This window comes from Helobdella robusta, assembly GCF_000326865.2.
Source record: "Helobdella robusta unplaced genomic scaffold HELROscaffold_116, whole genome shotgun sequence".
NCBI lineage: Eukaryota > Metazoa > Annelida > Clitellata > Rhynchobdellida > Glossiphoniidae > Helobdella > Helobdella robusta.
The window spans coordinates 1-72,089 of record NW_008703643.1 but is presented as its reverse complement, the minus strand read 5'-3'; the positions used below and the strand labels follow the sequence as shown (position 1 = coordinate 72,089).

The 72,089-nt window shown below is 32.5% G+C and overlaps 4 protein-coding genes across 4 annotated transcripts; 1 reads left to right on the top strand and 3 right to left on the bottom strand.

The window, feature by feature from the left end:
• Positions 1-30,834: 30,834 nt before the first annotated feature.
• On the top strand, positions 30,835-35,263 carry HELRODRAFT_183713 (hypothetical protein; the record flags this gene model as incomplete). The annotated part of the gene is made up of 2 exons (XM_009013301.1): positions 30,835-31,105; positions 33,582-35,263. The coding sequence occupies 2 exons, from the start codon at positions 30,835-30,837 to the stop codon at positions 35,261-35,263; spliced, it is 1,953 nt and encodes a 650-aa protein (XP_009011549.1).
• A 12,011-nt stretch (positions 35,264-47,274) lies between these two features.
• HELRODRAFT_186276 (hypothetical protein) lies at positions 47,275-48,580 on the bottom strand. Its single transcript, XM_009013300.1, has one exon. The coding sequence runs from the start codon at positions 48,534-48,536 to the stop codon at positions 47,976-47,978; it is 561 nt and encodes a 186-aa protein (XP_009011548.1). The 5' UTR covers positions 48,537-48,580; the 3' UTR covers positions 47,275-47,975.
• A 79-nt stretch (positions 48,581-48,659) lies between these two features.
• HELRODRAFT_194947 (hypothetical protein) lies at positions 48,660-50,984 on the bottom strand. Its single transcript, XM_009013299.1, has 2 exons — positions 49,681-50,984; positions 48,660-49,007 (listed from the first exon to the last, which is right to left on the bottom strand). Exon 1 carries the CDS (start codon positions 50,936-50,938, stop codon positions 50,381-50,383), a length of 558 nt encoding a protein of 185 aa, XP_009011547.1. The 5' UTR covers positions 50,939-50,984; the 3' UTR covers positions 48,660-49,007; positions 49,681-50,380.
• Positions 50,985-58,740: 7,756 nt separating this feature from the next.
• On the bottom strand, positions 58,741-66,498 carry HELRODRAFT_183710 (hypothetical protein; the record flags this gene model as incomplete). Its single annotated transcript, XM_009013298.1, has 19 exons — positions 58,741-59,156; positions 59,426-59,798; positions 60,019-60,335; positions 60,412-60,562; positions 60,656-60,849; positions 60,929-61,218; positions 61,318-61,743; positions 61,805-62,245; positions 62,559-62,801; positions 63,000-63,208; positions 63,326-63,429; positions 63,585-63,683; positions 63,806-63,885; positions 64,420-64,671; positions 64,895-65,109; positions 65,227-65,467; positions 65,769-65,911; positions 66,020-66,103; positions 66,418-66,498. The coding sequence occupies 19 exons, from the start codon at positions 66,496-66,498 to the stop codon at positions 58,741-58,743; spliced, it is 4,359 nt and encodes a 1,452-aa protein (XP_009011546.1).
• Between the last annotated feature and the right edge of the window lie 5,591 nt (positions 66,499-72,089).

Genomic DNA, 72,089 nt, shown 5'->3' with positions numbered 1-72,089 from the left:
CAAGAAACAACCAGCTCATAACATACTTAATCACGCGTGTTTTTATGTGTTGTGTGTGTTGTTGATGTTTCTAGGAATGAATTTGTTGGTTGGTTGCTTGGAAGGTTGGATGGTTGGTTGGTTGTTTGGATGGTTGGTTGGTTGATTGATTGATTGGTTGGTTGGTTGGTTGGTTGTGGTTGGTTAGTTGGTTGTGGTTGGTTGGTTGGTTGTGGTTGGTTGGATGGTTGGTTGTTTGATTAATTGATTGGTTGGTTGGTGGATGGTTGGTTGGATGGTTGGTTGGTTGGTTGGTTGGATGATTGGTTGGTTGATTGATTTATTGGTTGGTTGGTTGGTTGAACGAATGTCAGGCAGCGAGTTAATTATTAAATGAAAATTTACTAGACAGAATGAATGAGGTGGATGATAATGGTGGTGGCGATGATGGTGATAGCGAATACCATCACCATGAAAATGATTACAATGGGGCTGATGACGTTCCAGTTGTTTTGCTAATAGCGAGGTTGGCTATGATGATCATAGTGATGGCAATATATTCTAGATTTTCTGTGCAAAAAACAAATAAATTACATAAAAACTAAACAAAAATTTCTGCAGAAAATCTTTCACAAGAAGGGAAAAGGAAGAGATGAGAAGAAGGACCTGGAGCGATAAACTGGCGTCAATGGAGCACAATGCAGCCTTCAACAATAATACTCCCGATATAATACACATCACAAACTCCAACTTGACTCTCCTCTGATAGCATGTTTGCAGTGTTTGTATTCGTATCTTTAAGCTGTATGTTTGAATGTGTGTCTGATATACAATGTTTGTATCTTGTATGCACGTTTGTATGTTTTTACACCTTTGTTTCTTTGTTTGTATGTGTGTGTATGTTGCATCCTTGAACTGTATGTTTGTATGTGCGTTTTTATACATAGTTGTTTCTTTGTACGAATGTATGTTTGTTTGTGTGTTTGTATGTGTTTCTCTCACAAGTAGTGTTGTGGTACCTTCAGACGAACGAAAACATCCAACTAGTTTGCACTGCAACATATACCCGTCACCACTAATCATTAATGTATTATTATAAAAACTATATGAACATTGTAGGATTGTTTTTCTTGAATGTTGGTTTATATTTACTCATTCATTGATTCAGTCAACTTTATGTTTGAAATCCAATGTCTCCTGTCAATGTTTAAACAATATTAGCATGATATATTTCCAAATTTAGAAAAAAATATTAAAAAATAAAATATATATATATACATATATAAATAAAAGAACGAACGAACGACCTGGAGAATCAAATATAATGGAAACAACTTCAAAAATTCTAGATAATGTCATGTGACATGTGACTAGAGAGCCAAAGGAAACGCCGGTTGGATAAGATGATGTAATGTTTGGCAAGCTACGAGTAAGTTTAAACACAACTGAAGTCTAGATAAACCAACCAACATCACATACAATAGATAAACACGATATGTATGTATGTGTGTTTGTGAGTGTGTGTGTATGTGTATTTGTAATATGAATTCTACTCATACTACTAATATTTACTTTACGTACACCAAATAACATGACTCGGCAATGAGAATGATTCATCTCAGTCATTTCATTTGCCAAAAATATATCTGGAGAGGCAAAGATTTTATCTTTATTGTTAATTGTTCATTTATTTTTATTTTTGGTACCTGTGTTTTCCTACAAATGTTCAATATTTTGAAATAATTTGTGTTATTCAACCTCAGACATAACTTTAGAAATTAAGTTATGGAGTAGAAGCGGCTTAGAACAACACCCGCCACAAAAATCTTTCAACGCCCAACAACAACAACTGCAACAACATCAACTACAATCACATAAACTGCAACTACAACAGCTGCAACAACAACTACTACTAAACAACAACTGCAACAACATAAACTGCAACAACAACAACAACTGCAACAACATGAACTGCAACAACAACTGCAACAACAACTGCAACAACAACAACATAACATGAAGTGTAACATACATTTATCAATATTAACCATTAAAACACAAAAGAAACACGAACACCAGGCAGGCATACACGTTCAAACCAAACATTTCAGAATACCAAAAAATAATTATTAACAAAAAGGCACAAACAGCCCATGGTAAAAAATATGCTTTAAATAAAAAATGTAATAACAATAACAACAAAACTACTTGAAAATAGAACTTCGGTGGAACAACAAAGCAATATATTAAAATGAAACAACACAAAAGAACCACAAAATATTTAATTAATTATAAAAAAAGTATCATCTATATTTACAGAAAAATTGTAAATAAGCTTGCAAATTTTCGGAGAGGATCCTTATGCATTTGAAGCCAGTCACTGAGACACAGGAGAGAACTATCCGCATTTAACCATTACACAATCTGGGAAATTAAACAGTGTAAATTTAAATTCAGCATTTAGTTACGGAGGCAAAAGGTGATCAAAAATAAATACAATCTCGACACACTATTCAGACAAGAACAAATAAATACATTATTATCAAACATACAACATTTACACACGTCTATCATCAAACACAACACCCTTAGAACAATTCACATAACAGCCTGTAATAACGTCAATGAACAACAACAACAGCAACAACATTCCAAAAACAACAACATCTAAAAAACAACAATATCCGATAAACCCATGTTTAAACGATATATTAGTTTGGCAGATTACAATGGAATGGGCTGATAGAGCGCTGATATTGCAAGATTGCTTGCTAATATTTTGTGATAGTATTGTTGGTGATGATGGTAGTGACGGTTATGATGATGATACTATGATGATAATGATGATGAAAAACCTTTTGATGGTGATGATGATGATGGTGATATTGATGATAATGATGATCATAAAAGCCTATTATAAAAATTTTTAAAGACTCATACATAGATATTACAAAGAATAAACAAAATTCTTCAGACACCTTTTTAATTTTTTCAATATCGATGATAGCAAAAAAACTTATTTTCATTGAAATTTTATTTCTAAATCTAAAATTTTTTTTTGAAAAAAAAAATAAAGTCAGAAGATCAACATCAGTGGAAAAGACTTGAACAGTAATATACAACTCTTAGCTATATAAACCGTGATAACTGAACTAAAGAAATAGCATAAAACATATTAATGCAATCAACAAGAACAATATATATCAACAATTTTGTCAGTTTATTATTAAAAACAAGCAATGAAAGAGTTGTGGAAACGTTTTTGTTAATTCTTCTTGTCATGTTCGTCGCATCAAATTTGACCTAACCGCTCACAAATTTAGACGAAAAATAAAAGATAAAAAAATTGACATCTTTTGAAAAAAAAAATCCCAACTACAACTTACATCAATAATTAAAACAGGGGGCATTATTTTTTTAAATAATAAGGTTGGCAACAAGATAATTAGTTTTGTCGAAATAAAGAAAGGTGTTAGGCGAGGCTGTGTATTCTCTCCAGACCTGTACAATCTCTATGGTGAGATCATCATGAGAAAAATAGAAGATCTACCCGATATATACATTGGAGGCGTGAATATAAACATTGTAAAATATGCTGATAATACAGCTTTTATAGCAAATTCAAGGGAAAAACTGCAAACGATTGTTTCCAAACTGGTTTTTGAAAATGAAAAGAAAGGGATGCAAATTAACACCAACAAAACGGAGTTCATGGCTAAAAGTAAAAGCAAAACCGCCCATATCTGCTCCATAATCATTAATGGTAAACAGGTGAGACAAGTCAACAGTTTCTATTATCTCGAAAGTCTGATTTCCCCAGGTTGTAAATGTGATATGGATATCAAATTCATTATATTAACTATAATAGTCATCATATGATAACAGTCATATGCACAATGCCAATGACAACAATGATTATGAAGAAGAAGCAGAAGAATATGATGATGATGACGACGACGACGACGATGATGATGATGATGATGGTGATGATGATTATGATGATGGTGATGATGATGATGATGATGCTGATGACCAAACAAAAATTGAAGACGATGACGACGATGATGATGTCATTGATTGATGATTGATTGATGCTACGAAAGAATATATATAAATATATCGCCAGATGAAGATGCATTGAATTTTAATGGACCATATCTCGACGATTCCGTGCACACATATTTGCGCAAACTCACCCACACACACGCACACACACACACACATACACATACAAACACACACATACACACGAACACATTTTATACATATACGCAAATATACACACATAGAGGTACATATACATTCAAGGAAAGTTTTTTCCGTATTTATTTCCATAAATTTGAATTGTTATACGTAGGTGAATTGTTAGCACATCTATTTCTAGACCTAATTTTGTGAGATTTAATTTAATGCAATGAGATGCTGCTTTACGCGCAGAAAAGAACTAGCTCCCTTAAAAAATGTTTTATGAAACCACGTTTCATAATGATGAATTTTTTTTAAATTATTAAATGGCTCATATAATTAAACAGATTTTGAGGATAATCGAACCCAACAAGTTAAAGACCGCAAACTAAATAATTACATTAACAGTGCTTGCTACTTTAACCGCATATTTTCCCCTAAATGTACATTTAAACGTGTCATGTTTTGGAACAGTATTTATACACAGACACGCAAACACGCACACACACACACACACACACACACACACAAAGTAACACACACACACACACACACACACACACCCACGTAACATGTACTGAACATACATACAGACATATCAGCGAGCAGCGAAACGCAGATATATATTATCACCTCTAGCCTTTGTATAGATTAACGTGTTTTCAATGCTATGATGTTCGGATCAACTCCACATAAAATACTACAAGGGTGAACTAACCAGTTTGTTTATGTTGCATTTGTTTATCTGTTGGCGATTTTGTTGTTGGTGTTGTGTGTTGTTGTTTATACTGGTTATACATGTGTAGTTTTTTTATGTTGTGTTGTTTATGTTTTGTTGTTTATACTTTGTTGTCTGTGTTTCTGTACGCTCGTATTATAGAAATCTGAAAAGTTAAAATCCTAGTTGTTCGTACAATTTGTTTGTATGTTCTTTGTTTGTTTGTTTGTGGTTGTTGTTTTTACTGTTGTCTAAATATATATATATATAGAGAGAATATAAAAAAAAATTAATATTACAATATTGTTGGATTTGTGTTTGTTTATTCTTCTCCACTTCCACAAAGAATTGTTCAGTTTTTAAAAAGAACCGTGGGCATGTTGGCTGTGATTTTGCTGTTGTGTTGTTGTTGTTGTTACTGGTTTTTGTTGTGTTGTTGTTGGTATTATTGAAGATACTGTTTTGTGTTGTGTTGTTGTTGTTGTTGTGACTAGTTTATATTAAAATTTTCTTGCGCCATCAATGTTCAGTTTATATTGGAAAAATTGGTTTTGTCAGGCAGCTGAATGGTTTATTTATATTAAAATATTTTTGTTAATACTCTTGACGGTTCGTGAGATGTTTCGAGGAAGATTTGCAAAGGTTGCGTTGTAATTATAACTCTGAAAGAAAGTTTTTGTACGTCCTGACTTAAAAAATTCACCAAAAAATTAAAATGAAAATTTGAAAATAATTTTTCAAGCCTTGAAAAAAAAACAAAAAATTATTGAAAGCACTAAATCATAAACTTGTTGACAAATTTCAAATAACGAGGACTTAAAAACACAATAAGAATAAAACTAATACACAAAAGGAATAAAATTATTTTCATGTTAAAAACCAAAAAACTGAAAAATTTTTCAAAAATATGTAAACTTCAAAAGTTTTCCGACTCAGAATCCGAGCCTTTAAAAACTTTCAACCCTGGCAAAATTCTCCAACCTCAAACAATTCAGACACTTTTGATAAAACATAAAAACTCGTTATCAAAATAACAACTTTGGTTGAAACTGAAACCATTGACTAAAAAAAAGGTACACATAAAGTTCATGCATGTAGTTGTAAGAGAGCAAACAAAATGACACCAAACACAATTTGTTGTTGTTGGACCTACTTGTCAGACAATCTCCCAGATGCATTATCATAAGTGTAAAGACGTTAAGTGCTTGTTTGTTCGTTCGTTCGTTTGTTCGTTCGTTTGTTCGTTATTTGGTTTGTTAGTTTGTTTGTGTGTTTGTGTGTCTGTTGGACATGAGATAATTTCATCGATGAACTCCACAGTTGTTATAAATCAGAAAGTCGTGGGTGCTTTTTTGAGTTGAAATTTTATTTAATAGTTTACGAACTTAAAATTTTCGGTTATTTAGGCTTTACTCAATATTGAAATGGATCTATGACATTGTCTTCATCATCATCGTCGTCGTAAACATTATTAAAACATTCTGTAAAACATCATCGTCAGTAACATCCTCATCTTCATCATTATCAACAACCACATCACCAGCAACTATATTAATAATTACTATTATTATCACCAATGTAATATCATCAAAAATGTCATTGATATTGTCAACAAATCATTGATACTATCAACAAATCATTGGTATCATCAACAAATCATTGGTATCATCAACAAATCATTGGTATCATCAACAAATCATTGGTATCATCAACAAATCATTGGTATTATAAAAAATGCCATTGACACTATCAACAAATAATTGGTATCATCAACAATAACATTAATATCATCAACAGCATCAATGATATCATCAGCAATATCATTGATATCATCAAAGATGTCATTAATATCACCAACTACATCATCAGCCTTCACTGACGTTAGTGTCTGAAATATTATTAAGATCATTAACACTACCATTCGTCAGAGCAACAACATCCTGGTCGATAAAATTCATCAATCACATTCACAACAACTACAACAACAACAACAACAACAACATCATCATTTGCCATAACATCAAAAAACATTATGGCACTGTAGCATGAGCAACAGCATGCTTAATAACATCAACACCTGACAAAGCATCAACAACATTAACACGCACACGCATTTATATACATATTCACACACACACCGACACACAAACACACACACACATATACACACAAACACACACACATATATACGCATATATACACACACACATACACGTACACACACAGACACACGCAAACACATCTCAAGACCAAAAGAAGATCAGTTACAACCAAAATTGTGTAGCTAACCTACATGACATTAACAATTACATTAATCTATGTAAGAATGTAGAATGGCAATAACGAAAATTTTGACATCATGGTCAATGTAAAAGTGACATTATAAACACTATCAAATTTATTTACGTTAATAATGTGGGGTTATGTTATGTTAATATCAATGTTGATGTCACGTTGAGTTAATGTTATATATGTTGCTGTCGTCGTCTTCATCATCATCGTCATCATCGTTCTCGTCATCATTACCATCACCACCAACATCATCCTCATCATCATCATCGTCGTCACCATCATCATCATCATCAACGTCATCATCATCAGGATGACTATCAATCACTCGACTGAACATCAACAACATCATTAGGCGCATTGTTAAGAAACACATCATCAATCACAACAACAACAACAACAGCAACCACAACAACAACAACAACAGCAACAAAAACAACAACAAAAACAACAACACACACATAACTTTAAACACACTACACACATTTTCAAACACTCGCTCTCTTATATACACACACCAACACACGCGTACATGCACAGGCACAAACACACGCAAACAAAAAACTGAGAAGTACTCTACATAAAATTATTGCCACTAAAAATGGCCATAGTAAGTGGCAGTGGTAGTAGAAGCAGCAGCAGCAGCAGCAGTAGTAGTAGTAGATGGAGCAAATGGAAAAGTACATTAAAAGGCTCCTTACATCATTATGACGTCATCTTAAATAAGGTTCACTCACTTGTTGTTCGATTTTTGCAGCATACTTTATGGCAAAAATTTTTGTTTGTAGGCAAAGTGCATCTGCACACACACACATACACACATACACACAAACACATACACATACACACACACACAAACACATACACACACACAAAACACAGGTACACGTCTAGAAACAAACACACATGCGGTCATCAAATATTTAATTGTGTATCAAACTTCTGGTATAAACACAAAAACGCACATATTTGTAGTAATTAAAGCTCTGTTGAGAATTTAAAAAACCGGTTGCTATATCTTTCTTTGTAAATATTTATGTAGATAGCAAAGTCATCCGGTTGGATTGTAAAAATTTTATTAGTTTTAAATTTCCAAGTGTGATATTAATTTTTTATGTGATGTCCCATTATGAATGGCGGTCACATGGCACGTTTGTCAGACTGTTTGATGGAAAGTTAATTGAAATGTTTGATTGATTGATCGTTTCATTGAGTAAATGTTTATTGATTGATTGGGTGGTCGGTCGGTTGTTGGCTAATTGATTAGTTGGTTGGTTGGTATGTTGGTGGTTGGTTAGAAAGTTGATTGGTTAATTGATTGATTGGTTGGTATGTTGGTAGTTGGTTAATAAGATGATTAATTGGTTGGTTGGTATGTTGATGGTAGATTAGTTGGTTGGTTGGTGTGTTGGTGATTGGTTAGTACGTTGATTGGTTGGTTGATTGGTTGGTTGGTTTATTGGTTGGTTAGTTGGTTGGTGGGTTAATTGGTTGGTTGATTGGTTGGTTAGCTGGTTGGTTGGTTAGTTGGCTGGTTGGTTGGTCGGTCGGTAGGTTATGAAGTGGTTTGATCTTCTGGCAAAACCGAAAATATTTTTAGTTGGTAAAGTCAAAAAATGTAAAATGTATTTGAGTGAATTTTTTTACTAGCGGTAAAATTTCAAGTTGGCCATTAATCCGTTGGGTCGAATCGATTAATTGACTTCACTCAAAATGTTTTCAATCTATTTCAGCTCGAATGAACATTTTTTCAGTGACTACATTTGTACATTTCCTTATAGAATTAATTTTTTAGAATTTTTGTGAGTCAAAAGATTCAATGATTCATTAGAAACATGTTTTCTTTCTAAAATAAGCTATTGAACATTTACTCTCTTGTCTGAAGTGATTGATTATTATCAGATCAAAAATTTGAAAACTTAAGAACCCAAAAATTTGAAAGCTTACGAACCAAAAATTTTATCGACACATAAGCCAGTGTCTTAAGTATTTGAGACACGTATGACTTTATGAGCGTGCTTTTCTTTGAAATCGAACTAGGTCACCGAACCGCACTTTGTTTGCCAATGACTCATAAATCAGCGCTCCTATCGTCTGAGCTACACAATTCCTTGGTCATGGATTGCATTGCATTGTGAATAGTAGTATGTTAGTTACTTATTTGTTAACTTATAATAGGGTGTTAAGATATAAAAGCAACTTCGCGGTCTTCTGTGATGGAGATTTTGCAATCTTATGAAAACAGATTTGTTGTTTTTGTTTGTATGAAAAAGAAAAATTGTTTTTCAGATGAGTTTAATCAGGATGATGTTGATGGTAGTTGGCATTTGTTTGAAACTGTAGTTTGAATATTTTGAAAATTTTAATGAAATTACGAACGAATAAAGTTATCGTACAGTGCTGTAGAAATGGAACTGCCTAGAATATTTAGAAGCACCGCCACTTATTTATTTAAAAATGAAATGAAAATATCCCAACGCAATAGAATAGAACGAAACAACAAATGCACAGTATTACGGCGTGAAAAAGTTATTGGATGTTTATTTATTCATTCAGCGAGGCACAGACACCAGCCGTTATTTATTTCCCACCAGTCTGAACAGAACCTTCAACGCCCTGACCCACTTTTATAATGCATGACCTCGTTATATGGGTCACGACCTTGACCTCATCCGCTATGCAACTTCATTCACCGTTTAATCTTCTCATTCCATAATCCTTGTATAGTACCGCCACTGCATTAAATAATGACGATGATGATGACGATGATGGTAATGAATTTGACTTTATTTATTATAAATAATTATTGCTATAATAACAATAATTAATGTCATTATTGAGATTAATAATTGAATAATAGATGAATAATTAAAATAATTGAAAGAAATATTGATGGCTTTATAATAATAATCGTAATTAAAACGACGTAATGACGTAAGGGCTGACATGTTTTGAATGGAAACGTCATCCTGGCATCTACGCCAGACATGCATGTTTTATAATAAGTGACGTAATCAACTGTGGCTGGTGACGTCACGAAATATTTTTACCTCAAATAATTCCCCCCTTAGTTACTCAGCCCACACCCACTTGCTCCTTCTCTTCAGAACATGACATTCGACATTGAACAACAACGACCGTGTTTTTCAGACTACTAGAAAAGCCAACATAATTTCAAAAATGCACCTATAGCAGCTTTTTGTTTTTTTTAAACTTAAATAAACATTTTAGGGAAAAAAAATGAAAAATAATAAGAAAAAAATCCGAAGTGGGTAGTTAGAAGTATGGTCACATAGGAATGATAACCATCCCTGCTCATTATCACAGAATTCAACTTGAACACGACAACGTAAAAATAGGATTTGATGAGTTTTATTTACAAATTTAAAAACGATTTCAATAAAATTAAATAAAATTAAATAAAATTTTAAACAAAATTAAAAATTAGATAAAAGAAAAATTAAATAAAATTAAATAAAATTTTAAACAAAGCATGGTCGAATAACGAGGTGAGTTTATTTAATGTTTTCCTTTGCTCAACTGACTCTAATTTATAGTAACGGGGCACTTAAAACGCATTTATTACTTAATAGGGTGGATTCTTTCTTTTTTTTAAACAAATAAATCACTCAATAAAATTTAAAAAAAATGAAACTATATAGAATGAAATAACTGAATAAATATCAAAATTTATAATTTTAACAAACCGAAAATCAAGTTTCTAACCTTCAAGATGATGTGTCAGAACTTTAGAAATGTCTTTCTAAGTTGTAGTCAGTTTTTTTTCGAAGTTAAAACCTGAAGTAATTAAGAATGTTAGATAAATTAAATTATTATATAGATAGGGTTCATAATAAAAATGATTCAAGTTTATTCCAAATTAGCATTCAGTCATAGAAGTTGCGTTGAAATTTGGTTGAATATTTAGGAACGCGATTTTTTTTTACTTACATTCTTTACATACATTCTTTTCACACATTCTTTACATATATTCTTTACATAATTTCTTTACATACATACTTTTTTTACATGTATTTTTTACATACATTCTTTACACACATTATTTATATGCACTGTAATTATTAATAATATAAGTTAAAATGAAATGAAAATTATATTTTGCAGTTTAAAAAAAACTTATTTGTTAATTTGTAGAATGTATAAATTTGCCGGAGTAAGATGACGAAAGTTAGTATTGTTAAATAAAGTAACAAGTCTGGAAACTATACTATAAATATCATAAAACTTCCAAAAAAGAAAATATTTTTATCATCCTTGTCATCATCCTCTTTGTCATCATCATTGTCGTCATCATGATGAACAGCGTCCTTTTAGATTTTTGTAATTATTGGTCACTACCGTGAAAGCCCCAAACCATTACCGTCATTATCGTCATCATCATCTACATCATCTGCATCACCATCATCTTCACCATAACAAAATTTTCATCTTTCACTAATATGCTTTGTACATTACGTTCTAATCCAGACAGCCAACCAACTAACCAGCCAACCATCCAGCCAACCGACCATTTAGTTAACTAACCAACCAACTAGCCATCCAGTTAACCAAAAAACCTACCAATTAGCCAGCCGGCTATCAACCTATCAACCTAATGGCCGGCTGGTTCACTAATTGGTGGCCAACCAACCAGCTAGCTAACCAACCAATCAACCATCCAACCAACCAGCCAGCCATCCATTCAACTGGCTTTCTCTTGTGTGACTTACAAACGACTGAGCAAAACGTGTGTCTCTATCGATGATAATAAACATGGACATTTTTTCTGGAAAATTTTGTCGCTTATAAAAAATGTCCCTTCGTCTGTCTGGCTGTCTGACACCGCCATTTTATTGTTTTCTGTCTGTCTGCTTGTTGTTTATTTGACTGGCTTTTGCCTATGTCTATTTGCATGGATGTTTTTCTGTCTGTATGTTTTCCTGTTAACCTGTCATTTTGTTTATTATTTGTTCTTAGTTTACTTAAGTGACTGTTTTTGTTTGTTTGTTTGTTCATTTTTTTGCCAGTTTGTCTGTCCGTCTGTTTGTCTGTCTGCCTGTCAATCTGTTCATACGTTTGTCTGTATGTATGTCTCTTTGTTAGTCTGTCTGCTTCTGTGTCTATCTTTCTGTTAGCCTGACTGCCTGTTTGTTTCTTTGCCTCGGTCTGTCTGTCGGTCTTTCGGTCTATGGGATAATTGATTGATGGTCTGAGAAGTTTGGCTCACTTCGATGTTGTTGCTGTTGTTGTTTTAAATGTTGTCGCTAATTTGTCGTCGCGTTGTCTTAATAATAATTTGACAGCTGATTTTATTTTTGCACAGTTCGTTTATGTTGTGTTTGTTGAGGTTTTGTTGTGAATGCTTTTAATCTTTTACAATATATTTCCCTACGTTTCGAAATGGTTTCGAAAGTTGTGTGACAATCCACGCATTACGCTGAGGTATATATTGTGATCTCAGCATGTGCGTGATTCACTTCTTTTATTTTATGTTATTCGTTGTAGTTGTTGTTAATTGTTTGTTCGATTCAATGTTATGCTATTTGTTTGTTTGTTCGTTATACCAAATGTTCAGACCTGCTCGATAATGTTATGTTTTCTTGATGCTATGGTTCAACCGCGGTCTGAATTATATTTATCAAAGTCATTTTTCTGTTTCTTGTTCTATTCATTTTTTTTTCAAAGATACATAGAACATTTTTATTAGATGTTATAAGGCGTATAATATTCTTTAAAACCAACAACACACCAAAACAACACCACCGTCATCCTTCTATACATTGTTTTCAATGTTAAAATATGATATTTGTTGAAAGAATTCATTGGATCCAAAAAAAATTCAATAAGGATACAAATAGTCCAATAACTCCTCTTTATTTGTCTTTATTAGTCATAAAGTTTGAGATACAATATCGGTCAGCCAATGAAATGTTCCCAATAAGAATATACGAGTTTGGCTGATGATGTGCTTCATATGTTAGTTATGTGCGACTATGTGGGGTCACAACTTGATTTATATAACCTGGTTTTGGAAAGATCTCTCTCTCTCTCTCTTTTTTCTTTCTTTTTTTTCTCTCTCTCACTTTTTTTCAGTGTGTGTGTTGGTGTGTTGATTTGGTAAGATTATATTTTATTTGTTTTCATGCTTGTACAGATAGTGCTCGTTTTATCTTAGTTCGCGTTCGTGTTTTTGTATGTGCATCTGTAAACAACAGCATGTAACATCGCACGTTTTTTCAGTATTAATTTTGCGACATTGAAACGACAAGCGAATGATGTCATGCAAATTGCACGGGAACCCTTCTGCATTTTATCGTGCATAGTAGTTGTTGATGTAGCAACATGCAGTTATTGTTGTTGCCGTTTTGATGGTTGTTTTTTTGAAAATTATTTAAAAAATTTAAAAAAAAATGATGAATAGTTTATTTTATCTCTCAACTATTCCATCAGCAAAATATATTTTGTTCTCTTTTTTTCATTTTGTTGGAAAAAGAAGTAATAAATCTTTCATGTTTTTCTGTTGTAAAACGTTTTTGTTATATACTACTCAGTTTTCAAAAAAAGTTTTAACTATTATTCTCAGGGAAAAACTGAAGAACCTCTTTTGTTCGAGTCAAACCTTGCAAGACGCAGGAAATTTGAATGCGTTCTGAATAGAATTCTCAAGAAATTTACTCTCGGGAGTTGAAAAAATTTAAAAAATATTTAACTTTTTTTGTTTTTACTGTCTTTAGTTTAAAAATCTGCGCAATACAGTTTGAAATAATAATTCTAATGGAATAATAAATGATGAACTGTTCAAGCATTTTAAAGATTTTATTAATCTTCCCCTAGCTTGTTTGGATGTTGTCCTCAAGAAATTTTATAAAATTTGCCTGGTTCGTATGATGTTTAGGCTAGCAGTAGATGATCTTTAGAGTTTGTATCTCTCATCTTTCATTAATTTAATGCCACATTTTGTATGGCACAAAGTTTGTGGTTCGTTGACTTTTTATTACACCATCTCTGCCTAGATTAAGTCTGATTTTGAACCAAGTAGTCAACAATTTTAATTTGATTACAGATTGGAATTTTAGCAATTAACATTTTTTCATTAATATTTTGATTAAAAAATCATATGTTGCTACATTTTTCTCCATTTATGTCCTTATGTCTGTCAAAACCTCATCATCCTACAAACACACACACACACACACACACACACACACACACACACACACACACACACACACACACACACACACACACGGAAACACACATACATTCAGGTGAACAACGCAGATAGCCGACACACATGCAGAAAAGAAAAAAAATGCATGTATGATGACTTCAAATAAGCCGCGTATAATGAACGAAATGTTTTATAGAGTGAACACAGGCGGAAAACTGACGATAGTTACATAGAGAGAGTTTAGGATTATGCCAGAAAGGAGGTGGCTATAAACAGGATTGCATTGAAAAGCATTGCTAAATGCTTTTCATACTTTATGACTTTTTATGTGCAACTCCACGGGCTGGGATGAATGCAAAATTTTTTTTCCATATAATTGTGCGTGCCCGGTTGCTTCAAACGTTGTTCATAACATTTACAGATTACATTAGTACTGAACTTAGATTTCATTTACAGATTACATTAATACAAAACTTAGATTACATCTACAGATTACATTTACAGATTACATTAATACAAAACTTAGATTACATCTACAGATTACATTTACAGATTACATTAATACAAAACTTAAATTACATATACAGATTACATTTACTGATTACATTTACAGATTACATTTACAGATTACATTTACAGATTACATTTACAGATTACATTAACAGATTACATTAGTACAAAACTTAAATTACATTTTTAGATAACATTAATACACAACTTATATCAATACAAAATCTCTATGAAATTCAAATAGCATAAAGTCAAATTCAGGTAACGCAAGCATGAAATTTAGATAAACTCGTTAACAAATTGAGATGACTTAATAAGTAATTTGTTTTTTTTTTCATAGGTATATCTATAAATATTTTTATAACTGTATTTGAATAGTTTATTACTCAATCATATATTGACATAGGTACTATTGAAATAAGTTCAAGATTGAATCTAATGGCTATAACATCACACTCAAATGTTTTTTTTTGTTGAGGATTTTGTACCCTAAAAAATAGGTTACCGGAAAAATGTTTGTTTAAAAAAAACAAAGTGAGTGGAAAGATGTTTCCATTGGATTTTTATGCTGATCAGAAAAACAATAACTTTTTTGAGATGAAGATTTTGCTGTGAGAAAAAACATTTAGCTGGGCGGATCAAATTCATTTCAATAAACAAAATGAATTGTATCAAAACGATGAATTAAGGAATAAATTAAAGGATGAATGATTAAGAATGAGAGTGAGTGAGTGAGTGAGTGAGTGAGTGAGTGAGTGAGTGAGTGAGTGAGTGAGTGAGTGAGTGAGTGAGTGAGTGAGTGAGTGAGTGAGTGAGTGAGTGAGTGAGTGAGTGAGTGAGTGAGTGAGTGAGTGAGTGAGTGAGTGAGTGAGTGAGTGAGTGAGTGAGTGAGTGAAAGAAAGAATGAATGAACAAAAAATGTTACTCGAGTGACAGAATTGAACACTATAAACAAATGATTCATTAAACAATCAAGTATAAACAAATAAAACTTTAATTTTACAATTTATATTCAAATTTTATTCAAAATAAATACATAACATAGAACAAATTTCAAAGGTGTGATTGAAACCAGGTGTGGCTACAATGAAATTTTTTCAATCTCAGAATTTCAAGGAATTCTTGATGTGATTATTCACGCCAGAGTACCCACCTATCTCATCAGCATCACGATTCTATAAGAGAATTTGCAGCTACGTCTGTATTGAACAACGTTCCAATCGCCCGTTGATGTTAAATAACAATATGTGTTAGATTAATTCATTCTAAAATGAACATAACCGAATACAAAAGTGAGTGAGTGAGTGAGTGAGTGAGTGAGCGAGTGAGTGAGCGAGTGAGTGAGCGAGCGAGCGAGTGAGTGAGTGAGTGAGTGAGTGAGTGAGTGAATACAAAATTTTAAGAGTCGCCATGCTTTATTTTTTAAAATTTATTTACGTTCGGACTATGAATTATCTTAATTATGTTATGTTTAATTGTGTTACTTAATATTATTTTATATATCAATTATGTAATAATGAAGTTGATTCAAAATGACAAAACTAAAAAACAACTTTTAAAATTATCCACCTAACTTCATGAAAATTGAAGAAAAAATTTGTCTAAAAAAATTTGTTACAACATATACTTCTTTGTTGCTCATTTAATTGATGTCTGTGAAGAACTCGCACAGAACATGATTAACAATCCAGAACGAACACGAATTTAATGTAAGAAGCTTTTATAAGGAATCATGAAAGTTGAAAAAATTTATTATGTTGTTTTGAAGATGCCAACCTGATAGTGTTGGGAGTTTTGTTATTGTCTAAAAATGAATTTCAATAAAATTGAAAAGATTTTGGAAGAAGTTTTGAGTTTGAAAAAAAATTTCAAAGAAAAGTTAATTCCTGAGAAAAAATCTGTTTGCTGTCAAGGTTTTCAAAAAAATTTCCTGATTTATTGACGCTAAATTCATAGAATAACGCAGCTATATTTTTAATAAAAATGAAAAAAAAATGAGAAAAAAAATTTGAAAATGTTTTTCACGTTTCAGTTTATAAACTCATACATTTACAAACAAATACCATCAAGAAAATTTGTTGCAAAATACAAGTGGCTTGAAAAATATCACTATTAAACATAACAACTAGCATTACAACTTGTTTGTTTAAAATTTTCTTAGCGAGCTTGTTAACTAAATTGAATTGAAACCATTAAAATATGTAACAGCAAGTTGGATAACAAATACTTTTCAAGCAAAAAATTTGGCGAAGTGGTGTATGAAGTCCAAATTAACGACTTTTTACGCAAATTTTATATAAAAAAAAACAACAAACCACATGATGAACCGATAAGAGCGCTATCAACTACATCATCAACGACAACTATATCAACAACATCATAAACAACTACAGCGTCAGTATCAGTATCAGTATCAAATTTTACAATCAACATATTCAACATTATAATTACAAAATAATGACACAAGTGCCAACAACAACATCAACATAAACCCGACAACGTCAACAACACTATCAACCAAACTAACATGACGACATTAATACAAAAACAACAACAACATCAACATAACAACAACAAAGTCAACATAACAGCAACAACATCAGCAACAAACAACAACAAACTCAACAACAGCAGCAGCAACAACAACAACAGCAACAATAATAACACCAACAACAGCAAATAACAACAACGCAGTCATCATCATATCAGCACCAACACTCAGACACGATGATAACTAACTCAATCGGAGACAGTTTGTATTGGATGACCCATTGATTCGATAACTCATTGATTGCCATTGTCGGAAAAACCAGGAAGTAATAAAAAATTTGCAAATATTTGGATAAGTGATTTAGGCTAAAGTAAATAAAATCAATTTTCACACTAGTATATATGAATATATGCAGTGGTGAATCAAGAAGTTGGGTCTTGGGAAGCCAGTGTAGTCTTTGTATTATAAGTCAGCAACAGTCATGGGTTCTACTGAAAAGTGGCGTTTTTGACTAAAAATGTTGTCAGCCAGAAATGTTTGACCTCCCGTCAAAATGTTGGCCTTCCCGCTCAACATTTAAATGTATTAAAACATTGCCCGAAATTTTCCATTAGGTTAACATTTGAAAATTTTTCAAAATTTAGGCTCTTATTCTTTGCTAAAAATGTCTATATCCACCACTACATGTATGTACCTTTTCATTATACAACATTAGCGTGCCATACCTTTCGGCATATGCATGTAAATTATCCAAACGAAAAGATTTGACCCAATGGATTCTATTGAAACTTGCCACATTTTTAGATAACTACAATGTAAGTTCTTGATACTATACATGTTCCTGATAGAGCCATCATAAAATGGTTTCATGTGTGTAGCAAAGGATACCAGTTTGTTATAGCAGTGGCTTGGCGGACCCGGAATCTCTCGAATACTGGGATGATTTCGGAAAGTGTAAAGTAGATTTTCTTCTAGCACGCCCATCCTGGACCATTCCCTTCCTGATAGCATGCCAATGAAAAGTAAGGCATTGTTGTAAATACCTGAATGGATGAATAAGCAAATGAGTTGATGAATAAATAGAAGGGGTGGGTGAGTGGGTGTGCTAGAGCCAGAGTGAAAAATTACGAGGAAGGGAGTTTGTTCGGCACCCGCTGGCACTATCAAGTTTCATCTGTAAATGTCGGTTGTACATTTTTCAGTGTGGATTTTTATTGAAAATCATGAAAAATAATGCCCATGAAATTGAAAGTAAGATATATAACATTCATGGGATAAAATGAATTGTTTTTATATAAATTGAAACAATGAATGATCGAACGAACGAACAAACGAACAAACGAATGAAAAAATGAATGAATGAATGAATGAACAAACAAACGAACGAACCAATGAGTAAATGAGAGAATGAGTGAGTGAGTGAGTGAGTGAGTGAGTGAGTGAGTGAGTGAGTGAGTGAGTGAGTGAGTGAGTGAGTGAGTGAGTGAGTGAGTGAGTGAGTGAGTGAGTGAGTGAGTGAGTGAGTGAGTGAGTGAGTGAGTGAGTGAGTGAGTGAGTGAGTGAGTGAGTGAGTGAGTGAGTGAGTGAGTGAGTGAGTGAGTGAGTGAGTGAGTGAGTGAGTGAGTGAGTGAGTGAGTGAGTGAGTGAGTGAATAAACGATGGATGGTCAGATAGATGGATTGCTGACTGAATAGATGAATTGCTATATGATTGGATAGTCGGATGTAAGGATAGATAGGTGAATGAATTGATTGTTGGATGAACAGATGAATGGAAAGATGGAAAGAAAAATGAAGGAATGGTTTCAAATATAACTGGCTGAATGTTTGAGACGACGAAAAGTTATGCTGGGAAATTACGAAAGTTTAAATTCATCAAACAAACCAAAGAAGAAGAATGATGGAGAATGAAGAATGAAACAATTTAGGATTGATGGTTGAGTGAGTGAGTGGATTGGTGAATGAGTGCAAAAGAGGGATAAATAAATTGATGGATAAATAAATGGAATGAAGGAATAATGGGTGATATATGCAAAAGAGCGTTTCAAGGCAATCCCCAATGAATAAGAACATGATTAATGAGCCACCCACCATCTGATAAGAACTTAACGGACCAAACGAAAATAAATGAATGAACAAATGAACAAACAAAAATTTTCAATAAAAAATTAAACAAAAGATCAAACAAACAAATAAACAAACAATCAAACAGACAAACAAAAAGAATACAAACAGACAAACAAACAAACGAATAGTCAAACAAACAAACACGTATTATAATTACAAAAAGCGTGAACATTAATTTGTTTTAATTCAACTTTAACATTTCACCTTAAACTCACTAGCAACTTTTTCCAAACGGAAAATGACTAGAAGTGTTTTAAAATGAAAAACCATTTTTCAATTATGACTTAATTTTTTTTAAGGAATTCACAAGAACAAAAAAATTAAATGAAAACAAAAAAACAGAAAACTGACTAGGGTTGTTGATACAGCGATAGGATGACGATGAAGAAGAAGAGGAAGAAGAAGAGAAGGAGGAAAAGGATAAAAATGAGAATGATGACGAAAAGGAAGAAGAATAGTTACAAGTCCCAATACGAATCAATATAGATTAATACGCACAGTAAACTTTTGTGCATACATGTTACTAACTCTCTCTCTCTCTCTCTCTCTCTATCTCTCTCTCTCTCTCTCTCTTTCTCTCTCTTTCTTTCTTTCTTCCTCTTTTTTTACACACACACATATATATATATAACATATGAAGTACATATGAAGTATACAAATTAAATCCACAATAATTTTTATAGCGGGTTCCAGGAGTTGACTTCAGAAATAGAAGTAGTAAATTTAAATAAGAACCTGTGTATAACTGTGTGTGTGTGTGAGAGTGTGTGTGTGTGTGTGTGAGTGTGTATGTGTGTGTCTGTAAACTTGAATTAGTATTTAAAATATACTATCAATATGTGTATGGGAGTATTTGAACTGTATATTATACAATAGTAACTCGTTATATGTAAATACAAACAATAGGTTTATGTATTATGCGGCATGTTTATGAATCCATGTATAATTTTCCATATATACACACGCTATGTTATGTTATAATGGTCTTAGTTGAATATTCCTAGGCACCCTTCTGTCCAATTCTTTTACGTCATCTTTGTTACGAGCGCATAAAGCTGAGTATATGTGTGCATGTTTGTTTGCGTGTATGTCTGTTTGTTTGCGTATATGTATGCGTGTGTGTATGAATGCGTGTGTGTGTGTATGAATGCGTGTGTGTGTGTATGAATGCGTGTGTGTGTGTAGATGTGTTTTTATGTATAACAGTGTGTGTGTATGACTGTATTTATAAATGTTTTCTCGTATGTTAAAACCAAAACATGATGAGTGACACTGAACCGTCAAACATCAAGTAACAAATGGATTAACACTTTGATTTCTCGTATGTATGTATAATCTTGTATATGTATGTATGTATATATAACTGTATATGTGTGTACACATGTATGTATGACGGCTGTATATATGTGTGTATGTAGGACAATAGTGTTTTTTTCAAACTCACAATAGAGAATCCGTATTTACGGGTGGTCTTCTTTATTTTCCACTCGGACAGATTAATGACCGCATACATGATGACATAAGTGACTCATGTATAAATAAGAAGCGCAATGTTGGAATGCGTTTGCTGCTAGAGGTTTCTCGGATCTGTTTGTTGCTACATTTATATCGCTTAATTAAAAACATTTTATTTATCTATTTGTTTGTTTATTTAGTTATTTATTTAGTTAGTTATCTATTTATTTTCTTAATAAAAATATTTTATTCATTTGAGAATTTTATTTGATATTGAATCGATAAACCTGCCAAATTTATATATGAAAATAAGTTTGTTTGTTGAATAGTTAAAAGCTATACTGGCGAGTCAGATACATGATATTGATACCTACCCAAATTAGGTTTCATGTTAACGAATACAAGATAGAATAAAAGAAACTTACAAGATACAAGATGAGATACAAGATACGATTTACAAGATACCCACCATAGATGTCATGTTGATGAATACAAGATAAGATACAAGATATCTACAAGATACAAAATAAGATACAAAATACCTACCTACCCACATTAGGTTTCATGCTAACGAATACAAGATAAAATAAAAGAAACTTACAAGATACAAGATGAGATACAAGATACCTATCTACCCACCTTAGATTTCATGTTGATGAATTTGATTTACGTTTAACATCTCGTTTATAACAATCCACATTTATTAATAGGGTTTATTAATGATTTTTTATTTTTATTTATTATTTCCATTAAATTTATTTTTTAAGGTACGAATTCTACCATTCCAAACACGCGAGTTGTGTACAAATATTCACGAACCAAATGTAATAAGATTTTGTAACATTAATAAAGATATATACACACATACACATACAGGCATACACACACATACACACACACACATTCATGATCAGACGCACACTCATCTTCACACACATGGATAAAGTATACATATATATACACACACACACATATATACACCCACATTCAATCACATACACACGCACTTACAAATACACACACACACATACATACATACAACATATGTTTTATCAGCAGCTACAAATGTTTCTTCAGTATGGTAATGTTGGAATAAATCTTAACATACAACCAAATCAGGAGTGGGAACAGAAGATGCAACGCATAGTACGATCGCTCCATGTGGCTTGCCGTCTTTGTGGTAATCCTCTTCGCTGCTATTCTCCATAGGCACTACCACAAACAGTGGCGATAGCTCACACACACACACACACACTCACACACACAAACACACACACATACACACACGCAGACATTTTTACACACATACTTATATATCTTCATATATATTTTCTTGATTGTTTGTTTATTGTTTCTACCCAAGGAGTGTTTGAATATTGATTAATTTAAGTTTGATCATTTTATTTCACTTTTATTGACAGTTAATTCTTTATTTACTAACAATATAAAAGGCATAGCTGTACATACCATACAGTTGGTTTCATGCATAATTAAGGTTCTATGTTAAATCATGACATATATAATCTCTATGTATAATTGTAAAACTTTAATTCAAATTTTAATTAACTTCTTTTTAACTAAAATATATCCGGGTTTATCTATTTTTTTTTTATCTTTTCATAAAGTCTTCCGTAAGAACAACAACGCTATCATGACTTTAACTAAACACATCTTTATTTGTTGAAGAAATTTTTTTGTAATTTCTGACAATGTAGGAGAATGAAATAGGTTGAAGAAGGGAGAGTTGACGATAAAGTCATCATTAAACTTGGTTATGGTCATTTTTCAAATTTTTGAAATTATCTCGATATATTGCTTGTTTATTTGCTTGAAAAATATTTTCAAAATCAACTACTACTGCTACTACTACTCTACTACTACTACTACTACTACTACTACTACTACTACTACTACTACTACTACTACTACTACTACTACTACTACTACTGCTACTACTACTACTACTACCACTACTACTATTACTACAAGTACTACTACTACTGCTGTTGCTACTGTTAGAAATACTGGTAATAGCAATAATAATAATATAATATTTTTACTAATTAGTTTAATAATAATAATAATATATTATTATTATTACTAATTTTATTTGAAATTCACAATGACGAAAAGAAAAAATGTAAATGGCCCAGGTACGAACAGAGGCGTTTGTTTGCTCATTAAACAGTGGCGAGAGATTTTTTTGTTGCGAAATGTGAATTTTAGTTTGAATAAAATTTCACGGCAAAAATCATCTTCTTGAGATTCTATTTTTGTCTTGCGGGCAGTATTTTTCAGGTTTTATGAATTTTTCTGAAAGTGATTTAAGGTCTTTGGTCATCTTAAGAGCTAACAGGCAGACAACGTCAAAAGCAATCACAATCACAATTTCGGATGTATATATAATTCATTAGTTCGATCGTTCGTTCATTCGTTCATTCATTCATTAATTCATTCATTCATTCGTTCGTTCGTTCGTTCATTCGTTCATTCATTCATTCATTCATTCACTGCAATGTTATAAATAACAAGATATATAATTGCATCCATATATACAAAAAACATTTGTTTCATCCTACGATGTATATACATTGATAGTAAAAAAACATGGATGCAGTAATCAAGAGTCATTTGAAATTATTGACGATTAAGATCATTAATGCTTCATGCGATTTCTCTGTTATATTTATTCATTAATTTTAATCTTTGTTTTATTTTTTAAAAATTTCATTCCAGTTAAAAGATGTTTACGTGTTTAAAATCTTGAAATGTTTTTTGTTCGTGTAACTTCATTCCCATGCGCCATCAGATGTGTCCATTTGTTTTAGTTGCGAATTAAACATCAATCTCGATTATGTAACTAAATAAATGTTCTTCATTTTTCAAACAAATCCTCTTTGCAAATCCTCTTTGCAAAAATACATTTTTTTAATTTTCAGTTTGATGAAGTTGCAATCACGAGATGCAGTTCTTGTTTGCATTAAAATACCCACACGAAGAACAAACATGAGAGCCAGTATGCTTTCAGATTAAAAACTATCAGACGAAACGTTTTAAAGTTTCAACAAAAATTTAATAAAGACACAGGTGAGCATTTGCCTCCGCACACACACGCGCGCAAGAATTTATTTTTCGAACAAATGATTGTCCATTAAGTTTTCATCAACATATGTATACTTATTCAGTTTTGAAATCACAAGTGCTTCATGCTTCGTATCACAAATTCCGTGTGCCCCATCATCCCACCACACACCATCCATGCAACGCCACGCGCGTCATTCAAATAGAATTGGGTTAAATGCGACTTCACAGCAGCAAGCAGCATTTGACAAAATTTAAAATCAGTTTGAAGTGTAACCACAATAATAGCAGTTTGGATAAGATAAGTGAAGATATATTTGGCTCATCTTAGCACGAAGATAAAAAAAACGAAAAAAAAACAACAAGATGATTGGCTAAACATTGCAGAGAAACTACACTTAACCAGAGGACATAGTGAGGATGATAATAGCCCAGGCTGGTCACACGCACCTCAATTTATACTTGCAGCTCTTTGCCATTGCAAAACGTTTATTTACGAGCGTCATTTATGTGCTTAAGAGGCAAGCAAGCATGCCGTACGCTTCTTTTATTTGTTGAACGTGATGCATGCTATGGGATGGTAGCCTGCTGTGGTAGATGTAGTAATAAAATGATTTAATGAAAATAATCGTCTGGCGATTGTATGATGCTTCTTGTTAAGATTGCCGCTCTGGCTGTTCTGGTTGACGTTTTTGTGGCTGTTGTGGTTGATACTGTTGCTGTGATTGAAGTCTTTTGTGGCTGTTGTGGTTGGTATTGTTGCTGTGATTGACGTTTTTGTGGCTGTTGTGGTTGGTATTGTTGTTGTGGTAAACGTTTTTGTGGCTGTTGTGGTTATTATTGTTGTTGTGATTGACGTTTTTGTGGCTGTTGTGGTTGGTATTGTTGTTGTGGTAAACGTTTTTGTGGCTGTTGTGGTTATTATTGTTGTTGTGATTGACGTTTTTGTGGCTGTTGTGGTTGGTATTGTTGTTGTAGTTAACGTTTTTGTGGCTGTTGTTGTGGTTTTCGTTGGTGTGTCTACAGTTTTTGTGGTAGGTATGGCTGCTAATTTTTTATGTGACTTTCGTTGTTGTCGCTGGATATCGGCTTGATGTTTTTGTTGATTTATAGGGTTGTAGACAATTTTTGTTGTTACTATTGTAGTTTTGTTGTTGTTTTGCTGTTTTGCAGTGTTGAATAATTTTTGTTCTATAGTTTTATTTTAGTAGATCATTATTAACTTTTTATTTTCGTATGTTTTCAAAGTTTGTTTTTGTTGATTTATGTGGTTGTAGTCATTAAATCTGAGAGACGTTTTAGATTTCATGTTGTTGATGTTGTTGTTGATGATGATATCATTGTTGTTGTTGATGTTGTTGTTGTTGTTTGTGGTTGATGCTGTTTGTTGTTGATGCTGTTTTTGATGTTATTGATGTTGTTGTTGATGCTAATTTTGTTGTTGATGTTGTTGATGATGTTATTGATGTTTGTTGTTGATGTTGTTGTTGTTGTTTGTTGCTGATTTTGCTGTTGATGCTGTTGTTGATGCCGTTGTTGATGTTATTGATATTGTTGTTGTTGATGTTGTTGTTGATGCCGTTGTTGTTTTTGATGTTGTTGTTATTGTGACTGCTTCGTGGATTAAATATAGTTTGATGTTTTCATGATTTATTTAGCTGGGACTGAGTTCGAATTTTTAAATTTTTTTTTTCAATTTAATAAGACGAATAATAACGACGAGTATTTTTATCCGTTTTGCTATATTTTAATTTCAATTCAGAATTCAGACTGGCAAACAAACGCGCAAATACACACGCACAAACGCTAACATACATCTAAACATACGCTTGCCCGAGCGCGCACACTCACGTACAAGTATGAAATTGACCTGGAAAATTTGAAAGACCAACGATGGAAAGATTGATGAAATAAGGAAATCGCATGCCCCTTCTGAGTTGAAAAATTCCAATGTTTCATGTGCTCGTTTTCGTATTCGAATGTATTTTGTTGCTGTTATTATTTTCATTATTGCAAATGTACATCACGTTCTGTCATATTCATGTAACATTGTAAAATTAAAACTTTAGTTTCAACATATTGTACTATATCTCCGACGAGAAATTCTTTTTAATTTTCAAATTAACGTAATTATTTCTTTTAGTTTTCAAGTTGAAGACATCAGCAAATCAGGCAAAAATAATTACTTTTCAGTCTGATCAAGATTTTCAGCTGTGAGAATTGACGCAGACGTGAAGTTAAAAAGTTGAAAGCGAGGGACTTGTTGCCGGTTCAATTGGTCATTTAGTATGCGTGTGTGTGCGTGTGTGTGCGTGTGTGTGCGTGTGTGTGCGTGTGTGTGTGTGCGTGTGTGGTTATATAAAAAGACGATAATGACGACCTAAATATTTTTGTCCATAGAAACTTGAACACAACACCATCAATTTTATTGTTCAACATTTATATTTTATCAGCATTAAAATCAACAAAACTATCATTTAGATCATTAATTTTATCAATTCAAACCACAACAACAACAACAACAGCCCAACTTCATAATCAACATTGACACACATGAGTAGGAAATTTGTAGTAGTCATACGTAGCGTAAAATAAACAGATCCGTAAGCAATAAGAATAGCAGTAACCACAAATATAACGTTATTTCTCTATAGTACAAAGTTGATTCGTTCAGTCGGTCGGTCAGTCTTTCTAGTAAAAGGTAAATGTACTCTGTATTATCACAATTCAGACGGAACCGAATTATTGTTTTGTTAAATGGTGACAATTTACTCTTGTTGAACAGTGATAAAATATTCGATACGATACATTATTATTCGTGAAAATATTTTTACAATATAATTTGTTATATATTTCTATTTTTTCAGTCTAATTCCATTTATAAGATTTGATAACAATGTGAAGTAGCAGCAGTAGTAGCAGCAGTAGCAGTAGTAGTAGTTGTAGTAGTAGTAGTAGTAGTAGTAGTTGTTGTTGTTGTAGTAAAAAAAAACTAGTAAAGTAGTAGTAGTAGTAGAAGTAGTAGTAGTAGTACCGGTAGTAGTAGTAGTAGTAATAGTAGTAGTAGTAGTAGTAGTAGTAGTAGTAGTAGTAGGGGTGGTGGTAGCAAAATTAGTAGTTGTAGTAGTAGTAGTAATAGTATTAGTAATAGTATTAGTTGTTTTAGCAGTAGTATTAGCAGTAGTGGTAGTAGTACTAATAGTACTATTTGCGGCAGTCCTACTAACAATATCACAAAATTTGCACTGTATTCCACCCCAAAAATGATTAAAAGTAAACTGTGTCAATAAACTGCAATCAACTTTCCAATTAGTATTTTTATTATCATTGCAACTTTCCTTAGGTAGACAATGGAGTGAATCTTTCTAATTGACTCTGCCAAATTTTTGTTAACCATTCTGAGGTTGTATGCGTGTTAGTGGAGACGAAAAAACATTTAAAGTTTGTGTTTACATTAGAATCTACGCAAAATATTTTAGGATATTTTTATTTGATATTTCAGCAAATAATTATTTTTCGGTTGATTACATAGTAGAACCGATCAAATTGGATTTTGTAGTTAAGATAGAAGTTTATCTTATCAATAAAATGACATCACTGACAATAAAATTGCAGCAAACATTTTCTAATGCTTATACTTCAGAAGAATTAATTAATATCCGGTTGAAAAATAAATTTGTAAATTTCTCGAAATAGCAGCTTTAACATCATCTTATATTTCATTCTATAATTAACATTGGCAAATTCATTAATTCTAAAACACCCCCAACCATCCCTATCTGGACCATTTCTACAAAATGAAGCCAAGACATATTTTGAATTTGAAAAAAATTGTGAAATTTGGAATGTAATTTATTTTAGGTGTTTTTAAACATTTCCATTTGAACATCGAGAATGATAGAAGACTCATCTTTTTCAGAATTTTAAAATGGTTTAATTTGGTAACACAAAATGAGACTCGGATAATGAACAAGAAAACAAATAAAATTAACAAATGAGTAAAAAATTTCTAACATCTTTTGATGACTTGCAAAAAGGAAGATGAAAAAAAAATTAATTAGGAGGGACGACATTCTCCAAAAAATTTTCATATTAACATTCAAGAAAAAAGCATTTTCATATTGAATTTTTAAAAAAAACTTGTTTTTCACTTGAAAATTTGTTTATGAAAAATACATTTAAAAAAATTTTGAATACTCCTCTACGAGATATTATAAAATCGTAAAATGTTAAAGTGAAAATGCAATCAACTTTCAGCTAACAATACAGATGAACCTGCAACATTTCAAAATTCACCTTACAAACATTTCGAGCATGATAAGCACATCATTACAAACTACAAATTACAATTAACCTCATAAAGGTACTCACAAAAATCGCGAAGACATGCCATAACTGTGCTACTAAGTGTGCAAACCTGAATCGTCAACAACAACACAAAGATGACAACGACTACACACAATAAAACCAACAACAAAACTAGCAAAAGATCAGACAACAATCTGGACAACAACCTAACCAACAATGCTGAAAACAAACTCAACAACAATATAAACAACAACAGCAAAACCGACAACAACAACAACAACAACATTAACCACAACAACAACAGATCCAAAAACAGATCCAAAGACACAAAACCAACAGTACGTAATACATCTAATTGCGTCACAGCCACGTCAACAATGAAACAGGAAACAATGTCCCATAACCAGGAATGCCTTCCCTATCCGGGTGGATTGCGACATTATCCGTAATGAATGTCAGAGATAATGACACCTCCAACTGAATTCATACTCTCCCAGTGAATGTATGCGCCAGTCAGGTTAACAACTTCGCATTGTATGCTAAATGTAGGTACAATCCAGTTGTTGTTATTTTTACTGCTAGGTTGAATAAGATTGCTTTTTTTCCGATCTTTTCATTTTGTTAAAATTATACTTATTTTTGTAGCTTTGATTTCTTGTTGCTGTCAATTGATTTATTATCATAAATGTTATTATTTATTATCATTACTATTTGTATCATAGTCATTAATATTATTGTTATTATTATTATTATTATTATTATTATTATTATTATTATTATTATTATCATTATTATTATTATTATTATTATTATCATTATTATTATTATTATACATACGTCATCTATTGCGACATAAACACTTTATAACCGTTTTAAACCGTAGCTTACAAAACTTTCTCAACAAAAATTTCATCAACTATTCCAGTTTTCAGTTAATGTTGCCTACAGATTTTGTATTTGAAACAAATTTTCAGTTTAAACAAGTATGGACGTGGAAATATATTAGAGCCAAACAATAGCAGACAAACTCAACTAAGAATTTAAAAAAATTAAGAATGAACAAAAAAAAACAGCAACAAAATAAATAAACAGATAACAAACAAACGAAAACAATCGAACATACATACCTACATACAAACAAACAAACATACATACAAACAAACAAGAAAACAAACATAAAAACAAACAACAAATGTACAAACAAACATACATACAAACGAACGAACGAACAAACAAACAAAAATGCATACCTACATACAAACGAGTAAACAAACGAGTAAACAAACAAACAGACATCGACAAAAACTAAAAAAGTTAACAACAAAACTCCAAACCCCAAAAACGAAAATGATTCAAATCCTGTCAGAACATGGCTTAATAATGTCAAGCAAGCATGCTTGCTTACGATGAATCTAGCCGGTCAAAATTAGCATGAATAATGATACCGACCCCCATTAACCACATAAGATTATTTTGTTCAAATTTGTATTCTCGCGCGTACAAAAACAAAACCACCGAATAAAATGTAAAATAATTTTAATAATTACAAAAATAATTATGTCATTATTTCGTAAATTAAACCGAAAATATATTTGCCCTGTTTGAAAGCTCGACATTAGAATAAGATTCTACTACTAGAACATTTGCACCAACTCAATTTTTTTTAAATTCATATTTTTTCCTAGAACGTACAGCGACGTATTAGAGTTACACAACAAAAAAATCATTGCCTCATTACCATCCCCTTACCGAATGCCTCGTGAGCGAGTGATGCTTCGTTTAGCACGCATTGGTAATCGTGTTTGTTTCTCCGAACCTAGAAAGAAACCATTTTTTCAAAGATTCGTCTTGATTTAGTTTTTTTTATAACCTTTCTTCAAATATTCATCTTGACCTGATTTTATTCTCCCAACATATTTCATCCGACAGCGATCGCCATTGAGGGGCTTTTAAACGCCAAACGTACATCTTGCGATAACGTGTGTGTGTCGGTATGTGTGTGTGTGGGTTTGTGTGTGTGAATGTGTGTGTGCGTGTATATGTTATATATGTATGTATATTTGTGTGTGTGTGCGTGTATGTAAGTGTGTGTGTGTGAGTTAGTGTGTGTCGTTATATGTATGAGTGTGTGTGTGAGTTAAGTTTGCCAGCTCCGTGATCATCTGAGATGTCTCAATATACACATGTGTTCCTGGGCTCTGTTTTATGAGTGCGACTGTGTGTGTGTGTGTTTGTGTGTGTCGGTGTGCGTGTATGTGAGTTAGTGTGTGTGTGTGTGTTTGTTTATGTTTGTTTGGGCGTGTGTGTGTTTCGTTATACGTCTGATCTTATACCCATTGTTTCTGCATTCTATTACTCTTCAAAATGTGCCCCCACTCATAATTTCCCCAACCGATCAACACAAATTGGATGAAGTGTTAATTTTAAAAAATTAAAAATGTTGACTAATGTTGGAGAATAAGAATGGCAGCATTGAGAATAGCGCTAGGACGATAGTGGAGGGACGGTGACGATGAAGATGATGGCGGAAGAGAGTGACATAAAAAAATATGACATCATCGTCGATCTTGACGATGCTGGCGACCATGGTGGCAACGACTATGACGATGATGATGAGGAAGATGATGGTGGCGATGATGAAGACGACGACGATGACGTCACTGTGCTTACTGTGGATGGGCTCGTGGCTGGGGTGAAATCGATGGAGATGTCTTTAATGACGTTCATGGCGCTCGATGTGATTGTTAAAGAGGAGGAGGAGGAAGAAGTAGAAGATGATGATGATGATGATGGTGATGATGGTGACGATGATGGTGATGGCGATGGTGATGATGATGATGGTAATAATAATAATAATCAAAATGACAATAAATAATAATAATATTATTATTATTAATATGAATCAGAAAAATAAACAATGATGACATTACGATGGGGATGATGAGTTTGTGGATGAAGCCTGGAAAATGATAGAGTGGCTTTTATTGTTTGAGACGATTACTTAATTCCACAAAACTGCTCTCAACCTTTATAAATTCATTCATCATCCTATTAATTATATATATGTATGTATGTGTTTTTATATGTATGTATGTGTGTGTGTATATGTTTATGTGTGTGTATGTGTGTGTGGTGTTTGTGTGGTGTTTGTGTATGTATAAGTATGTTGGTGTGTATATGTATGTAAGTAGATGTGTATGTGTGTGTGTAAGCATGCATAAATGTGAGTGTGTGTGTTTGTTTGTATGTATGTTTGTTTGTGTAAGTGTGTGTGTGTGTGTAAGTGCATGTGTGTGTGCGTGTGCGTGTGTGTGAGGGCGGGAGAACGAGGTCCAATTTATTTAACATATAAAATTTTTTCAAGAACGTTGAGGGAAAAAAAAAGAGATTTGAGCGCGGAGAGCGTGCAATTTGCAAATGGTTTTCTTTGCAGGCACACTGGAGAGGAATAAATTGCTACGTGTCAGGAGCGTGATCAATCATTGAAAAATATTAATGAAACAAATTGAACAAACATTCGTCACCGTAGTCGTTGTCGCTGTAACTCTCTCTTCAATCTCCCCCTAACCTATGCGAATGTAGGATTGAACGAATCACATCTCTGTACGTCTTCTTCATTTTGAAAAATTAAAAAATTTTAAATGATGAGGAAAGAACTGAGTACAACCAAAAAAAAAAGAAAAAAAGAAGATGAAATAAAAGAGTGAAAGGAAGAGAGAAAAAGAGATAAAGAACAAGAAAGAACACTAAGAAAGAGAGAAAGCCAAAAATAGTTTGGAAAAACAAGAAAAGAAGATTGGAATTTTGCACGTATTTTATTTCCTTAAGTGTGGGTCTCAAACAAATTTTCTTCACGTGCGCATCAACAATGAAACCAGCAATGTCTGCGAATTTCTTTTCAAAGTTTCCTGTATAAATCATCCTACGAGTCGAGGTAAATGAAAAAAAAATTATTTATTTTGAAAATCTGAATGTAAGGATGTGCAACTACCTTGGCCACTTTATATATATATATCACTCAATAAAATTTCAAATCCATTTTTGCTGTTTATTCATAATTTTGAAACATTACTTAGCTTATTTATTTCTGCTCCAATACACCCATAAGACGTTTATTGTCTTTTATTTTTGCCATGATTTTAAAAGATTGAACATTGATAAAGTTAAAAATTGCACAAAAGGGATTGAATTTGAAACCAGATCTGAAATCTGACAGATGTCTAAAATTTATTTAATTTTATCTTCGGAACTGCGTGTGTGCTTGGTCATGTTTCAAATACTTTTTTATATGTCAAAGGCAGTATTTGAAACAAATTCTACTGTCTTTTTATACCTTATCTTATTGTGATCACGTTTAAATAACAATAAAAATAGCAATAATAATGTTATTGCTAATAATAATAATAATAATAATAATAATAACAGCAAAAAGAATATTTTTTGACATTGCTATTGGTGATATCATTATCACTATTATTGTTGTTGTTGCTACTGTTGTTGTTATTAATATGACCGTTATTGTTATTATCATGTGATAGACGAGGATTCGTTAGCATTTGAACATGGTTTCTGCGTTAGAATGGTCAGACGCTTTACCTTCTCGCCGTTGAATTATTATCATTGTTTTATTGAATTCATTGTTTTTTTTTATTTTTATAAATCTTCATCATATCATTGACATAATTTGTTGTCGTTGTTGTTGTTGTTACTGCTGCTGGTATTACTACATTATTACGAATCAGTATTTTAAAATCAATATCGAATTATTTTAAAAAATGGAAAATAATTTCCATAATGATAATAATAATAATATTATTTAAATTATTATTATTTTAATTATTATTTCTATAATTATAAGAATCATAATAATTATTATTCCATTGAATTATTTCATATTTACATATTTAAATCATAAATTTATAAAATGTACGTTTCATTGATTTTTCGTACTTTGGGTTATTCGTTAATATTTCTAATATTTCTATCTACATAATTATCCGTTAGCATTTTTCATGTATCTCAAAACTTATGTTCTTTCAAGATGGTAACGAATGAAGAAAAAAATTCAGCTCCAAATTATGATTTGAATATGATTTTAAAACAAACGAATTGAGCCATCGAAGTCACGTTATATCACCAAGTCACAAAATTTGTAAACAGCATAAAAACAAAACTTAAAATAAACAAATCCGCTTTCGGAATTTGAATTTCTTTTAATGTCTTTAATAATTTGCGTATTATTATTATTATTTACTTCCATCAACCCAGTAGCCCATGCAGCAATCGACTTGAAAGAATCTTACATTGGATGCTATCGAAACATCAGCTCAACGAAGACAGTTGCATCAGTTGGCTCAGTGGATGAATGTTCACAGGAGTGCACAGATGAAAATAACAGTATGATAGCTTTGAAGGATGGAGAAGAATGCAACTGTATTGAAAGGTTAGATTCAGTAGTGGCTTCATCCCAGTGTGATGTTATCTGTGACAATGATGATGCTTGTGGTGGAAGTGATTCGTATTCCGTCTACAAAAGCAAGCCACGAGTCATGCATGACGCCTTTTTGAGTGTGGATAATCATCAACCTGAGGATATCGTGATGATCTTACCAGCTTTTTCCACTCTCGAGATGTGCGCACATTTTTGCTTTGAAACGAATCACACATTCTTTCAAACAATCAAAAATGGTAGCTGCAGTTGTTTCCAAGAGCATCAAGTAACTCTAGGTTACGTGCAAGAACAGATATGTGAAAAATGCACATATGATTTGAACGAAGTTTGCGAGTGTTATCATAAAAACTACCAAGACAAGACCACAATATTTTCAACACGCTCCCAATACGACTTCCAACGAGGAGTATCGACTTATTCTCACTGCAGGAACAGAAACAACGGAAGTTACGAAATAACAGAAAAATGTCCTGAAGGATGCGATCCGGGATGGAGAGGTGATTCATGCAGAGAAAGAGATTGCTCATCTGGTGGAGGAGGTTGTCCCAATGGAATGGGATGCATTGAGTCCATGGTGAATGATGACGATTACGTTGAATGCGTCTGTCCCCCTGGTAAGGTCAGAAACAAGTGGTACCAATGTGAGGTTTATAGGAAAAATATAGCTCTTCATAAACCTCCATATTACAGTTCGATTTGGCCTCTAGAAACAAGCCACGGTCTGTTTTTAATAAGCCCAGTATACCTAACTGACGGCATACACAATGGATATTTTATATCCCACATCTTTGATTCTATGCCAGCTTGGATGGCTGTCGACCTACTCAATTTATACTGCGTTGGTTTCATTAGAGCCTATGGAAGACTTAATGCAGTTTTGCATATTGTAGGTCGTATGGACAGGTTTGTCGTTAGACTCAACGAAACATTAGACACAACTTCCAAAAACGACCTAAGAACTCAAACTAACTTGTGCGGATATGGACCAGAAAAAGCGATACAAAGTGGAAACCCCATGGTTGTTTTATGTGAAGACTTCACCATCTTTTCACAATTTGTCATCATCCAACAATCGGATGAAAGACTGCATGAAGGTGTTACCTCACTGGCAGAATTGGAAGTGTTTGAAGCCGGATGCGATCTTTTAAACGGAAGATGCAAAAATCAAACCTGTGTGGAAGTGAAAAACGGAGATAGAAGGGTCATTTCCTGTGTTGAAGTTTATTCTACCACTACTGCAAATACAAACTTTTCTGCAACAGCTGCAAATAGAAACTTTTTTGCAACAGCAAATGCGTCTGCATATATAACTTATTCCACCTCCAGTGAACTGTTTAAAATCGAGTTAAATAATTTGTGGTTTTTATTGGTTTTGTTAGTTTTGCCAGTTATTTTTGCAATTTCGTTTTTCAATAAAAAAAAAAAGGTAGCTGACAAAGCAGGTGAATTATCATCAAAATATTCCGGCAATAATGATTTAGAATCAGCAACTGATTAAGAGAACATTCATGCTTTGCAGAACGCAATAAAAAATGCTATTGCTGGATTATTTATTTTTAAGAACAGACTTATATCTCTGGAAAATTGTTTTCATTTTATAAATGCCATTTTTTTAAACAGCCAACTGTTTCACAGAAATTCAATTTTATTGAAAATTTAAAATGAAAAATTAATAATAATAATCAGAGAATATATACTTATCAGTAAACGTTGAAATAAGAAAAAACACAGTCATACCTAAGTGTTGTTAGTACCCACAAATCAGGTGGAACCATTGTTGCCAAAAGTGTAACCAGGAATTGATGTTAGGTTTAGCCCCAACCATCAAAAAATTTAACTTATAATTATATATATATAAATATAGTATATAACAATATATATATATATATATTTGTATGTAATTATTGATGAAAGTTAGCTTTAGTTAGCTTCCTATTTATATACTTTTTCGATTTTTCTAACAGTAGATAGTTCAAAACGAAAAAATAAATAAAATAAACACGCATTCAAAACCAAAATTTTTGTGTATCGTATTTTCAATTAATTTTTTCAATCTAATTAAAAACGGGGTTATCTGTTCGGTTGGCGTTAATCTTTCTATCTGAAATTATTTGCGAGTTCCACATTATAGCGATTTTTTTTCGTCGTGGTTTAGGGCTTTTGTCCGTCCATAGGCATAATATCTTTCTCTAACTTCATTTTGTAGTGTAGACGAATTTATTGAATGTATTTAGTCAAATAACTGTGCCATTTCAGGTAACATTTTTTTTAGTCTTTATTATTGCAGCTCTGACATACGCAGAACCACTTACAGATATATTCTCTTTATATCTTTTTTATTATGTTCTTCATATCTTCAGCCGTTGATTTGAAACATCCATCTTCGCCACAAAGGCCGTTTATCCTTTTCACACGAGGTGCACATGTATTTATGTGCACGCGCAATCACCGCATCATAAACACTGAGTATATGATAGCCATTGAGAGGTTTGACTCAGCGCGCATTTGAACCACTGGGCCATCTCGCCGGCCAAAATGCGACAACTTACGTCGTCTGCCCATTTACAGCCTTGAAAAGATGGACGGCTGGGTAAGCTTTGGTTTGTTAACATGTAGACGACGCTAGAGCTAAACACCTTGCAAATATACCATCAACCAGTTCTAACTCTAAATTAATATGACACATTATTATTTTTATTACTATTATTATTTATTATTATTATTATTATTATTATTATAGTAGTGGTAGTACTAGTAGTAGTAGTAGTAGTAGTAGAAGTAGTAGTAGTAGTAGTAGTAGTAATAGTAGTAATAGTGGTGATAAAGATACAAAAACAATAGAAACATTGATTTCATTTTAAAAATTTATTTAAAGTTGATGCACGAAGAAGATTCATAATTACTCACACACACACACATACATACACACACACACACACGTACACACACACACACATACATATACACACATACAATTTATTACAAAGTCGTTGTCTAAGAAGAGGTATGGAATAATTTTATTTAGAAACATTTTTAAATAAAAATAATATTTCGCGAGTGAAAGATCAAAGCTGGCCGCATTGTTGGGTTGTGAGGAGATTTTTGGATAGATGCCTACTTTATTAAGTTGGAACGCCACATCAAACACGTTATTAAGCAACGAATCATTCCCTCACAACCACCTCAGGTTGCAAACGAAATGTATAAACACGCATTTATTAAAGTTGTTCATGAATATTCGAATAAAATTATTCAGTAGAACTTCAAACCCAGTCAAATAAATAACAAAGAATAAATGGTTTATGAGGAATATTTCTACATATTAGGATGAAATCAAACGCATTAACTATGTTTGCTGGATTGAATGTGTGAAAAATATCAAAGTGGTTATTTTACCAGTTATGATGCAGACAAAAGAGGCGAGCATGCAAGCCAACAACTGACACGGAAAGGACAAACATGCAGATATTCAAACATACATCCAAACAGACACTCAAACAGCCAAACACACCACAGCTGAAAATATCTTCGGATACACCAAAAAAAACATCATTATCGCTAACTTGTATAATAAAGACATAAATCCACACTAGCCCAAACTTCCACTGATGTACACAAAGCCTCCGAACGAAGAAAAAACACGAACGAACGACCAATCGTTCAGTCAGGTCATAAACAAACACAATCCACATATAAGGAAACATGAGCGTTCACAAACAAGATGACAGATGTATGTTTCTCTCTATATCTCGCACACACATACACATAAACACGCGACCACAATATCACACACGCTCACGAAAACATATAAATACATACACATTTCATGCCAACACATTGATACAAATAAAGTCATTCCCTAATAAACATTCAATTGTGCACAAATACATACAAACGCGTAGACACGTGCAACCTCGACAACTCGATCTACTAAATACACTCACACACACACACATACACACACAACACACACACACAACACATACAACACACACACAACACACACACACATGAACACATACACGTATATACCAATGCACACACACACATACACACACATGAACACATACACATATATACCAATACACACACACATGAATTATTAGACACACATCAACACACACACACAAACACACACAGATGAATTATTAGACAAGTAGAGAATACGATCTCGAGACAGTTTCTGAGCAATGGATGTAGTAAATAAGCAGCCATGTTACTTACCACGGGTCAGTATGTCATATTGTTTCAAACCGCTGCTATAACGTAATAATAAATATTGAATAAATATTATTTTAATAATTATTATCACAAAACTAAATTCAATTATGTGCAATTTTTAATGTAACTTGTAGTATTCGAAGGCTCTTTCTTCTAATTTTAGTACAATTTAACATTTATATGTACATTTTCTGCCAGAGGTATACAAAAACTTACGTTACGCTATGTTATGTTATATATAAATATATTTATATGTATGTTTGGGCTCAGACTGTCATATATACAGTTATTAAAAAATATCACCGCATTTTCCGCATTATATGAATGTGTATATGAATATGTTCTTCTCATGCTTCGTAAAATCAATACCAATGTGAGAACAGGCAAGGATCAATCGTCAAATTCTTCTCGAGTTTGTGTAGACAGCTGATTTTGTTGAAACACCCTGATCGAATTCAGCAGTAACAACATTCAGAGTGATGTTAGGCCATCAGTTGCCTAAAAATAAAGAACAAAATTTTACGTAACTATTGAACTTTTATGAAGCGATTCTGTGATATTATTTATAAGGCTCTCAATAAGTACTAAACAGTAATAATAGAATCAATTTAGTATCTTAAAATATAATATAGTTAAGTGGTTGAAGTGTCTGGTTCTCTCTCTCTCTCTGCCTCTGCTATGTTGACAGTAACCAGGTTCAATCGCAGAGTCGTCCACCCATCATTTGCATTGTGTGTGGTGTGTGGTTTTTCGTTTATTTATATGGAAATGCGTTTCCAATTTTAATAGTATTGCAGAAATGTTTACTCCTAAATTATTTAATTTTGTTTAATATAGAAGATTTATATGGGTTGGAATGTTCATTTTACTGAACATATTTATCTAATTTCAGTTAAGCTTACGTGTTGGTCGGATTTGATGGTGTGTGTTGTGTTAAAACTCTTAATCAAACCATTGTATCTGCATATGTGTGTTTTTGTGTTTACGTAAGTACGTGATTCTACTGTGCACTAACTGAACATATAATACACGAACCGAGTCTACCCTACTCTGCGTATTGCATTAATAATTGGAGCAATGTTTTTGTAGAAGGAACAAATTTCTTATTTGATGGCCTCCCATAAAACAGCAGCTGTCTGACTGACCGGGCGATCATAATAAACATGCCTGTTAATTTATTCTACATGGTCAGTTTATCAACTGGACGAGTTTGGCAACCAGAAAAGTTTCCAGAATTTGGAAAAAAAAATGAAAGAAAATATCACTGATTTTATCATTGGTTTCTAGTTGTTAATATTCAACACACACACACACACACACACACACACACACACACACACACAAACACACATTATTTAAAAGCTTATACGCACCCAAGATTGCGTTGTTTCTATGAACATTTGTAAAAGTGTTTGTGTGTGTGAGTGTGTGTGTGGTGTGTGTGGTGTTGTGTGTGGTGTGTGTGGTGTGTGTGGTGTGTGTGTGGTGTTGTGTGTTGTGTGGTGTGTACGATACGGTAGATTCAAAAACTTGGCATATTTTAACAGTCCTCCCTACCGACATCGTTGTTGCAAATTAAATTATTATCTTGCCTCGACACAAGACGACTCTCAATAAGTTACGTTCGTTCGGGTGAACACGTCGGACGTTTAATGAAGTTCCGCTGAGAAAGCTTTCGAACCGGGTCACCGCGCCATAGCAAGAACATGAGACATGACACCCTACAATTTCGGCCAACCAACACACCGATCATTTTCTGGTGTGAATATTCATGGCGTGGAATGGACTGGAGTGGCCGATGCTTTCGCGAACGTTCATGCTCCCACGTCACGATTGCTTTACCGTTACATCAACTGACGGGAACTTCGTCTGAATTATTGATGAAGATGTAAATGTGAAACGAGATGTACTTAAAACATCAGAGAATGAAATTTTTCGTTCAAATAATTTTTTCATTTTAAAAATTCTAGCGTTTTTTTTTTAATTTAAAACGTTTTTTTTTTAATTTTATCCCATAGTAATATTTTTTCGTCATTTTTCATTTTTTCAATCTTGTTAGAAGGATATTTTTTTTGTCACCGTAATAGACTAAGTTCAGTTTTTTTACTTCAGAATTGTTTGCATTGATACATTGGAGTCAGTTTATTCAATCGGTAGAACGTATCAAGTTACAGTAACCCCTGTTGGCATTTCTTTTTGTATTGCATCAAATATCTGTAGTCGAAGATCCAATTAGGTGGTTTTAAAAATACTATCGCTACTCTTGGCTTCTGCTGAGTGTGTAATATTCAATCAAAAAAAAAATATTTTATGTGTATTTGTGTGTGTGTGTGGATGTGTGTAAGTATGTGTGTGCGTGTGTGTATGTGTGCGTGCGTGCGTGTGTGGATGTGTGTATATAAAATTATTATCTGGCAGCATAATAAGTAGAAATGATTAGAATAAAAAATCATAGATCGTTTAAGAGAGACACCATCGAAATGATTAACACGCCTTCTGAAGAGACAATCAAACAATTATATCTTTTGTAGCACTCCACACACACACGCACACGCACACACACATGTATTTTACTTCCTGTTCAATCCCTACTTATCTCCTTCTGTCTGAATAACAGCAGCAACACTCGCTTCAACACAATCCTTACGAGCTCGTCACACAGAGCGGCCACAAAATGACCAACCATGCGTACCAGTCTGCACGATTCATCATTCACGGACGTTTACCGCAAGCTCTACCAAAAAAACATTTAATATTCTTCAGTAAAAACATCTGGATAAAAATTGAGTGGATAATTTTTCTCGTGCGTTAAGTTTATACACTGATTTTTGTTCTTTGATTTGAAAATGTCGGATGGTAAAAACCATGATTGAAACTGCGATCTTTTTATGCTTTTATATCAGTTGAACCGTTGTTAACGTTTCTAAATGGAGCCACTATAAATCTTTCTCAGCTGCCATACGTTCATTGTGACGAATTTTTTGTAGTTTTCAGTTTTAAAATTTTAAAAATCAGTAAAATTAAAGAACTTAAAGGAGGGTAGTTTACAGCCTTGCATTGAATTTTAATTATGAATCTAGTTTAATTAAGTGCTGACTTTATTTAAATGTTTGATACGTTGACTTTTTAATGAATAATTTCAACAAAATAACCTTTAAAAACTATTTATTAATTACTTTTAACATTAAATAAACGAACAAAACTTTAGCAGACGTTGATGTCTTTAAAAGATAAAAAAAAAGATTATAAAAAAGAAAAATAAATTTAACGTTTCTTTGAAGCTGCTTTGGAATGAGTATAGTACTCACTCCATTTCTTAAAATGGTTGAAAAGAGATATTTAAAAAAAAAAACAATTTTTTTTATTTAAAATTTAAAAAAATAGATTTTCTACCCCATAAAGATTTGTAATCAGTTTAAGTGCATGAAAGCTGTATTAATCTTATCTTCAAAAGGACATGTTGCAAAAAAAAATTTATGGGAAATTTAAATAAAAAACTAAAAAAAAATGAACCAGTGTTTTGAACTCGGTTCACTTTTTATGCATCTTATACCGTGAAAATTGTGGCATATTCCTAAAACTACATTTCATTGTAGTGAATTTTCAGTCGAAGCCAATTAAACCATACCATGAAAAATTTTTACGCACGCTACGACAAATTAACACAGGACACTGGCGGGAAAAATTGACGTTTGTAGATTAATTTGCTTTTTTCTTATCTTATTGTGATGAATGAAAAATGAGGAAAGTTTTGTTTTTATCTGCGGATTGGTTAATGAGTCTCAATGCATCATTCATGATTAGGTCTTTACACGTTAGCCACACAATGTTAAAAATATGCGTGTCATGTGTGTGCGTGCGTGTGTGCGTGTGTATAACACCGATGCAAAATATTTGTGTGTCTCAGTGCTGTGAAATTCCAGGGTCCCAGAGTGTTACATTGTTTTTGGAGGTAACTTCTGAGGTTGAAGACCTTTTAGTTTTATATCTCAGAAACTTTTGCTACGGCATTTGACTTTTCTAACGTTTCTTTTAAAAATCAAACATCACGTCTTTTAATTTTCGTTTTCAGCCTATTTCAGCCTCTGCATCTGTCTCCATCGCTTTTCATTAATCATTAAATTCGTCGCTGTTTAATTTATAAAATACTGCCTATTGTAGTGTAAATATGATAGAGATTTTCACAAATTTAAAAAATTTTCTTCATTTATGATTTGGTGGGAAAAATGCCTTTCATGTGGGCACCTGTTCCATTTGAACCAATTTACTGCTCTACCGCCAGACAGTCGAATTTTATCTTCTGTTTGGAATAAAAAAAATTGCCTCCGTTTGGCTTGCGTGTTTGAAAATTTCAAATGTATTAATTGAGCGTTAATGTGAATGTGTTTTCTAAAAAATGTGAATTTGAAAGTTGTTTGAAAATATTTATTACAAAAGATATTTATTACTCCTTTTCTTCATCGATAGCATCACGTTGTAAAAATTAACTTTGGTGTTGTAAAATTGAACTTTGATGCGAATTAGGTGTTAGGTTTCTTAATTGGCTGGTCATCTTCTTTGGTCTCCTTTTCTTCATCGATAGCATCATATTCTTCTTTGTCACTATTTACGATGCTAGTTTTTATTACTTCTTTGTTTTCGTTGTTGGTTAAGCGCCGGGTTGGAAGTGAGGTTGTCATTTTTTGTTGTATATTTATTTTTGGTTTATTGATGTCGATTAGGACTGCTTCTGCAATTTTAAGATGCGTGTAGTTGCTGTTCTGGTATATTACTTTGGTGTTGCTGTCGAGGATTTCACGGCTAATTGTGATTGAGTGTGTTGAGTCCAAATGAGATTTGATAGCACCATCTGTTTATGCATCGTAAACCTTCTAGTCAGTGAGGTAGTAGTAATCCCGATATATGAGTCATGTTGACGTGCACAGTCGTCAAAGGGGCAATTAAATTCATATATTAAGTGATTACGCTTTAACTCAGAGTTATCTCTAGGACTGCAGTTGTTTTTCAGTATTAGGTGAGACGTCTTTTTATTGTTGTAATTAATTCGGAGTTTTACTTTACTATTTGGGTTGGTTGGTGTGACATTTTTATTGATGATATGTTTAAAAATAGCTTCATCTACCTTGTATGCTGTTGACATGTGATTTCTGTAATACAAGATGATGTCGTTATCTTGATTGTTGGTACTAGGAAGGTTATTGCTGTGTAGTAATTTAGTAAAACTAAATTACACTCGTGTAATATATGTTCAGTTTGTGCACAGTAGAATCACATACTTACGTAAACACAGGAACACACATCGATAGTAAATAAATATGTTATGCGGTGGATTTTGTTGTTGCTGTTGACGATCAGAATGCCAAACAAACAAGAAGTACCCTTATCTTCTGGTGAGTATAAATCATTCTTTAGCAGGCACTTCAACAATCACTGCCGCTTGGACGACAACAAAAAAAATCTTTGAGTGCTTCTATCTGCAACGACAACGTAAGCCACAACACCCACAACAACAACAACCACAACATCATAAACCACAACATCATAAACCACAACAAAAGCAACAACTACTACTACCAATAACACTACCACAACAACGACCAGATTCACAACATTTTCAACAAAAACAACCACATAAATCTCAACAACTACGACAATATAAATCCAACAATTACAACAACACAACAACAACAACAGCACCAACACCTTCAACATAAATCACAACATCCACAACCAACGACACAACAAATAACAACCATCACATAAAATACGTTAAAGCCGTCTGCACTATACAATAGAAAACGCGTGAAAATACTGCTTCACCTTGCTTACCTTACTTCTGAAACTTCAATCTCATAACGAGCGCACTGCATAAAATCCTGAAATATTTTAAAATTTACTTCATAAGATTGGTCTTATTAACAAGCAACAAAAACAATTAGGTGATGTGACGATATGATAACTGGTTTAATGAAGCTTTTTATTTATTTTACATCAGCTGGTTGGTTGTTTGGCTGGTTGGTTGGTTGGTTGGTTGGCTGATTGGCTGGATGGGATGGTTGGTATAAAAAATATAGCTCTGGATACTGAATATTAACCCCAAGTCAATGCATAAGCCAGTACAAATTAAGCCATTGTATGGTTTTAATAAAAAAAATGTAAAAATAATAATAACAATATAATAATATAGTTAAAAAAATAATAGTAATTATAATAGCAAGTCGTGAAGAGCAGTGAAGCAAGAGAACAATAATAATAATCCATCATGGTGAGAGCACAATATGAACACACTCAAGTTTTTAGACGACGTGTTTTATGTAGTAGGAGCACTTTGCACATTTCACTGACTGAAATCTCTTACTGGTTTTGGGCTTTTTGCACAGTTTGTACCACTGTGTTGCGTTCTACCGTGCTGTGATGTAATCGTCGTGAAATAATATACTAATAACCGTTCTACCTACATTAAACCACTCCACTTCATTCCAATACTGGCGCGTGATTCAAGGGTACTCAGTCAGACGCTTAGGGCTTTTGAAAAAGCGCTGTTTTTCATGTCTGTACATGCTGCTTGGAGTATTTTCCATGTTCTTGGATGCTGAATAGTTTCAGTTGATTTGTCGTCATTCCAGTTTTTTTGATAAATTTTTGTTATTATTTATTTTCCTTTCAGGTTTTCCATGAATTACTTTCTCCAAATGCATTGCATCATAAAGCTTTTCTTCTATTCAAAACTGAGAACCCATCGTTTTTTTTTTTGTTTCATATTCACTCTTTTATTAAGGCCATAAATTTCCAATTTTGAACTAATTGTTATTTTATTACAAACACACATGTTGGAAGGGTTGCTAGTTTGTTTAGTGTTGGTTTGTTGTTGTTAGTGATGTGTCGTGTTGTTGTTGTTGAGGTTTATGCTGTTGTTTATAGTGTAGTTGATGATTTTTTGTGTTGTTTCGTCGTTTTTCTGGCTTATTTTCATATGTATATTCTTGAAAGGTACAAATGACTAGTTATTAAATTACTTTTTCTACTTACCTACCAAACATGTTAATGCTTTTTTGTAATCAATAAAGTTTGCCACATCTTTTTATTCCGTGTGATATTTATATGTGCATAGGTATGTACAACAACAACAACAACAACAACAACAACAACAACAACAACAACAGCCTAGGTATATAATACAGTATAAAGGTTCACATACAAATGTTTGTATTTTTATTTATTTACTTGTGTTTATTTAAAGGCATTTGAATTGTAAATAAACCGCAAATTCATTAACACAACATACATTTCAAATACACTGCTGACGAAATAAAAGTTTGAAATGTTAAAATATACTAAAAACTAAAAGTGAACATTTATTTAATTCTGAAATTTATTCCCACAGCACTAAAATATTATGCAAACAAGTAAAGATAGAGAGAGAGAAGAGAAAGAGAGAGAGAGAGAGAGAGAGAGAGAGAGAGTGAGAAAGATAAAGGAGAGAGAGAAGGGTGATTTTTTCAGAATAAAAAATATAATGTTCCGCGGAATGGCCGCAAATAAAGAAGGATTAATAATGAATCTGCAACTGGTTTTCAATAACAAAATACCGAATTCATTTTTGGAATTTCGAGACATTGATTTGAAACTATTTCAATGAAAATAATTTTAATTTAAAGATCAGACATCATCACTAATATGATGACGTCATCTGATGTTAAGCGTATGCAATAAGGTTATTGGACGAAAAAAAAAGATTGGATATAATAGATTGCTACGTGGCTTTGGATTTTTTATGTAAAAACTTCATCTATCCTGTAGACTTGAAATTGGGCAAACTCCTCTAAAAGATATTTTAAAAGGTATTTGTATGAGAATGTACTGGTACACATTCCAAACAACAAATCAGCAAACATACATTCAGGTTGGCTAGTTTTAATATGAATGTTTCTAATTTTTATTGCATACATTTGATTCGATAAAGTTTAACTTTGTTCTATTGTGGTATCGTTGTTTGCAAATATTAATCAAACTAACCATGCTAGTGTCACTCGTCAGAAATATTGTTCCAATGTTTCTGCTGATTGTATGCACCCTAGAATGTATGCTACATCATCATCATCATTATGAATTGAAATAATTTTGGCCTATATGTGTGTACACTTCACGATTGAACTCTACTAAATTACAAAACTCCACACAACACGCACGCATGCCAGTTGCCAGCAAAAATGAAGAATGATGATTCGATCGAAAACTCTTTTTCATATGCAACAACATTGTCAACATCATAAACGAACAAGTCAAAATATACAAACCAGTTTCAAAAGCAGACACAACATCGAAAACATAATGAAAAAAGAAACAAATACATGGGAATAAGATGGAATGGAAGACAAAGACAAACATAAAACTAATTTAGGAGCCTAAAAAACAGGGGATTCATAAAACATTTAAAAATAAGAAAAAAAATTAACGACTAGCATCTGTAACAATATCATAAACAAGGGCGGAAAGAGAGAAAAAGAAAAAGAGAGAGAGAGAGTGGCAGAAAGAGAGAGAGAGAAAGAGAGAATTTTGCTAACAACGTGCCATCAATATTGGTCAGACACCAGCTAACAAATGCACCTCATGGGTGAAGATGGAACATTGAAATTAGGCTCCTATCGCATCATCTCCGAGGCATCATTGCGTCGTATATATTCAAGAGAACGTCACCACTCCTTACTCATGATATTAAACTATTTTTTCATCAAAAGTTTTTTTATTTGAAGTCATTCCTGTCCTCTACTAAATTTTTTTTAAAACAAACATTAAATTTATATTACGTTTACCGTGTCCGTGTTTATTGTCCATCACGAAACAAAACATTTTTAATACAAACTTGAAACAAGGTTGTATTAACGGGAAAATGTAGTTATGTTCATCCAAATGAATGTCAGTAATTTTAATATAAGTAATATATATCTATTCCATTTTCAATCGAGAGTATATTCAAAATTTTGATGAGCTGCTGTCACATATTTGCTAACCTCATCTCACAACCAGGCAATAAACTTGTTTATGTAAAAGTTGTTATCTCAAGCTCAAATGTGATTGTTTTACTCAGTTGAAATATAAATGGTTTTGATAGCCGAAACTGCAAATTCAAATAATTGCTTCACCGACCGCTAACTGTTTAAAAAATTTGGTTTCAAAGCTCGAAGGCCAGTAACGCAAGCTACACACTCCTTAGCTGGCTAACCAATGTGATTGGTGTTCATATAATTGTGTTGGTTCGTAATTGTTGAATATATTATTAAACATGAAGAAAAGCACATATTTTGAATATATAATCTTCAAAGCATTTAATAATTTATTTCATCAATAATAATTCACGTAATTGCCTGTTTTGTGTTAATTGTCAACGTATGCATATTTTCAAGTTTTAAACTTAATCAAAAAATTCTCGTGGTAAAGAAATTTTTTTAAATGATCGGATGCTAATATAATATCAGTTTATCTTTTTGACAAATTTATAAAGAAATAACACAAATTTATTGATGAAAACAAGAAAGACAAATGCAAGTGCGTGAATAGAAGTCTAAGCGCACAGTGCAAGCAACGATTACAATTCGAATTATGATGAGGCGCAGATGCTTACGAAGTTTATTGTCCAATGAAACGAGCGGATAAGTAATTTTTTCGCGCTCCTTAAATCTTCGGCAAGTTAATTGGTTTTCAGCTCTTGTCGCCTCATTAATTGCTATGGCCGTCGACACGGAACCGCCATTTTGCTCATCATGATATTTTTAAATTTTTAATAATTTAATTAAGAAATTAATTGTCATCAAAATGTGAGATAATTCATTTAATTAAATTTTATTAAAAACATGCGTTGAAAATCATTACAAATCATTTATTCTCGGTCTTATAAGCATGAAATTGAATTCAAAACGAACACGATTATAGTACATAAAGAAAAAAATACGCATTATAGTACATTTGCTTCTATAAATGTCCTACTCAAATTAAATCTTCTCAATTTTTTGAGACGAGACTTTTGGGTTTTTCCTTGTCATCTCCTTACGCGCCTCTTCCTTGTAATCGAAGGTGCATCCGTGGGTGTCTGAATATCGGTGCAGACCGCAAAACACCCCGCCACATCTGCAATCGAAACCCGTCAGACCCACTCTTTTCTTACAAACGTGGCACTTGTTTCTTTTAGTTTTTGAAGTTGCGACATTTCCCTCCTTGTTTGGGACGTTTGAAGTTTCAGTGTTTTCAAAGTTGGGCATACTGTCGTTTAACTTCTCGTCAAAAATATCGTTTAAATTTCTTCTAGACTCTCCAAAGCTTAAATTTAATGATGACAATTCTTCATCACTTTCATTTTCCCAATTTCTACTTGATGCATTCTCAATTGTGAAAGGAGAGGATGTCGGCTGATTATCAGCAGTCAGCCTGTTACCTAGTTCAGGATTCTTCCTGATTTCATTTTTCCAGCACAATGAGCAAAATCCATTTGTGGCTGAGCTGCCGTAAAACCCACATCCACCTTTGCAAAAACCGAAATCTTCCCTACCTTCCATTTTTAATTGAATAATTCACAACAAGAAATTTTCTTCAAACTTGTCTTCAAATGGCGAGTAGTCGAGTATGGTCTCTACACACAACTTCTGCTCTACTTATACTACCCAGCAGCATAAGCTAAATATTGTAATTATAAGGAGAACTAACAATGAATTTTATAATCCTGAGATTTGCATTTTCATCAAAAATATCGAATGATAGTAAAAAAATTTGCTAATTTTGAAATACTAAGTCCAACGATTGTAGTATTAATGAAATGAAATGCTTTGCAGGCTAATTAAAAAAAATTTGCATAATAACGATCATAAGTGATGTATTGATAGATGATATTAAATTAATTTGCTAATTTAGAAATACGCAGACCAACTTAATTAACTAAATTTGCAAGCTATATTTTGTGCATAAAGAGTTGAAATAATTTTGAGGTTAGTACAAAGGAACGAAACGTTAATGATAGATGGGAATATCCACTGACAACTTGAACAGGCTTTCGGGCTTGAATCCCCCAAGTTTAACCCTTCGGGCTCAAGCCTATCTTGAACCCCCTCAATATTTGAAAATAAATATTTGAAAAAATGTCTTTGTCTTTTCTAAATACCGCTATAAGTTCTCATGATGATGATTCGAATTTTTACTGTCTTCTACGTCTGCGTGCAGAAGATAGTCCTGAACCACTGCATTGGCTTGAACAAACATCATATCAATGAACTTCAAAAGATATTCAAAATGAATTGTTGGAAATTATGACGTACAGCGTTTTCAGACCTGCTATAAGTATTATTCATTTGAGAAATTATGCCAAAGTTTCAGACGAAACATATGACATTGCAATTGAAGAACAAGTCAGCATTTGCTTAAGAGTTGTTGGAATGATTAGCGCTGAGAATCGTTTGCAACAGAACTGTATTTAAATTAGATTTTTTAATTTTCAAGATATTTAAAAATAGAATTTTATTATTTAAATTTTAAAGTTTAAACTTTTGACTTTTTAATTAATTAAAAATTAAAAAGAATTTTAAATTACAGTTTGACCAAAAATAATAGAAATTTAAATTTCGGTAATTTTCAAATCCCCTAACAATTTGAACAACTAGCCGCCTATGGCAATATCCACTATCAATGTGACGAGAAACACACATAACAGTACAAATTCGTTCACTCCCATATGAAACTACCACGAAATACAAAGTTGCGAATATATACATTCAAATTCACATTCAATGTAAACAATAAACATTTATACTTGAAACGAAATATCTGGTTGAATAAATGTTTTTGACTAAATATAATGTATTTAAAACGGAAGACGTCTGGATTATATTTAAAAAAAATTTTTTTTATTAACGCGAATTAACTTAAAAATAGTTTTTCATACAATTTAATTCAAATTTACAAAATTTATAAGCTTTTCAAAAAATGTAGTAGTTTCCTTGTACGTATGCTATGTTATTTGCAACGCTTCGATTTAAACATTTCACAACCACAAACAAAGAATGGTGCCCAATAATGCCAAGTAAAATTTGAAACGTTTACCTGGCATGATCGTTCACGTTGTTGAATGTCAAAAAAAATTCTCGACGCACTTCAAATCTTGTTACATAGCTATTGAGTTTTCATTTGTTGCCGCAATGTTAGTTGTGATTTTAATTTAATAGATTAGTAATTATTATATTGTTTTAATATATTTCAAAATATTAAACTAACAACACATTTCTAACTATAATCAGTTTATTTACATTTCATATACAAATACAGATCAAAGTTGATAGATTTAAAGACATGTACACAATTTATTTGTACACTTTCATGTAAAGAATGCTAAATTTTATCAATTTTTTGTTTTTCAATTTTTGGGTTTTTCTTTTTCTTTCTGAGCTTGGGTCACGTAATTGAAGGTGCAACCATGTGTGTCCGAGTATCGGTGCAGACCGCAGAACAGCCCCCCACATCTGCAGTCAAAACCAGTCAGTCCCACTCTTTTCTTGCAGACTTGGCACTTGTTTCTTTTAAATGTCTTAGATGCCACATTTTCTGCCTTGTTTCTGGCGTTTGAAGATTCAGTGTCTTCTTTATTGTCAGGCTCTTCGTCATTTGACAACTCTTCATTGAAAATGTCGTTCAAATTTATTCTAACATCTCCGAAGGTCAAGTTCAAAGATGATGATTCTGCGACATCGCTATCATTAAGGCCGTAATTTTTCGACAAATCCAGTGCATATGCTCGATTTGTTCTATTTTCATTTTTACATTCTGAAGGTGAGGCAACATTAGAAGACTGCCTGTTTTGTAAATGAAGATTCTTTCTGAGTTCCTCTTTGTAGCACAGCGAGCAGTATCCATCCGTCACTGAGCTGCCATAAAAACCGCATCCTCCTTTGCAGAGCGCTCCCGGACTATCCATTTATGATTAGATGGTTTAATTCAAGAGTCTGAAAGTATCTTTAGATGTGTATTACTGAATTGTGGAACATTTACGTCTGTTGCCCAATTTATACTCCCTTGAACTCATCATAAATGAATATCGTATAATGCAACAAAAGATTTTAACTAACAGATTAAACAAAGAAGTTTTACAACCGGCTGATTTGCATTTGCAAAAGATGCCAAGAGATCGTTAATTAATTTGCTAATTTTATAATATTTGGTTTATAAGTTGTAAAAAATAAATTGTTACAAAATGAATTGCTCACCAACAACAACAACGACAACCTAACAAGCAGCAGCATCAACAGCACCACCAACAACCTAACAAGCAGAAGTAGAAGCAGCAACAACACGCAAACGATCACTGATAGAACATTCATGAAGGACAAAGTGCCGAGGTATGAATACTGATGCAAACTTTAATGCATTCAATTCGATAAATATAATGCAGCAGGTATTTTTGTCATCAAGCTTTTAAAATATCAAAATGTTCTAGATGAAATGCTAAAAATGTGGTCACACACTCTCCAACACAGAACGATGAAAATTATTTAAAAAATTTTAATTTCAAAAGACCTTTCTAGTCTAGGAGCATTTGTCAAAAAATTCAATAAAGTCGAAACAGAGCATTGTACTGAAAGTAAAATCCTGTAACTAACCGACAAAATTTTGTTTAAATTTTCAATGTTGGAAGAAATTAAAGCAATTTCAATTTACTTGCATACCAAGAACAACAAAATCTATATTTTCCGAGATAATTAGGTAAGTTTTCTCAAAAATTAAAACAGTTTCGAACAGTTTTTACGCCCATGCTCCTACTTCAGTTGTGCAGGAAAATTTTTACTATCGGTTAACGGATAAAACTACAAAAAAGTGTGTAAAATGAAATTGAAATCAATCTATCGGAGATTCAACGTTGTTTTTTAAATATATTTTCTTAATGTGATGTGAAATGTTAACAGCCATCTTGAAGGGGTGACCAATCTTTCTTTTCTTCGATACTATAGAGTTCTGACGTATGCAGAACTACCTATAAATATTTATGTTTAAACTAATTTCTACACAAACTCCCGAAAAATTTCTTATTTAAGATTTGAATTACAACTCACGCAAGAAAACTTGAGCCAGCATTGATGTCACCAACATCGCTAATGGAGTAGGACCAGAAAATCAACACGGCAAACTGAAAACCATGACAATAGCACGTCAAACATGACACTATGGGCGGGAAGACACGCATGATAAACACAAATGCACAACATAAGTACCCCTTTGGAACGTTTTAGCCCGCTAACATGACACGAAGGTTAACATCCCATTACGATAAAATAAACAAACACACATAATCAATGCCAGTGTTGATGTAGCTTTGCTAAAGTATAACACCAATTGAAATCTTAACCTAATTTTAAAATAAACAACAGAAAATTCACGAGTTTTCTGATCATCATGTTCGCGTTTAATTGTTGTTTTTATTTGTTTTGTTGTTATTGGTGATGGTCATTCAGTTGTTGGGTTGTGTTTTTTATTGTGCCGTGTTGTTGTTTGTAGCTGTGGTAAAATGGATCGTAGAGTAAAAATAATTTTTTAGAGGACGTGAATAACGATAAAATATTGCTCTAGCAAATAAAATCAACGCAGCAACACAAACTGTTTGTGTTAATTAATCACTAGTGTTTTTTTAAGACGAAAACCTTTTATAATTTTTGAAAAAAAAACTTTTTCAACTGGCAAAACAGCAACAACAACAACACTACAACATAAAAAAACAATAACGCAACAACAACATCAGCAACAATAACACAACACATCAACAACAGCATAACACCAAAAATATTAACACAACGTCACTACAACCGCAAAGCATCTTGCGCGGAAAACTCCCTTTCTACAAAACGTGACAAGATTCTGTTGGAAAAAACTTTCTAGGAAAGGCAAACCATGATGGAAAAAAAACAAACATCAGACGAACAACGATGCAACAACAAATTTCGCAACAATTACTGCATAGCAAATTAATATAACACAGAAAACAATATAACAAAACAACAACACTCTATATTATCACGGCTAAATAGTTCAAAATCGTTTTGGTTAGTTCTGTCCAAACGCACGTATATCTCAAAATAGAGATGTATAGTTTAATTATCACAGCTTCAAACAACAACATGGCACAATAAAAAAAACAACACCACATCAACAACCTCTTCATTAATAACAACAAAACCATTAGAAAATATTAATAAACCAAACGTTCATACACACAAACACATAACCACAGGATTAATCCACACGAACAATTACAAAATCTAATAACACCATAAAATCAACAATCTCATCATAATACGCCATGGTGTAGCGGTAAAGTGCTTGGCAATGCTATTGCAAGGACCGGATTCGGTTACAGAAAGGTCCCGGCTTATTGGATGCAATGGGTGGGATGCGTGGTTTTACGTGTATTTACGTGAACTGTCTGTCTGCTGTTGATGTGTGAATTTTAATTATTATATAAATAAATACAATCGATCATACTAATGATACAAATACAACCATTAGCAACAATTAAAATACAGTGAGTATTACACAACAATACCAACAGCAAAAACTGTTGAAATTTTTTTCCAAAAGCTTGAAACACAACATAGCATGGCATGACAAGGCTGACCTCTTGGATAATTTCCCATTAATTAACTGTTAATTTTAATTAGCGGTTTTAATCTGTTAAATTTCTGCATTGATTAATGAGATCACGCTAAACAGTCATTCGTTCCTCGATTTATTTTTCACTCTTTCTCTCTTTCTTCTTCTTTCTCTCTCTCTTCCTCTCTCTCTTTCTCTCTCTCTTTCTCTCTCTCTTTCTCTCTCTCTCCTTTCTCTCTCTCCTTTCTCTCTTTCTCTTTCTTTCTCTCTCTCTCTCTCTCTCTCCCTCTCTCTCTGTCATGCGAAAATTAATTATCAATTGATATATCTTCTATAGGAGTCAACAAAATTTTGAAATTATTAAATGTTTGGAAACATTTTTGTTTACACTTAAAAATTTAATTTTTCATTAGAATTACATCAACAAATACCATGAAGTCCTGGCTATTTGATAAAATAAATATGACTGTTTGTTTAGCTTTCAATTAAAGAGAAAAATCAGAATAGACAAAAGTTATAAAGATGATTCTAACATAACAAAATAATCAAAACAAAGTGTCTTATAAACGTGTTTGGCACGCTAGAAAATGTTTTTATTCATTTTATTTTTTCGTTTGTTTTATTTTTTCCTTTCTTTTAAACTAATGAAAATAAATATAAATATTTTTTATTATAAATTTTGTATTATAAAAATATTTCAAAGAAATTAATTTTGTTCAGACGGTCGGTGATGATTATGGAATCTAAAAAATGACAACGCACTTTTTAAGATTTTCAATACACCAGCAATGTAAAAACTTAAAACAAAAAATCATTAAAAAAAAGCTTCACGAAAATTAAATTTTTAACAAAAAAAAAAAAAAAAAAAAAAAAAACCAACAATGCAATGAAAGACAACAAACAAGAGCATGAGTGGCTTCGATTGTGTTGTTTGTCTCTCCGTCAAGAATTATACCCTGACATCAAAATCGCAGAGTTGCTTATTCGATTAAATGAATATTTGACAGCCTGACATGCCCTAACAAGTTTTATTTTTAAATAAAATCATCTACCAGAACAAAAATGGAAAATGAAGTTTGATTTTTCTTGGTTTAACACACAAAATTGGTAGTTGTTAGAAAAGTGAAGCAAATTTGGTAAACATTCAAAATTATCCCACTAAATTTGATAGCGATACATATTAAACATAACATTGTGAAATAATTTTCAGTCATTATGACAATATCATAGTAACATTACATTTTAACATAACAATTCTTACGAGGTGGCTTACACTTGTGTGTATGCGGCGTGTGTGTAGTGTGCGCGTGTGTGTGTGTGTGTGCGTGAGAGAGAGAGAGAGATTTGCACTTGAAACGTTCTTTGATGCGGAATGAACTGCGTGCGTTGGCTGATGCAAATGCAGACTTAAACCAAAACTGCCGTTTTAACGTTCACATACTTATCTGCTATGATGGATTGATGTATCATTGATTGTGATAATGATGATGTAGATGATGATGATGATGATGATGATGATGATGATGATGATGATGATGATGATGGAGGTGATGGTGGTAGTAATGATGTTAATACGATGATGATGATGATGATGATATTGATGATGTGGGTGGTGTTGGTAATGATGATAATACGATGATGATAATTTTGATGATGGTGACCAGTCGATGAGTGTTATTTATAGCGAATATTGTGAAGATTAATGGAATAATAATAATAATAACATTAATAATAATAAAAATGTGATTATATGACTATGATGAGGATTATACTTATTCCCATCATCATAATGTTATTCTTCTTCACATATCAGCGCTCCTAACAGGTTTTGAGGGTTAGGCGTATATTCTCTGCCATGAATATCTGCGAGGCGTCGATAAGAAATTCATAAGAAGTTGATGACATTGATGATGATGAGAATGATGATGATGATATTGATGATGATGATGATATTGATGATGATATTGATGATGATGACGACGTAAACGGTGAAATTGATGACGATGATGAGGATGAAGAAGAAGATGAAGATGATGATGGTGGTAAAACGGTGATGAAGATGATGATGATGATTTTATAATTATGGTATGAAGACGACGATTAGGGCGATGATGATTACTATATTTATTTTTAAAATAATGAATGTTAACACGCACGCTATTACACACACACACACACACACACACACACACACACATATATATATATATATATATATATATATATATATATATATATATATACATTTATGTGTGTGTGTGTGAGTGTGTGTGTGTGTATGTGTGTGTGTGTGTGTAAGTGTAGTGTGTGTGTCCAAAAAAGAAACCATAGACTTCTATATAGTAAATTGTATATATATGTCCATGAAAGATGCCATATCTATTTAATAAAGAAAACAGTAAAATTAAAAAAGTCACTGATAACGAGAAATGCTAATCACCGGAACAAAGGCCTGAGTTATACAAATCCCCTGCTGGAAATGATTGTCGATATATATATATATATATATATATATACATATATATATATATATAATACATATAAAATAAATATATAAAATATACATATAAATATAATATAATATATAAATAATATATAAAATAATAATATATAACATATAATATATAAAATATACATATGAAATATATACATATACATATATATATATATATATAGAGAGAGAGAGAGAGAGAGAGAGAGAGAGAGAGACAAGAGGATGATAATTCTGAAAATTATATCAGCCACGACTGGCACGGAGTGGTTGCTTGATATTATTGCATAAAAAATGGCCAGCAATAACATTATGAGAATGATGGCAGCTGGTGATGATGATGACAAACAAAACGTGGATGGCAGAATGATGATCTGTTAGGAGTTTTAAATAATAAAATGGATTTGTTTTAGAGCTATTGGTTTTTCTTAAATACGATTTGGTCATTTGTGTTTCTTTTAGCAATATATTTTTATGTTACAACACAACTGAATAGTAAAGCTTTCTTGTTCAGCTTTTTGATAGAAAAAAATAAATAAAATGATTAAATTTACTTTGAAATAGAATTTTTACATGATTGAAAAAATTTATGGGAATAAATTTTTTTAATTTAATTTGTTGCGTGTATGACTGTTTAACGTTAAATAGCATTCTTTTCCTTGCAGTCCATGTTTAATAAAATGTCCTTAATGAAATTTTTTCTGGGAGCCAACTAACAAACGAATGAACAAACAAATAAACGAATGAACAAACAAATGAACGAATAGACAGACAATCAAACAAACAGACAACCTTTCCAGTGCAACCGTAAAGTAGCCTGCACTCTATGATCTCAAATAAATTTTGTTGTTTCAAAAATTAAATGGGCAATCAAATGTCCCAGCGCTTTCGTGTGCGAGTTGATGAAATTAACTTAATGTTTAATTTAACGAGAATCTGAAAGTGAATAAAAAACTGCAAAGTTTGCGAAACTTTTGTTATTTGTCGAGATTTAGGGAGTTTAGCCATAAAAAGGGGGGTTTTGGGCTGACACCACCCACATTAATTTCTTCCCAATTTTTAAAAACTTTACAACTTCCAAATTTACCCCAAACCAATTTCCGCCAACGCTATTGATTTATTATAAAAATTGCATTTTTCGATTTGACAATTCGAGTTAAAATTGTAGATTTTATTGCAAAATTGCAAAAAAAAGTTGCTGATGAATGAAATAACAGGTTTCAAAGTTAGAGAAGTTGGCGGTAAATAAATTTAAATAAAAAATTCACCAGAGGATAACAAATGATTACCGGATTCTTAAAATTTCAATAGTTTGTTTAGAAGGAATAGTCCAGCAGTCGTCAATGGCATTATTATGAATATTACACAATTTTTGGTCAAAAAAATTATTTTCGAATGGTTGAACGTAGAATTAGCAGAAAAAATTAATTTCTCAATTAATTAAAAATACGAACTTCTGTCAATTGACAATTCTTGTAACATGTATCCAAATGATAAACGATTCAACAACCAAAATTAATGAGAGTAAAAATATTTAATTTGAATATTTAATACACGTTGGCTGTTTATTTTAATTTTTGAGAAATTTAAAAAATTTATTACCCTAATTAAACATTTATTCAATGGTTTCCAATAACTTGTCGATATAAAATAACAAATAGTTAATTTTTATTTAATTAATTAATTAATTAATTAAACAACTAAAGCGATTATTAAAATATTTAAAATGTAAAAGTGAAGATTTTCATTTAGAGATAATAAACTAGTGAGTGAGTGAAACTTATCGGTCGGTATAGCCACCAAACAAACATCATTGTGACTCGAACGATGCTGAAAAGAAAACGCTCTGTAAATATATCCAAGCGTCTCGTACGATCGTACGCACTATATATAATAATACCATTGCACGTAAGACCAGCCACCATAAACATACGCAGACTCAATTTGTTGGAGTTTTTCAGTTGTGTGAAAGAGCTTTCGATAAATTTAATTGAGTATATCTAAAATTTAAAAGGCATTTTTAAGGTGAAAGAATTTTAGGGTGAAATTTATTTTAGTCATCTTCATTGACTAAATTACTATGTTCCTCCTCGTTAAAAGTTTCGTTTATGTCTGTGTTTATGCTATTTTGTAATCTAGATTGTTGTTAAAATACACTGCAAATTTTTTATAAAATAGTTTTTTTATAAAATCAAAAAAAAATTAATTGAAAAAAGATAAAAAGAAACTAACCATGAATGAGAAATTTTTTCAAATGAACAAAAATCAAACTTGTTCTTAAAGTAAGTGAGCAAAACAAAAATGAAACATGTGATTTTTAATATTAGAAAACGGAATATCATTTTTATCAACGTAATGATAAAAAGAAACATCTTCCTCACACGTCATCACCAAAGTCATTTTTAAAATCATTTATTTCACCACCACTATCATCCTTAACGTTTGTCACCACCAAAATTACATCATCAAAATTCTCACCCCTCTATGTTAACGTTGGGGTAACCAGCTTCAGCACAACACTAAAATAATAAATAAATCAACCAACAAATAATCAACATCAGTTGCAACATTGTCTGCAACACCATACGCAGCAACATCATTCGCAAGCAACATTATTCGCAACTCGATGTGGATGCATCATTTCACCATTATGAGACGGCATCGTCATTCTTTTCATCCTCATCCGCAACAACCTCATCTCCAACATCATTAGTAGCCTCGTCGGGAGCAGCACCATTCGTCTTATAAATCGCAACATCATTTGCAACATTTTTTGCAACACTATACGCAACAACATCATTCGCGACATTAATCGCAACATAATTTGCCGCATCTTCAGTTGCATCACTGCTATCGACGGCATGCGTTGTACCGTCGCTGGGATAGACAACAACTTTTGTAGATGGTTTGATGATGTTGAGACTCTGAGACGTCGTGGTATCTCTCGAGAAATTGGCGTCACTCAGAGCAGCCATCAGTTTTTGGTGGTACTCCAACAGTTTGATCACGTCTATCGGCTTGATCGCTTTGTTCTTCGCCATTGTTCTCGCTATCTCTGAAATCGCTGATTTTAAAAAATATATTTAATATTCTTTTTGTTATAGCGACATAAGATATTTAAAGGTAATTAATTTTTTAACATTTCAATAATGCTGTCTAGTGACAAAAATTAGCGTATGATGTTTTAAAAACAACAGAAAAAAAGCATTTATAACGAAGCTGAATAGTTATAAGAACTAAAGAATATTAGTGAAATTAACTTGAAAATGTAATTAACAAGACTACACAATAGAAGGCGACCACAAACGCAGAAAAACAGCAACAAAAACCAACATCCCCTCTCTGACAAGAAGGATCTGGAAATGTGGGAATGATTTGTAGTAGGAGGAGGTACTGGTAGGCTGAATGTTGACTCAGCGTACTGCGAAAATGAGGGATTGAGAGCGAACAAGCTGGAAGACTTCAATTCAAAGTTCTGATTCTCGCTATTTGTTAATTTGCTGAGTTTGTCGTAGAGGATGTTGAAAGCGAGTTGTGTTGATCTAGGCGTGAGATTCTTAATGGCGTCGACGACGGAAGTTGAGCTGCCTTCGTCTGCTTGCGACGCTTCGTCGTCGTTCTTGAGTGAGGGTTTCTTAAACATTTTCATACTTCTTGGAGTGTTCAGGTCGGAGATGATGTTGGAATGACTGGCCCGTCCCATCATCTGCTCGGTATTTTGTTTGTGTGGTGTCATACGAACGTCATGGGGTTAACAGCTTTAATTCAATTATAAGTTATGTGAACCGAATACGTTAAGATAAAATTATTTGTAAAATTTAAAATTTTTATGTTGAACGATTTAAGGATTATTTTTTTTTATTTTGTTAGTAACTGATTTATGATCGGAAAATTCATCTACAATATAAAAAAAATTCTTCATAAACCTCCATGTTCAACATAAGATTAATTTTTCTGCTTCGTCTTTGATCCATCAAAAATTTTCGCTTCTTGTACGTATTATCGGCTTCCTTGTCGGTTTTGATGGACAAGGTTACTTTCACATTCTGGCCCGTCATAGCTTTAAAATCGATATCTTTCTGTATGAGGTTTGAAGAGAAGAGGGATGCATTTTTGGAGTTGAGAGCTGATAGGAGGGGTTGTAGCGTAGCGGCGAGTTGGGTAGCTGAACGCGTATTCAATCTGTTCTGTCGGAAGGCAGGTTCCTCATCTTTCAAGGCTGTTTCACTCTGCGTTTGTTTGTCTGCAGAGAGTATTAGGTTCGGATTTATAGATGCTTATAAGATAGCTAAGTTTATAAACGGTGTCTAAAAAATAACCTCTGTTAACAATCATTTCTGACATATCTTGATTTGACGAGGAGTCACTTTCCTCTATATGGACCATATTGTGAAGGCCAGGTTTTTTCAGACTGTCCGGTGCCTCGGCCTCCATCGTGTTGGCAAGGTCAACGGCAAGTGACTTTCTAACCTGTATTACATTCACTTTCGCATATTAATTTTTAAACTAATTTTTTGAGCAAATATAAAACTAAAAAATTTCAACATCTCTTTGATCCAAAACTTTATTTGTTTCGATGCTTTCTTGGCTGTCAATGAAGAGCGCTTGAATTTTTTCCTTTCCCCAGTTTTGCGACAAAATTGCTGAGTTTGTGTTTGCTACATCTTTTGAGAAATTGCTGAACATCTCAATTAGATTGAGATCTTTTATAGTAGAGTTAGTTATCTCTTCCGCAGTTTTTTTAATTTCCAACAGATCTAAATTTTAAAATTATTTTTGAAAATACTTGAAAATATATATCAATTTTGATATATAAAATTGCAAAAAATCACTAACTAAAAATATTTGGATCTAAATCTTTAACTTTTAACACGAGTTTCATATCCTTAACAGGCTGTTCAAAAAATTCGGTGTTTCCCACCAAATCTTGCGTTGAAGGCAGGTCCTGCCAAATATTCTCAATTTTCATCAAGTTTATCGGTTGGAGAGGTTCGACAGTGCTGCACATTGGGTCCTGGTTTTCGAGGTCACTGAAGAAATCTATTGCACGACCAAAATCATCTCTTAATGTCAGTGGCAATTTTTTCGGTTGTTTAAAAAAATCTTCCCAATTAGCAACAAAAGGCCTGAAACGTGAATGGTTCACTTAAGCTAATTTCGGTATCGTTATGACAAAAGATTTTCTACAAAACTAGATAGTATTTCAAACAATTGAATCTACATACCACATATCTTCTTCCTTTAAAAGAGTTTCGTTTAGTCCAGTGTATTTATAATCAGAAGTGGACAGCTCCCACGATAACATGCTGTTCAAATTAGTGCACCCTTGTCCAATGAAGACAAGTATTCCGTTAAGAAGATTTTCATTCATAGACTCTAAAACGGATTTGAAAATTTTATTTTTATTGGATTCCTGCACCAGCAAATGTCTGAAGTAGCAAACGCAAAGCTTTTCACTGAACTTCTGGACATGTGGAGCTGCCAACTGGCTGGCATTCTTAGATGCGACGCTTTTTTTGTCCTGTACTATTATTTGTTCAGCCAGATAACTTATTTGATTTTTTAGAGAGTTTCTAATTATATTTTGTATAATGTTGGTCAGACATTTCCATTCACCGATATCTTTCAGACAACTCGAATATGAATTCAACCTGCAAATAATTAAAAAGAGCTTTTATAAAAAGTAGGTCTAGAATTATTAGAAAATCTCACAATGATATATTTTTCTTTACAATCGCGGATTTGTTTTCATCCTCCTCATCTGGCGCATCCTCTGCGAGACTTGCACGATAATCGTCTTCGTCGTCGTCATGAGTGCAATCTTTTCGACACTCAAAATTTTTCAGTAACAACGATTTACTTTTCTTTCTTTTAATTTTTGCTAATGTTTCTTGTAGAATCGTTGATTGAATCGTTGCTTCTTGCCTTATTTTTTTCTCTTTCGCCAATAATTCTTCGTAATGCGACGTTGGAAATTCGGCTGGTTGATCTGGCACGGTGTCTTCAAGTGGTAGCTTCTTGTCATGGTGGAATTCCCTCTCAATATCGATGAGTGATTTTAGTGCATTGAACATTTCCTTCTTTGACGACTCGTTGTATTTCATCTCGGCAGCCAGCCTACGCGTGCAAAAGGCTCTTTTCTTGGCAATGCGTCTTTGAAATTTAAATTAAACGCTACGACTAAATTCAATGAAATAAAAATTTCTACGGCTCATAATTAGCTTTGATTTTGATATATTAATAAAAAATTTAGACAGGGCTTCGCTATTTTGCGTTTTCATGTATGAAATGTTTTAAAACTAAGAGTTTTTGTTGAAATAGAGAACTTTGTTTAATTAACTTGAATAACGTTGGATGCCCCCAAAATATTTCACCGTAATTTAAAATGTTTTGTCTCCGTTATAATTTTTTCTCAGAACGCAAAAAAAATTTTAAAAAAATTTTTTACTTTGAATAATAAACTAACTCTTTTTCGTAATCGCTAAGTTCGGTGACTTTCTCTATTTTCGGCGGAAGCAAAACTATTCTTTCTTTGTTGAAACGTTCACCTGGCTCCCAATAAATCTCTCCGCGGGGATTTTTTTTCCATTTGTCATAATCTTTTTTATGTTTTTTTAAAATGGCATGCCATGTTGGTGAGATATCAATGAGTTTTTTCACAGGACTTTTTTCGCGATGCTTTTGCAAGTTAAATAAATGACTGAACGGACTGTGAATTGAATGTTACCAGAATTCATTCATTTCATTAGTTTTTATGCTAGTACTAAATCATTAGAAAATAATTGGAATAACAAATCAAATTACAAAATGAAGAAACGTTGAGAAACAGCAGGCAAATAAAAATTTTGACGATAGTTGTTTTGCTAAATATAAACGTTAGAATAAATGGAAGAGATAAAATAAAAACCTTTCCATGATAAAATCCTTCGCAACTGTTTGCTCGGTACCTTTTATGTCACGTACTTCATATTCAATGGGACGATTCAAGTTTTTCTTTTGTATGAGATACTTCAAGTAGGCCAACTCATCTTCCTCGTCAAATGGTTGTTCTCCCAGATCAATTTCTACAGGTTTTACGGGTTTTTTCTTCTTAACTCTGCACGACAAATTTATTTTCTAACAATTTTATATATAGTTAAAGTTATCTAATTTAAAATCATTTAATTTGAAACTCTACTCGGTGATTTTTATTTCTTGGTCTTGCGGTAGTTGGAGAATAATTGGTCTATATACTTTTTGTCTCACACGAAGAAAAGACGTTTTCGTATTTTCGCTTGAATTTGAACAAATCTCACTGTCAGATATTTTCGCTTTTACTGTTCGATCTTCCATACGAGCTGTTTTCATCCAAAAAGAATTAATTCATTTAACATTCAAACACATTTCCATACAAAGTTTTTAAATTTAAAAAAATCCTCATCGTATGAAGTTGCCGTTAACAAATATGTCCAACGAGAAACAATGAAATAAAATCTAAAATTGTATGAGCAACCTGGACAAAAATGCAAATTTTTCAATGACTCGTAAAGGATAAATTGGACATAATCGTTATCATCTTCATTTGTTATTTTCGGGAACTCAAAACTGTGGTCTGTTTATTTGAAACGTAATATTAATCAACTGATCTTACCTCATTGAAAATGAATAAGGCTAAAAATATAATATTTTATTAAGCATTTTTATTGCAAATGTTAAAAAATTTGCAAGTCCTACGAGATTTTTCTTCGTCATCGGAGAGATTTTCAATGTACAACCTTCCGTCAAACTTGGCTTCCAAATATCGAGCCAAAAATCTTTTTCAAAAAAAGATCGCTTAGTTTAAATTAGGAAAATATTATAAGTTATTTGGATTTACAAGCAGATATTAATTTTATCATTTGCTTTTTTTATTTTGAAAGTTTTTAATTTGAATTTTATTTGCATGCACTTGCAGTTGCGGGTCCAACGAAGATGCGGTAAAGCATTAGGTACAGCAATTAGATCCATACAAAGTTATTAACATATCTGTAAATGTAGCAGAATATTGAAAGATTATAACACAGTTGCCTTCTTTTTTAAATTAAACCAACGAACGACAAAAAAATTATCAAAACGAACATTTAGTCTTGAATTAAAAAATTAATGAGAAAAAAGCAGAAAGATATTCGTCACGAGAAATTCATCAAACCCGCTCTACATTTTGGATCCGCCACTTTGCACATGCATGGGAAAATAATAAAGCCATCGTGAAATGCCTTTATATTAAAAATGACAATTTTTTTTCATTAACACAAATTTGAGTAACTGAATAGTTCCAATTCAATCAAACAAATTTAATTTAAATTAACAATTTGAGATTTGTGGTTCTACTGTTCCTGGCAGCTCTTATGATTTCACACAGCAGAGGTCTGAGATCTCCATACTGCACGAGTCTTCTGTAGTCATCCAAGAACATTTTGCTGTAGTCGTCGTTCCCAACATCCTGGTAAGCGTTATAATCATCATCTACGTATTTTTCATCTTCTTCGTGATCTTCATCGCCCGCTTGTCTACTGCACATTTCTCCACACAGATCCTCTAAATCGAAGGTTTTGTGTTGCCTTTAATTTTTTTTAATTTTTTACTCATGTACTAAAGCAAACACAATTTTTTTAGATTTTGATATTTTAATTTGAGTGCACCTATTATCAACATAAAAAAATTTGGTTCTTTATCACTGGGCGTTAGTTCTAAATTTGATTTACAAAATTGCACTATTGCGATTGTTTGCAAATGCGTTTTATCAATGTGTTTCATCTTTTGTTTTTCATTTTAAGAACTTACATATCAGGGCAGGGTCCAAAGTTCGGTTGTGACGTCGCTACAAGTTTCAAAAACTTTTCTTTGTTTGATTTGAGTTTCTTTTTATAAGGATTTTCTTTTTTGTCTTTCTTTCCAAAAGACTCATCAGCAAATTTCGGTGGTCTCCTTAATATTTGGCTCATCATTTTTTTTTCAAGAGCCAGTTTTTTGGCCAAAAGTTTGTTATACAAAGACTTCTTAAAATGAGGAAAAAATATAATGTTAAACTTTAAATTTTGTATTTATTTAAGTTAATTTTACGTCTGAATTTGATTAAAAGTATTTCAAAAACAAAAAATATAACAATAACTCACTTCATCATCCGTATTCCCTGAAACATTCTTCAAAGAGGAGGGAAGCTCGGAGCGCAGTTGATCCAGTTTAAGTCCCAGACCTCCCAGTGATGGAAGGCTGCCCGTCTGCCTGTTGTAGAGATCGCCGTACAGAGAATCATCATCTCGGCTCACTAGCTGATTCCTCAGATCAACATCGTCGTAGTGGTACAAGCTGCATGTCGAGTCGTCCTTTTTTCGTATCTTGTAACTCACGCTGAAACTGAAATTTGTTTTTTTTTTTAATTTTTAATTAAAATCTTCTGGTCCCCATCAATGAAAATTATTGATTTTTTAATAAGAACGTAGTTTTATCTGAAATGAAATGTTGTTGGCGACAGATCAGAGCGGTTAATATTGATACGGTGCTAATGATCAAAAATTAAAATTGTTTCGTCCTATCAATGCGGCGTCTCCACAGTCCCGGCCACATACGAAACAAAATGTTACGTTGGTATAAAGACCTGCTGAAGTTTCAAAAATAAGTTAATTAACATAAACAAATAAAAAATGGAAATTTAAACTTTGAAAAGTTTTTCGTTGATTTCTTGAAAAAAGCTCTGCTCTGCCACTTGACAAAAGCTTCAGAACTGAGCGAACATTTGACGGCACATTTTGTTTGAACTCCAACAGATGGCGTTTTCTTTATTAACTTGCTAAAACTTGGCTGCAGCAGCAAAGTAAATCAAGGATCAAATAAAAAAAACTTCAAAATATGACCCTTCTCCCACCAAACAATTACTATTGTTTTAATGCAGTTGTTTAATTTACACACCACAAACTTAAAACTACCCCCCATAAAATTTGTTGCCAGGGGCGCTTGCCCTCTGCCCAACCTCTCCCCCCTCCAGTTCCGGGTCTGCAATTTTTTATTGAATCACGATGGAAATCTTATTGGAAATCTTGTTTTTCATGAAAAATGATTTGTATCAATTGTATTTAATTTCACATTTATTGTGAAAAAATTCAATTTCCGATTTTTAAAAAACAATTCTTTTTGCTGAGATTATAAATTAATTTCAATCTTTAATCAAGTTTCGCTCAAAATTATCATTCCTTTTACACAAACAGAGGTAGAATTGTTGTTTGTTATAGATTTATGAACATGTCAATTAAATCTAGATAAATGATTTAAGTTATTATTATTTAAATAGCTAAATTAATAAGACAAACAATGATATGTCTGTTTGGGATGGTCGTGAACGGCAGAAACATAGTGCTGAGGCTCTGAGTCATGTCGATCTGCTTGTTCATCTTGAAAATGCTCCTTCACAAAGTCAACTACGAAATGTTTAATCGAACTATCGCGTTGTCTTTATACGACTTATTTTACAATGTTTCAACTAATGTTGAGTAAAAATAATGATCAAATTTAGTTAACAATCTAACAATTCGCTATTAATTTATCACAAAAATATCAATTATTATTAGATAAAAAAACATATTTAAATTTTTATGTCCGGTTATTAAATGCAGAAAACAAACTGATCAGAGCATTTTTATGAAATTAAAATTTAAATAAACAATCATTTGTTTACTCTAATTGAACGCAATGTATACAAACATTCGCTCCCACGTCATTGAGATCTATGAGTATTGTGCAGCTGACTCTTTTCATGACAATTTATGATGGGACATTGGATGCAGTGTTGTTGCCAGAGTTTGGGAGTTGTCAAAAAAATTTGACGAATTCTTTGGCTTATTTTATACTTTTTCATGAACTTTTTTAAACTTGGTTAAAAAATGCAGAATGCTGTCGTTGAAAGCTTACAAAATTTGAAGCCAAAATTCATTAAAATTTCGTTAAATGTAACCTCAAACCTGTTTTTCTGGATATTCAGCCCCATAGTCCTCTTTGGGTTACGCTTCCGATAGAATAAAATGAAATAGTCAGACTTTCTTTAAAAGTGTGTTCTTTAACTTTTATATTAAAATTTTTAAATATCTGAATTCAACTTCTTACAAAAACATTCATTTATTATAGGACACGATGCAAAGTTCCTTGGTTTTTAAAATATCTTCAACTTAGTGCTACAAAAGTGTTTCAAATTAGTGCTAACCATGCACTGAATTGAAATTAACTAGAAATAACAGATTTTCAATTTTTCTATGAACTTAACGACTTGCAAAAACAAAACAAAACATTTTTATATCGCTGTCCAGATGACGTAACTTAATGACAGATATCTTGTTGAAAGCATAACAAAAATCAAAGTTTGAAGAGTTTGAAAGTTGGTTGTTCAAATTTGAAATTATAGCACATGAATAATAATCCCCTCTTTTAACCAAAAAAAAAATGAAATCCATATTGTATTATGCCACCATTATCTCGATTTATCTCGATTGGATAGATGGCAGAAGATGGAATGAAAGTAGGTGGACATATGCTACTAAATTGATGAGATGAACACTAACTATTCATATAAATAGAGATATCAATTAATAGGCTGCAAACCAACAAATGCATTTAGAAAAAATTCAACAAAGTCTAAAAAATGTAACCTTAACAGTAACAGATGAACAACGAGCAGCTGAACTGTTCAACAGGGAGAATGCTTATTTCAGAAATGGTTATTCATCTACTTCATCTTATTCATCCTCGTTCTTGTCATAGTTAATTTTAATTTTTCACATTGAATCGTCTAATATTGTATAGAACGTCATTATGTTGATCATATCATCATAAGTTTTCCATTAAATAAATTAAAAGCATACTCTCTCCTTTGCACTTGCTTCAGGGCTTTCAATGACAAACACACACAGCGTATATGAATACGCGGGCAAACCACGCATCATACACATTGCATATGATAGGCGGGGATCTATCTTTGTATTCGAACCCAGTCAGTGCAGCAGCATGACCAGGCGCCTATAACCATTGAGCCATCACGCCGGAATATGACAAAAAGATTCCCGCCAATCACATGCTTCCTCTATCTAATCTCAATAGTCTTCTTCGTAATCTATCTCTATGTCTGACTATGTTTCTTTATCTTAATCTTTCTAAATTTGAATTAATTTGTTCTAATAAATCGAAACTTTTTCTTTTATTATCTTACCTGATTATAAAACTCTTGATGTTTCTCACAAGTTTCGTAGTCTAGGCTTCTAGCATGTCTCTTTCTTCTCAGATTAATATTGTTGCTAGAATTTCTTACTACCATCAACGTAGATTAAAAAAAACTTTTGCTTTTTGACGATTCTACTCTCCTCCTTCTTGTTACTTCTTTAGTTTTATCTAGGATTGATTATTGTAACTCGCTCTTCTATGGTCTTCTTGATTCTACAATCCATCCTTTAAGTAAAGCTTTTAACTCTGCTGCTCGTCCAGTTGCTCATGTCCCTTTCTTTTTTCATATATCTCCATATCTTGTTTTCATGCACTGGCTACTTATAAAATATAGAATAAATTTTATCATCGTCTTCTTGTACTCACTTCTTTTTAACTCGTGTTAAACTTTCTTTTGCTTAATCTGCATTTGCTTTTTCTGGCCCTTTTCTCTTGAACTCTCTACCTCCTTCTCTGACTACCTCCATCATTTCGAAGTTCAGTGCGGATCTCAAGACCCATCTGCTTGCAAAATTCATTGAGGAGCGCTGTTGAACATCGCGAAAATAGCGCTTTATAAACTAAATGATTGATTGATTCGCGTGTGATGAGTCGTTTAGCACGTATTCATAACAAATGTTTGTGTGTTGTTGAACCTAGGAAGTATATAATAGACCTTTTACCTTTAACCTTTTTAACCCCACCATCACAAGAAATGCAAGATGCGGAATTACCTTTGGACGAAACTGCCAATTTTAAAGTTTTGAAACTGGAGGCCCACTTTGACAGGCTGGACCTCAACAGGATGAGATCAGCGTTCACGGGGGAGTATCTGTATGAAAATAGTAGAATGGGTGAGTTGTTGTAAGATGAAATGAGTGAATTTTGGGGTGATCAAATAAGCAAATTGCTGTTTTGATGAAATGATTAAGTTGGTGTGTGCTGAAATGAGTAAGTTGTTTCGACGATCAGTGTGTTGTCGATATACATTGTTAGTCCTGATTTTGTCCAGGTTTTTATCAAAGTCATGATAAGTTAGCTTCTAGGCAAATTTTCATCTTTATACATTTCAAATTTTCTCAATAAAAATTTCAGCGACGATGTGGATGGTTATGAAAGTGTCAATGAAAATGATGAAGGTGACTGAAAATATGAAGATGGTGCTTGTTAGGTTGATAATGTTGACGGTTAAACAATGAAAATTTTTTAAGTTTTCCACGACAGTCCACTGGATCTGAAGGAACTTTCGAGAAGTTTCCAAAAAAAGATCTTGGCGGATAAAGAATAAAAACAAATGGCACGAACTTACATCCAGAAAAAAAAAACATGAAAAAATTATTAGACGGTCGTTTGGAATTGAATCGTGATTATTATTTAATGTTGATGATGCAGCTTTAGACTTCCGCAATATAAATTACTCAATCAAACCGACCGATTTCAAGATGAAACTATTTTTTACTTCTAGCGACGGTTCAAATGCACGAAAATAATTCGAAAAACATTTAAATCAAATCGAAAGATCGCAAAACTTGGTCAACGGATTGCTTTTATTTTACGCTTCGTATTCCAATAAACTCCTTAAAATGAGTATAAACAACCATTCGCTAACAAGTTATGAACACAAGACCCATAGCAACACATAAAATCTTATTATTATAAACCATTAAAGTCATCAAAATAACAGAACCTACCCGCCGAGATCATCACAAGAAATACTTTTAAGAATACTTAATAAAGAAACCCATCTTCAACAAACAAACAAACAAACACAAGCAAACAAACAAGAAAACAAATACATGCACATATTCAAAAGTCCATTATATAAATATCCAGTTACCTAAATTAAAATCGTATATAAAATTAAAATAAATTGAAACAAATCAATACAACAACGATGATAATTAAACGTTAATCCCAAAATAAATCAAGTAATTTAATTTATTATAAAATGAAACTAGGAGGAAAGTTTGCTTCATGGTTTCTTGAACTTGCTGATGAACTCAACTAAGGTTCTTGTGGGTCTCCCTTTAAAATTTTTATTTTATTTCATTAGACAATCAAGGTGTATGAACTCAAGAGAAAAAAAAAATCAAAAAACACTAATAATTCACAGACACCAACAATTCACACAAAACATCAACAATTCACAGATACTAACAATTCAAATACATCAACAATTCACAGACACCAACAATTCACAGACACCAACAATTCACACAAAACACCAACAATTTACACAAAACACCAACAATTTACAGGCACCACCAACAATTTACAGGCACCACCAACAATTCACAGACACCACCAACAATTCACACAAAACATCAACAATTCCCAAAAACATCGACAATTCAGAAACAATCTACAAACCTGCCATTCCCTTAGGCAAGTACGGGACCTGACTGTTGTTCATCATGACCCCCGCAATGTCCATATGCATCCAGTGATCGCATTTTGTGAACTCCTATAAAAAAAAATTTTTTAATTTAATTTCAGTTAATTTCAAGTTATTTTAACTTTTTTTATATTAAACTAAATTAACTTTATTTTATTTTTCAAATGGATGACTTTTCCTAATTCAAGGAAAACATTAGATTAAACGACTCTCTCAATAACACACAGGTAGGTTTGATTTATAAGACGCTTTGCCTATTAACCAATCCTCTTAACAACTGACCAACCCACCAACCAGTCAGTCAGTTCTCAATCAATCAATCAATCAATCAACCAATCAATCGAACAATTAATCAATCAATCAATCAACTAACCTTCAGAAAAGCAGCAGCAGTGCATGCTCCGCCATATCTTCCAGCATTTCCTGTAACACATACACAAAAGTGCAAAGTTTAATTTCTCAAATTTAGCAAACGTTAAATGGATAGAATATAATAGTCATGAAACAAGTTAAAAAATAATTATTAATTAATTAATTAATTAGATGACAAATCTCAATAAAAATGTTTATAACAAATACACATTCTCCAATCGTTAAAAAGAACTCGCTATACACACGGCTGCATTACCAATGATAGTAATAAATAACAACTTAGACAAACATCCTCTCAACTAATTGAATAGCTAAATCGCTAATTAGTTCGAGTTAATTGATTGAAATTAACTAGGACAGCTAATGCGAGATATCAACTATAGATGCCTACTACTGTTTTATGGTTGCCGGGTTCAACGGAAAACAGAATCTATGAGATACGTCGATTTTTTGAGAGTAATATAACAAGAGGGGGGATAACCAATATTAATTATAGTTAATTATAATAACTAAAAAAAATAAATTAATAATTAGTTTATTAATTATTTTGACTTGAGTACAATTTCGAGTTGACGTGAGTAGAGTTAAACCAGGAAAAAAAAATTAGTCGAGGAACATCTTGAAATGATAAAAATTTAAGCTATTTATTCATATCTATATCTGGAAGGTGGCCTACAAAATTATGAAAATGGATGATAATAATAATAAAATAATAATAATAATATAATAATAATAAAATAATAATAATAAAATAATAATAATAATACAAGACTTCATGATTATTTATTTAACGATTGGTTGTTAGTTGCTTTGATTGATTGTTTGTGATGACAGTCTTAGTGAGTTTAAGACTTTTTAAGAGTTGCATGACGACGACGATGATGATGGTAGCGATGATAATGACGATGAAAAGAGGACGATGATGACGACAATGGAGAAATTATAGAAACGAACATCCATCAACCACAAGTTAACAAACAATCAATCGATCGATCAATCAATCAATCAATCAATCAATCAATCAATCAA

Excerpts from the sequence above, each read along its gene's own strand:
- HELRODRAFT_186276 (XM_009013300.1), bottom strand. The coding sequence starts at position 48,536 with ATGGAAGGTAGGGAAGATTTCGGTTTTTGCAAAGGTGGATGTGGGTTT.
- HELRODRAFT_194947 (XM_009013299.1), bottom strand. The coding sequence starts at position 50,938 with ATGGATAGTCCGGGAGCGCTCTGCAAAGGAGGATGCGGTTTTTATGGC.